The sequence below is a fragment of the Antrostomus carolinensis genome, unplaced genomic scaffold (assembly GCF_000700745.2).
Source record: "Antrostomus carolinensis isolate BGI_N321 unplaced genomic scaffold, ASM70074v2 scaffold22833, whole genome shotgun sequence".
Classification (NCBI taxonomy): Eukaryota; Metazoa; Chordata; class Aves; order Caprimulgiformes; family Caprimulgidae; genus Antrostomus; species Antrostomus carolinensis.
This window is the reverse complement of record NW_010306193.1, coordinates 1-57,531: the sequence shown is the minus strand read 5'-3', so window position 1 is coordinate 57,531 and position 57,531 is coordinate 1. Positions and strand designations below refer to the sequence as shown.

At 42.5% G+C, this 57,531-nt stretch overlaps 3 protein-coding genes across 3 annotated transcripts; 1 reads left to right on the top strand and 2 right to left on the bottom strand.

The window, feature by feature from the left end:
- Positions 1-9,040: 9,040 nt before the first annotated feature.
- FYCO1 (FYVE and coiled-coil domain autophagy adaptor 1) lies at positions 9,041-46,534 on the top strand. The gene is made up of 17 exons (XM_010165057.1): positions 9,041-9,220; positions 10,744-10,850; positions 11,998-12,123; positions 15,772-15,878; positions 16,761-16,904; positions 17,677-17,770; positions 18,186-20,813; positions 21,688-21,780; positions 22,765-22,883; positions 24,277-24,444; positions 24,854-25,003; positions 26,491-26,679; positions 27,040-27,186; positions 42,133-42,228; positions 44,132-44,342; positions 45,521-45,630; positions 46,073-46,534. The coding sequence occupies exons 1-17, from the start codon at positions 9,166-9,168 to the stop codon at positions 46,146-46,148; spliced, it is 4,620 nt and encodes a 1,539-aa protein (XP_010163359.1). The 5' UTR covers positions 9,041-9,165; the 3' UTR covers positions 46,149-46,534.
- Positions 32,096-33,133, bottom strand: CXCR6 (C-X-C motif chemokine receptor 6). The gene has a single exon (XM_010165056.1). It carries the CDS (start codon positions 33,131-33,133, stop codon positions 32,096-32,098), a length of 1,038 nt encoding a protein of 345 aa, XP_010163358.1.
- Positions 46,535-54,649: 8,115 nt separating the features above from the next.
- Positions 54,650-55,836, bottom strand: CCR9 (C-C motif chemokine receptor 9; the record flags this gene model as incomplete). Its single annotated transcript, XM_010165058.1, is given in 2 exon segments — positions 54,650-54,861; positions 54,864-55,836. Coding segments are annotated over 2 exon segments (1,185 nt in total), but the record flags the coding sequence as incomplete, so codon positions are not given.
- Positions 55,837-57,531: the final 1,695 nt, after the last annotated feature.

Below are 57,531 nucleotides of genomic sequence, written 5' to 3'. Positions count from 1 at the left end.
TCCACCTGGTGAGCGATGATTTTAGGCCGACATAAACACTGTCCTCTGTTTTCTTCCGTGTCATCCAGCCCTGAACGGACCCCTTGAGTCCTCCCCACCCGGCACGGCAGATGCCGGAGGAGCAGAGTGACCCAGGGCCCTGCTAGAAATCAAATACCCGCCTGTGTCTGTGCCCTCACCCGTTAATAAAGTGCTGATGGGCAAATATTTGCCGCGGCCCTAATCCCGCTTGCCCTTGTGTCGGCAAATCTGTGGTGGATGGACAGGGAGGGTTTTGCTGGCACGCGGGGCGGCTGGGTCTGTCTCCAGAGCAGATGCTGGGTTCATAGCCCGCCATCCTCCGGCTTATGTTGATCCTGGTAATCCAGGGGGAGCAAGGAAAAAAAAAAAAGCAAGGCTTTAGTGAAATGGTGTTTGGACGCCTTTGGGCTCTGGATTCTCCTCAGGCAGAAGTCCTGCGGTGGTGAGTTGGGCTGTGGAGGGGCTGTGCCGTGTCTTGGAGGCTGGTGAATTCGTTGCTGCTGCAGCTGCCTGTTTAGGAGCTCAGGGCCCTGGTGTTTGCTGCCCAGGTCATTGCACCCAGCCTCCTGCTGAGTTTTGCCTGGGCAAAGGTTTGCTTTGTGTATGGAGCTGCTCAGCTGTCGGTGTCACGCTCCCGGTTTAGCCTCTCACTTGAAATCGAGTTAGTTTTAAAGTGTAAACAAAGAGGGAGGAGTACCAGGCGGAGTACCAGGCCTTCGCCTCTTCATGCTGAAGCGTGAAAGTGGGTGTTTGATTTTATCCAGCTGTGACTTCACGCACCCATGGAGGCAGGCTGGCATTAAACTTTCAGGCTACAACATGGACTCTGTCGTGTCAGCTACACGGTGACATGTTCTCTCTTGGTGTTTTTCTTGTTTTCGGTTCTGATATGATGTTGCAGGTCATGCAGCAGAGGAGATAAACTGCCTTGCAGAAGTGCGCTTGAATATGTTTTTCAGATATTACTGTGTACAAGGCAATTTCCTGAAGTCTTCCAATGATCCTTGTGGGAGCGTTGGAATTTGAAAAATGTTCCAAATGTTCCCAACAGTGTTTCTAAACATTCACATTTAGAAGACTGCACTGCAGTTAAAAAGTTATATCTAAGATACTATGGTGGAAAACAAGAGATAGTTGATTTTGCTCTTCTTGTTGTAATATATGTATTTGTTATGAACATGGTTTCGCTACTTCTTGTGAAGAGCCAGTTAGTTAGTTATGCAGCCTGATTTTCATGTCTAAAGGAGCCTCTTATGTATGCCATCTGATAACAGTGAAATGGTGTAACTGTATTTGCAGTCCCTCTCTCCACTGCTAGAGGGTTACATAAAAGGAATAGGAATTTGTACTAACATCCTGGGGGCCAGGGTCCTCTAAGACTTGGTTGGTACGGGATCAATACCTAGAGGAACAACTAGGGAGAGCAAACTATTCAAAATGTAAAGAAAAGTATGTGTAACTCAGTTTGTTACTTGTTTTTCTTAGTTGATCACGTTTAAAAATTAACAATTGCCTATTTGTCAAATAAACACTGAACCCTTCTAGTATTCTTTAGATGTTGTTGAGATTATTAAACTGAAGGGAACTGTAAAAGCCCTAAGTGTTTTTATTGTTACCCATTATTATTTTTATTTATTTATATTACTGTGGTTTTACTTCTGTTTGTTTTTGCCAGTGCAAGGAAACTTTCTAGCAGCTTGTATCTAACCTAGTTTGTGTTTCATATAGTAATTCCAGTTTGTCCAGGAAGTGGTGTCTGTTTGTGTCCAAAAATTCTGTAGTAGTAGTAACTTTAAATACTTTGCCCAAATGTATTCAGAAGGCTTTACAGTTTGTAACACTGGTAGAAGGGGCAGAAGCTTTTCGTAGAGTGTCTCAAACTCAGTGCTTGCAATAGTGCAGGGAAACTGTTGCTGCTCAGGGCCTTGACTCGTACACCCTTCCCTTTGACTTGATATTTTTATCCATCACAGTATTCTGTGTTTGCTGATGGTATAGTGATCTCCACAAAGATATTTGTAAACAGTGTGTCCAGCATGACATTTAATTTACTGCTGGGAAGGAAGACGGGTGCAGGAAAGGTTTTGCTACTGCTGCAAGCCAACTTAGGTTTTGAAAGTGAACAAGTTGGATCGACGTATCCCTGAATAACTGGGCTCAGGCTAAGCCTGTGTCATCTGTGAGCCTGTCTGTTCCCAGCTGGCTCAGCGGTGGCAGTCTCATACAGACCTCTTTTCCAGAGGCTTTTTAAGTCTTTGGTGTTTGTAACTCAAAATTTCCCTTTCTCCCCAAAATGGTGACCTTCACTGGAAACCCCATGAGGAAACAGGGAGAGAAGAATAACTCCATACTTCCTGCTGCACAGGAGGCAAAACAAGGATTTTTGCTGTTGGCTCTAGGGTAGCATGAGTCACTCAGTGGCCAGTCAGCTGGAGTTGTCTCAGCGTGGTTTTCGCTTCATATGCTTGCCTCCTATTTGATTTGCATGTGCATGGCCAAAACCTATAATTTTCCATGTTGCTTGTTGCTAGTTCACTGGGAGCTACATATAGGGCAGGAGTTACCGCTGCTGTTGGCTGGATGGAGAACAGATGGAGTGATACACATGGGTAAGTCTCAACACCCATCCACCAAACTTCCCAGAACCATTAGTTGGATGCAGCCTTTTCAAGTGCTTCTGAAACCTCATCTTGGAGGGACAGTGTGGAACAGTAGATACTGAGGTAAAAAGATCCTGCTTAAGGAAAGCCCCCATTCAGAGTTCGGATGTAATGGTTGCTGCTTTTAGCTCTCCCAGAGTTGCAGAGGTGGCTGAGGTGCTTTAGTCAGGCTGAGCTCGCTGAGGAAGTTAACAATGCTCAGAGACCAACTTTGGAGACCTGAAAAACAGAAGATTTTTTGAAGCCTACAAGCTCATAAAAAGAGCAAGTTGAGTGTCATGTGTCACCAACACTCCTTTGCAGCTAGAAGTGCTCTAGTGTTTCTGTTTCTGTAGGTTATCTATATGGTATTCCTCAGAGCAGCATCTGAGCATCAGGTGCCTGGCTTGAAGGATGTGTGAGAGATTTAAATAGTTGGGTGAGTTATGGAGAGGAACAGCAGGTTTTGTGGCAGGGAGGGTACATGAGGACATGAGGAGAATGGCTTGGAAGAATGAGAGTGCGAAGGGGGAAAAAACTTTTTCACTTTTGAATGAAACGTGTCTTTCCAACTCACCATACAGGCAGCAGGAGTGCCTTTCCCCAGGGGGAGTAAAATAGGATGGGAGCAGCTGAGAGGTAGGTCTCTGGGAGAGCTATGGTTAGATATAATGAGTAGATATTAGTAAACAGTGTAGCATTCCTGACATGGGGCGATGTCTGACGTGTCCTAAAGAAAAAGGGCTGATGAGTTTGTTAAGAGCGATACCAGTGCAATTCCTGTTACCAGAAGAGTGCTCTTCTCCTTGTGAACTGACTGCTTCCTCAAACAGGCAGCTTCTCTCGTCATGAGACAGGGCTGAGACAGGGTTGTCTTTGTGAGATATGTACAAGCTCATCCTTGTGGTGGTTTGTGGAAAGCGGTCATTTGAGTTCATCTTGTTCAACAGTGATTGATGTGAGGAATGTCAGAGACAAAGCACCGTAAATACAAAGCACGTATCCTCCAAATCAGGGAACTGTGTCCCTGGTCTAATGCATCTGTCCTGTTTGGCAAAGTTCAGTGTAACGTTTTAAAGGGATTTAAGGCAGGTCTTAGAGTGGAGGTCTAGTTTGATAGGTGCAGCATTAAAAGAAGGTGTTTGGCTTGCCAGCTTTCCACACTCAGAGTTAAAAATTAACTCTATCTCACAGACTTCTTATCATGCCACTTGTATACTTGTATCTGTTGCTTAGTTTTGATCTTTTTCTAAGAACAGTTTGCAAACACAGGGAATAGAGAGGGATCACAAGCCAGTTGTCCATAGAATAGGGAAGTTTGCACAAAGATTATTCAAAACATTACTGATCCTTTTGTGTCAGTCTCGACTGTCAGGTTAAGGGTGCAAGCAGTTATTTTGTGAATGTCAGTAGTTTGTGTTCTTATGCTGTAAAATGCAGAGAACCTCCCCAGAGAGAATACAAGAGCCTCCCCACAAAAGGGCATTTTTTTTAAGGAGTCCCTTACTATAACCATGCTACTTTTCTACGAGGCATTTGCCAATTATGTGAATGTTTTTATGCACTTTATCTAGTTGCTCTCTTCTGCTATGCTATGATATGCTGTGAATTTGTTGTTCTTGGACACATATTTTCTCCAAGATGCATTACTAAATGTTTATACACCCAAACACTTCAAAACAAGGTTTGTGTGTATGAGCATGTGGGAAATCCAGCATAGGTTTGCAGCGTGGTCTCATGTTTGAAGTCATAAATAAAAAACCAAAAAATTAAAAATACTCCCCACAAAATGTGTTTTTGTAATTTAAACGTGAAGGTTTGTTGTTGTAGAAAACTAAGGGGGAAGATGAGTTTATCAAGAAAATTACACTTCTGGGAATAGAACCAAGCTTCAAAACTCCCAATGGAAACCTTAGCTGACATTCAGGCTGTGCCTGACTTTTGTTTTTAATCTTCCTATTTAATGTGGTCCAGTGTGGATTTTTATCAGTCACATATCTTTATATGCAGTGTTAAAGCACAAAGGGTTGAGTTGCCCAGTAAAAACGTGTGTGTGCATGACAGAAGAGTCCCACGATCTTTTTTGCAGTCCCTTATTTCCAGCAAACAGTTCCTTAGCTTTGTGGATCTGCAGCTTTATGTACCTGCGTGGTAGGAAATGAGACAAGCTAGCAGCACAGCTGTAGTAAATTCCACTGGGTCTCTATGTTTCCTGCAACAACAAAGTATGAAGTATTTTTTCCAGACAATTACTGTAATGAAATTATTTAACTAAATCAGTGGTGTTATGGTTGTGAGTGGCAGAGACTTCCTTTTCCCAATTCTTCCTTCATCATTGCCATCAGGTTTGCATCCAGAATTCTTTTGTTGGTGTGTCTTGTAGCCAACTGTATGGCCAGGTAGGTCATTTTTTCACACACTTTGCAAGAGTCCCTTGCAGTCGTCAGACAGTATCTGCTTTTATGGTACAAACCGTATTCACGTTACACAAAGGACTCACCTAGTTAAAATTGTTGTGACTCATGAATGTAGGATTTGGCTCACATTGCTCACTTGCCTGTTTTGTTTCACGTAGAGAGTTCAAACAAGTATAGATTGGTAGGCACCAAATAATTAAAGGTCTTGTGATACCAGGGGGTGGCACGTGATGAAATACCCTGGTTTGGAATGGCTAGACCAGAGTAGTTATATGAACGTGAAATATTTACATGAGCAGTAGAAAGTAGTGGACCTTGGTTTCCAATGAATTTGTCTTGTAGATCTGATTTACTTTTTAACTGAATTACCCCAAGTCTTCAGTGTGAGCTCTGCTCTTAGTGTACGCTGAAAATGCAGTTGGGTGGGGAGTGGATCCTCTGATATTAGGCTGTAACGGAGCTGTCACTGCAGCCTGTTTATCAATGAAGAGAAACTCTGCTTGTGGACTTCCTCACGGCTTCATGTTCAGAGTGCACATGGAGGAGTGTAATATTTTGAAGACCTCTACCTTCTGTCAAGATTGGCCAAAATTGACCAATGAATTTTAAAAAAAATGTAGCTACTGGAGATGCAGACGTGCATCAAAAGAGAGATTTTCTGAAGTCAGATTAAAAGTAGGTCATTGTAGCTACCCCACTAACCAATTTAATTACAGTCATTCAATTTTGTTTACTGTTTTGTATGTGTCACACTCCCCTTCAGGTAAATCTTTTCTTTTCCTGTAAGTGTGCTGTTTCCTTTCTGCTTTTTTCCTTAATCTCCATCATGCCCTCCTCTGTAAAGAAGATTGTCACCCCCACACCAGTACTTATGCCAGCAGGAGAGGGAGCAGCAGGCATGGGCCAAGAGTACGAGGAGAGACGGATGGCATGCCCTGTCTTGCCTCCTCTGCCCTGCTCCGTGCCAGGTCCTTCGTGTAACTGCACTGATGTCATTGCAGCACTGCAGTTATGTGCAAGTTAATGCCGTCAGCCTTAGTCAAATGCTATTATACGAGAGGTAACGATGCATCGTCTAAAAAGCTTTTGACCCAGAGCTCGTGCCTGACATGTATAATGCACTTCTCACATAGCAGGTATTTGCAGAGGCACATAATAGGGTGGTACATAGTGGAAGAACAGGGTTGTGCTCTGAACAATTCTGGACAAAATGTTCTGTGATGAGGAAGGACTACATCAGGTGTCTACAGAAGCTCTTCCTATGTTGAGACCTTGGGAAACCAAGTAAGGTACATTTTCAGCTTGCTCTACCGTAGGAAACGAGAGCTCTGCACCCTTCTGTGGTGTGGATTGTGTTTGCTAAGAACACCTCTGGAAGGACCACAGAGAAGTACCTTTTTCCCCATTTTGCAGAGAAGACAGGTAGAAAAAGTTTCAGCACATTCTCCTTGTGCAATAGCCCTGGGCGCAAGGTCCCCTTTACCTCTGGGAAGAGAAGGGAGTAAATGCATGTCTCATGGGCGGGAGGTGATGGAAGGACAGAGGAAGCTATGACACCTTGCTCCCTGTGCTGAGGAAGGGGGTGACTGGAAGCAGGCAGAGGAGTGGGCTGTGCAGCTACATGCCCTCTGTTCAGGGTTACTGCATTTGGCCTGGGAGATCCCAACAGGAATAAAGATGCATGTCTTGAGCTGCTTTGGCACAACAGGATCAACCTGTTGGGAACACGCTGCTGTCCCTTGCACTGTGTCACTGAACTGTTGCGCAGTCAGTAGTCAACTGTCTGTGACTTCTGGGGAAACACGCAAGGCAGTGTCAGTGGGGCTGGGGCAACTCTAAACTGCCTTAATCCTCCCCCAGCAAATACCTGCTTGAGCAATCTGCCAGGAACTAGCACTTGACAAGGTCCCGTGCTGCTGTGCCTGTCTGCCCTAGGACGCCCCATGTCCTGCTCCCCGCTAGCTGTTGCGAAATAAGGGCCTGACTCCCAGCTGCCGTCTCTTCCAGGCTCTGTCCGTGCCTGCAGTTGGCCTGTTCACTGTTTTCCTGGCGTGCCTCTCGCACAGTCTTCATGCCTCTGGAGCCTTGAATTGGAGCCTGTTTTGGCCTTTGGGAAGGGTGGGCAGGATCCCCTTGTTGGCCTTTGCTTTTTCCCGCCCATTGTGTGAGGAAGAGCATTTGGTTTGACCACACATTTTGGCTTGTGATTGCCCACATTGCACGGTCTTCTGGCTTATGCTCCATTCTGTAACAGTTGCCAAACTGGACAGATCTGGCTGATGCTACTGTGGGTGCCTAGAAGAGGAAACGTTGACTCACTGGGTTTGTTATTCTTGCTTTTTTTCATTGGTACCCAAACTCAGCAAGTTACCAGGAAGTGTGGTACTTCGTATGATCACTCGGTAGAATCAAGATAGGAATCTTGGGTATGTAATGTTGTTGATTTAGGGTAAAAAATAACGTTTGGCACCACAGAAGGTTGGCCAGTCTATGCTGTGCTGGCCTTCTCTCCCTGAAGCAGTACAGTTGTGGTGGGGATGTTGCAGGCCAAGGCCCTTCCCCAGACAGCACGTGGTCCACACGACAGTTGTGTCATGACATAACGACTGCTGTCAAAATATGGAAATGGAAGCTAGGAGGTAACAAAATGCAAATATTAAGAGAAATACACTAGTAACCCTGGTTTCAGTCTTCTCTTTATACTTACCATGTTTCTGTCTCTATGGCTTTCTTAAGGTTGGCTTTATTTCAAGAAGAAAAGAATGCAGGATCACATCATGACCGTTCCCAAACAATACCTCGATACACAGGGTAGAAGGATGGTCTGTGTGACTCATTCAGACACCTCCTGCAGCCGTGCTAACTTGGTTATTTTGGGATGGAAGAAAGAAAAGGGAAAGGAGACATGATCAATTAACCTAATCACATTTGTATTTCAAAAGTTTGTAAGATTTTAATTACAACTTAATTTCATTGTAGTTCAGCTCGCATGATAACAGAAGCACAGAAGTGCAACAGCAAATTTTGTAAAGATTCAGTACTTCAGGTGTTGTGCTGGCTGGAAAATTTGGCTGTACCAATGTAGGCAGAATTCTGAACAACCTTTGACCAGGATGCTTAGTAAGTTCCCTGTGCAGTTTCTGTGTGGCTTTTTTGAGTGATTGTTCCCAGGTTAGTGTTTGAAAATTTGGGTCCCTAGGCATGGTTGTTGCAGTAAAGTGTTTGAGTCTTTTAATTACTTTTAATTCTTTAAATAAGGAATGATTTTCTATGAGTGCTGGGTATAGCTCACTTGTCATTGTTCTAAGCAAAGGAGGTGGTGGAAGGTATATTTATCCAGCCAGGAATGCTGTAACAGAGCTTAAAATAAACTGGTGTCCCCTTACTTGCGTTGGGGACAGTGGGTTGTGAGGAGGGGATGGAAGTTGTTTCTCGTGCTAAAACAAGTCTCCAATACTAAATCTTTTAGTAGCTCTTACAAGTTAAAAATATGTTGCAATGCAAGAGAATCAGATATGCATAATTTTTTGCCTCCTTGGCCCGTGCCTAGTCTGTCTCTTTTAAGTCTCCCTGAAATGGAAAAGTCGTATCTTTTTACTGTGCAACCTGTAGGGAAGATCTGGCAGAGGGCTTTGAGAGGGAAAGTCCCTTGTCATTAGAACCTCCCTCAGGGTCACAAGATGAGTTGCATGAAATGCCAGCCTGAGCTTGGCTGTAAGACTAACTGTGTTGTAACTCTGGTGAGAGAAAATTGCTCTCTTGAGGTTTGCTTAGTAGTTTTGAAAGATATAACTGGAAAAACAACTGAAATGGAGAGTGAAATTTAGAAGGAAATATAAAGAACGTTCCTGGAAAAGAGTTTGCCGTATGGGAATTCATTACTAACCAGGATCTAAAATGCTAAAGCACCTCTCTTCTGCTCATTTGACATGTTAAAGACTTCAATTTTATTTTTTACTTTTACAGGTATCACAGAGAAGAGTAATCTTTGTTCGCCCAATGGTCATCAAGGATATGAACTCTGCTATTTTTATCTAGATGGATGAAAAAGTTAACAGCCCAGAAGGGGAGTTCCTTTGGTTTTCAAGATGGCAGCAACTAGTGGTGAAAGCCAACTGCAGCGGATTATCAGAGACTTGCAAGGTACAGTGCCATGTTGACAGGTTCATTCTGTAGGCTGGACTCCATCCTCCATGTTTTTAGATGACAGAGTAGAAGGGTTTTTTTTTTTTTCAGTTGTGTAACACACTAGTGCATCGATTGTAGCAACATGGTTCAAGGTGTGTGATGTGTTCAATAGAGATGTGACTGATTTGTTTGTGAGAGATGTGCTATACCTTCTGTGGGATCCTAAATTCTTAAATCCTGCAAATTTAAACATACAAGATGAGCAGTAAGTTTTACAATTTTTAAAAAAGTGTCTGTAAGGTGTGCAGTGTGAGCTAGGACTTTGTTGGCATGCATAGAGCTATGCTGTTACAAGACTTCATGTGAGATAAGGAGGAGGCCTGATTTTTAGAGCTTCCCTTGATGGGAAGCTGGTGTGGAGTTGCTGCTAATGTAGGAAGGGAAAAAAAACAAGCCTAAACCAAAATGGGAATGGAGACCCAGAGGAGGAGTGTTGAAGAATTGGATCTGCTGTTCTTGCTGCAGTGGAACATGGTTTCCTTGCACCTGGCTTGTACTCCACAAGCAGTAGCCAGCCTCATTTTCCACAGTTCTGTTGCAGGCAAAATCAGCAGCAGATTCATAACCGTTTTCTTCCTCTGTATCTGTCCTAATCAGCTGCCTATACCAAGATACAGATATTTTTCCTTTTAGTTTTCATTAAATATAAGGTATGATATGCACCAAAGCTGGGAATCTAGATCTTCCTGTAACATAAAAAGGAGATTTTCATACCTACTAACAAGAAAATATTTTAACTTGCAAAGGGGATTGAGGGGACTGGGAGCTAAGGCTCCCTCAGTAGTAAAAGTACAATATCAAGTGTAAAGGAAACTCAAAATCAGTAATTTCTGATGCTGAGAAGTATGTCCTTTTGGGGCCAGAGTGTCCAGGGAGACAGCAGAGTTTGCTTTGACTTGAGATTTCCTCACCCACTGTGGGTGTAGGTTTTAGAGAAAGGGAGTTGCTGTATGCTTATTTTCATGTAAATTATTTTTCCCATTTGTGTTTTGTAACCAGCACAAGCTGAACCTTCCTGAATAAAGCGTGGAGAAGATAAATGTGCTGACTGAACGACTGTTCTCGTGTTACTGATCCCCTTTAGCAGATTACATGCTTTGTCCTTTCTAATCAGAATTTTGTTTGTCCTGTGGCAGTACCTTAATGTGCACATGAGACAGCAAAAAGTTATTTCTCTTTCCTCTGCTGAAGAACCAGTGAGCAGTTGTCTGTTACCAATTTTTGCTAAGTGTCAGATGGGGATTTTGCTCTTTTCAAGAAGCAGTCGGTATACATAACCTGAGTTCTAGTTTTCTTTAAAGGTGGTGTGAAATTGCAAGCATATCAATAAGCTTTTTGCACTGTTGTTAAGACAGTTGAACTGAAAGAAACCAAATAGACATACCTGATGGCCAGGCAGAAAACTAATTTAGTTGTTTATAGATATATAGCTATATATCTTTTGCATTAGCTAACCATTTTGGTGTCTTGTTTTAAAGATGCTGTGACTGAATTAAGTAAAGAATTTAAAGAAGGAGGGGAACCAATCACAGATGACAGTGTCAACTTGCAAAAATTCTCCTACAAGCTTGAGTACCTTCTACAGGTAAAACGAGATGTGTGTCATTTGTGATCCACCATGAAAGCTAGGCCTTGTTTTCTTTTACTGCCTCTTCAGTATGTGGATTTTAACTCAAATAATCATAAATATCCAGTTGAGTCAGTCTTTTTTTTTCTTCCGGTAAGTGGACTGAAATCTGTGCTGCTTATTGTACTTATTTCAAGTGAAAGTAAATAAATGTAATCAAAAGGCAGTGCTGGCAGTTTTAGTGAAGAATGCAAGGCATTCTTCTCCTGATCTGAAAGATTTTAGCTGCTTATTAAAGATATATCCTGCTAAACTATTTTGGAAGAACTGTGATAATGAAATCTTGACCACATCTTAATGCAAAATAAATACTAGTAAGCTATTCACGGTGCAAGCATAGTGATGTGAGTAACTTACTGAATTTTTAGCAATTTCACTTTGGAAATTCATTTTATTGTATGGAAAGCTTCACATGAAAAGCTGATTTTTAATGCAGAGTGCTGCTTTTTGTCCATCCTCAAAATTTAAGTAAAAGGGGACACTGCTGGGCGAACTGAAGTTCAGTTTGCATAGTCTTGCGTCTACCTATATTGTAATCACATCACTGATTACAACAAAGATGTGTTAATCTACCCTTAATCCCAGTCTACTCTTAAAACCCAATTAAACCCAGTTTTAATTGGGCTGCAGAGGCTTCAGCAGAAGCTGAAGAATCCTTTGGGGTTTGAATAGTTCCAGCTGCAGTCCCTCCCCTCGCTGCATTGCTGCTCTGAACGTGATTTAGCTAGAGCAGGTTTTTCTGGTAAGTACATCTGTGCTATTTCCACAGTTGATGCAGGTCTCTCAGCAAGGGGTTGTTAGTTCCTTGGTCTTGAACAGCTGCTGAATCTGCTGCAAGTCTTTCTTTCAGCAGTTTTGAACAGATGTCTGTAATTTAACTAAGACCCAGAACATTATTGTCCCTTACTGTCTGTAAAGTAGCTTTTGTAACTGCTGGACTGCATCAGTTCAGTACAATGTCTCTTTCCTCAGTGAATGCATTGGCTAAAACTGAGAGTCATGAAAGCACATGTTGCTGGTAGAGGAACAGAATTCCAAGTAGCTGTATATAAGTATATTTATATTTAAGTTTTGGTCATTGCTTTTTTTTTTTTCCTTGTTTAAGTTTGACCAGAAAGAAAAAAACACATTGCTGGGGAACAGAAAAGACTACTGGGATTATTTCTGTGACTGTCTGGCAAAAGTCAAAGGAGCTAATGATGGAATCCGCTTTGTCAAGTCTATTACAGAAGTAAGTATATCAGTTAAGCATCATAATATATGGTTTATGTTTTGGTGTCCTTTTTCAGAGAGCAGTAGAAACCAAAAGAAAATATGCTGCTTTTAACATGTGGCAAAAAAAAAAGTTGGGAATTTTTATTTTTAATTCTCATGTAAAGTATGAAAATGCAAGGTTACTCTTTTTACTAGGGCACTAAATTAGATAGGATTAGATAGCCAGACTCTTACTTATTTTGAAGACTACTTGCACAAGTGAATGGTCCTTTTTGTCTCTGATTGTGCCTCGCCTTTTCATAAACTTAGTGCCATTTTTTCTAAAAACAAATGAAAAATTAAGTCAAGGGTAGAGCCTGCCATCTTCAGCACAGCTTAAGGCAGGATTTCCTCTAAGAGTAGGAGGAAAGATTCACCATGTTTGACATTGTTTTTCAACTGGTCAGTAGTGTTGGGGAGGACTGACTGAGAACAGCGTTTCATCTTCTGTCTCAGCTTTGTTCTTCCATGTCAAATAGCATGTGATAATGGCTTGGGGTGGTTGTCATTATTCCCTTGGGTAAGCTGTCAGGACAAAAAAACTTCATTTTTATTAGATACAGTAATAAAAGCTTAATCTTGTAACAGCCATATTATGTCTTCAGCTCAGTGACTGAGTGAAGTAAGTGCTGTGAGAAGCTTTCTGTGCTGATCCTGTCTGAGTCTTTTAGAATCATTTGAAGAAGAACTTCCCGTGTGGGTAGAAGAGGCAGTGGTGTGGTGGTGCTGGCCAGCATTGTCCTGATGCTTGGTTCTGTTACCCATGAGCACTGATAACTTGTATTAGCAAGTTACTCTTTACAGCAGATTTCCCTATTCTCTTTGCAATTCCTCTACAGCACCTCTAGATAGTGTTGCCAGGAGCCATCTGAAAGAGAGCCATGGCACTCTAGCTGAGGCAGGCTCTGTGTTCCCTACCTCGCTTTCTTCTCTGAGCATCTTAGGCAATATTGAATTTTACTGTTTCAAGACGAACAAGCCAAGGAAGGGCTCCAGTTCGTTTTACCACTGGGAAGGGAAACAAGGGAGAGCCATGGAAATTGGGTTTGACTTTCCCACTACTTCCAGGAAGACTGGCGAAGGACAGTGACTGCAGCTGCAGGAAAGATCCTCTGACTGTAGCTACTGGCCCCTAAATTCTCAGCAGCAGTAGCCAATCTGATTTCTCTGCAAAGGTGACTGTGCTGTAGCCTTCAGCAGTCTGTTCCCTGTGGTATCAGCTGCATATTACCACATGTAAAGGCTCCTCTCCTTTTTCCTCCTTCTTCAGTACCTCTGGTTGTTTACTGGTTAGTATGTTATCTGAAATGTTTGTTTGGAATAAGGACATTTTCTATTTCAGTTTCTGTGCAGCCATAGAAATTAGCTTGTGGAAGACTTATTTTAACTTCATTAGCTTGTGGTTTAGGAATATGAACTCTAAAAATAATCAGTCAATCGTTTCAGGTAACTGAGCTGGCAGACTCAGGTACAGAAATTAAATGACAGATGTCAGAAAAACGTGTTGGTTATTTCCCTTCATTACTGGTGAAAATCAGCAAACAATTTTTTAACTTGACTGGATAGAACATAGAGGTTTCCAAATGTCATTTATTTGCTCTCTGAACAGTACTTGTTGACTTGCAAAGATGTCAGTGAACAAGGAGGAAAGAGTAATGTCAGTTACTTTTTAATGTTAAACAGCATAATGCCTCCTCTTCTGCTTTGCCTGCAGCGCTTCTAATATTAGGGTGCATGATATGCTAGAGAGGTGGAGCAAGGAAGCAAATAGAAATGACCTGAAAACTACTCAGCTGTTAATTAAACAGAGAGCCTTGTCCTTGATGGCATTCAGTGAGCAGTGGGCTCTGGTCGTTTCCCTTTCAAAAGGTGATTACACTGAATATACATCTTTCCACGTCTTTACAGCCACACATTGCACACACTACAGTGCTACAGACACACACTGCACCTTAGCTACAGCATTTGCAGTCAACATGGAAACACTGACAACACCAGACACTGCCTGCCTCCCTGAATTCTGCCACAGCTCTAGCAGGCATGTTTTTGCTTCCTAGTCACATAGTCTTTGGCTACTTGTGGCTGAGTATATGTGTAAATATTTCCCTCTACTTGTTGTCATGTACATCTGTTCTAGCGTCTCCCTGCTTAAAAAAGGCATTGTGGTTTAAATTGATAAACCAATGGGAGTAAGGATAGGATTAGTTCAGTGGCTTCCAGTGGATTTTTTGACTGTTCTTAAGATACTCACTAGATACGCCTAGTTAGGAAAAACACTTGTAATCTTCTGTGCACAGAACAGGGATGGCATCTCCCTGAAGAAGTATTCAGACACCTACAGGGTGGATGAGGGTGAAAAACAGTTGGCACATTGAATTTGCTGTTTCTGGGGTACTTAGCCTTTGGGGACCATATTATTTCACACTTTGTGTCCTATAGAATTCAAAACAAAAAGCAGTAAAAGGTGTTGCTTCCTTTGCTCCACATTTCATCATTCCATTTATGAGGAACATTTTTGTATATAGTCGATTGCTGAGATAAACGAGGAACCTGTGTCTTGCTTGAGTAATAGCAAAACGAAGGAAACTGGGAGTTAAGGTATTGCTCTCATTTCACCGCAGTGGAATACTGATCAGAAGGAAAGAAAGCTTGTGTGACCTTTGGGCCTTCTTTCACACTAACCTTTCAAACAAAATCTACAGTAACCTACTAACTTGAGCCTCAGCCCCTCTAATGTTTTCCTTGGCCTCCATTTTTAAATCATTAGCATAATTGGTTTGTTGGTTGGATGAGCCGTTTGGTTTGGAGCATGCTGACTGGTGAGAAAATATTTTCATCACTTTCATTTTCCATTTCTAAATTGATTATTGATTTTGATTAAATGAAACACTATTGTTTATTGTTTAATTATTTTGCAGGACAACAAATAGCTCAGATGTAAAAGACAAAACAAAATGTCAGTTCCCCAAGTCAATAGCTACAACAAAATTTAGTGCTGAGTTTTGTGATTCCCCCTTATGTTGACTTAACAGCTGTGTTTGTAAAAAGATCCATTAATTTCAGTCATGCAGCTGCTCTTGGTCTGAAGTAAGAATTAGATTTTTATCAACTTAATGGCTAAGTATTAAGAAAGGCTTTTTGCATTGTCTGGGGTTATTGTGTCCATGGGGATGTATATTTGTATATGTGTACATCTTTGTTCTGTGACTAGATCTGCCCTAAAGCTGTTCCAGCTGTGGCCAGACACATCTTAAGTAAGCTAAGCAGTCACTTCTGGCTTTGCTGGGCACATTGGGATTTTACCTTATATTGGGAATTGCCCTCAGCATTGTCTGTGCTCACGTACTTAGTATATTAGATGTTTCATTGGTCCTGTGATGCCTTTTATATTATTATAAAGTGGACAACAGCCAGCTGTAGATACAAATTTGTCATTCAAAAAAGATTCCACCCAGTGACAGTGTTGGGAGTAGGTGTCTCTCAGTAGCAGTTCTTAACTGCTTCCTTTACAACTAGTGGCTTATTGTGGGGTTTTTGTGTCGTTATGTAGACTATTCTGGCCATGTCTCTACATGATTACAAATTATATTTAGGATTTTCTTTTCTTGTGGTTTCTCCCTTCCAGCTACGAACATCTCTCGGAAAAGGAAGAGCATTTCTTCGCTACTCCTTGGTTCACCAAAGGCTAGCAGACACCTTGCAGCAATGTTTTATGAACACCAAGGTGACCAGGTGAATAGCAAAGTACCTTGTTAACTAATGGGTGTTTGCTCAGTGTGATCAAGCAACATCACCTAGTAGCTATTGAAAGAAATTGAAACCCTTCCAAGTGGTTGGCTTGGAAAGCTGGTAATAGGAGAGGAAGAATAATAGACCTTTTGGCCTGGATCACTGGTTCATACCTGCTTTAGACTGGTAAAGGTTGAAAGTTTTTACAGCTAAATGTATGTATGTAGAGTGGGCAGTGCTGATGCTTCTATACATTGGTTTCAAAGGTGATGTTTTTATAAGCATTGAAGATCCTGGGTTTGATCTTCTGTGCTGTGCATCATAAGGGAGGATTAATTTGGATGTGTTGCACAAAGCCCCAGAAAGCATTTGTCTCTGGATTGTCACACAGAGAAACAGCTTCCCCCTGGCCAAGGAGCACCAAAGATACTTTGTAGTTGGTTGGTGGGGCACTGGTAGGGTTTTTAGAAAGAGCCAACTCAACTATTTACACAGTGCATTTAACTCTGGTTGCTGCTTTCTGTTCCTCATTTTTGATGTATTAAGTGTGTGCTTTAGGTATTTACTGTGTGATTATCCAATGTATAGCAAATATTTTGTCTTGCCACTGTTTTTCCCAAGCTCTAGAACAAAAAATATTTTGTGCAAGGGCTCCTTTAAAGATCTTTCTGTGGAATTCATTGAAGCTGTTTGATTTCATTCACTTCAAAGGGATGGGATGTTGGTTGGTGAGTTTGGTTGCTTTCAGTTTGCATTTAGAATAGCATGTTGTAATTCTTATGGGGTGGAGTGAATAACGATGTTGTGGCGATTTTTTGCAGTTGAATCTGCTGCTTCATTTTATTTATGAATGAGTATTTTGTTTTGTTTTGTTTTGTTTTCAAGTGACTGGTACTATGCAAGAAGTCCATTTCTGAATTCCAAAATGAGTTCTGACATTGTGGGTCAACTCTATGAGCTCACTGATGTTCAGTTTGACTTGGCATCAAGAGGCTATGATTTAGATGCTGCTTGGCCAGCATTTGCCAGGTAAGATAGATAGATAATTTTGTATTAAAAGGGCAATAGAATACCTGCCCACTGCAGAATCTGTAAAAGTTTATGCGTTTGAAGGTAGGAATACTTGTGTTAAAGTAGGCATACACTTTCTCCATGTAATTAGTCTATTACCAAATTGGCCTTTTTTCCCTTCAGTAAACTGTGTACCAGAAACTGGAGTTGACGCTCTGTAATAGATACTTCAGTAACTGCAGTTTAGGCCCAAATCCCAAACTATTCTCATCTTTACAGGTACAAGAAGAAATGCTCTTAGCTCCTTCTGTTTTATCAGCTGAGACATGTAGTGAGCGAACAGCCAAGCAGTGTGTGCTTCACTTGCAGCAGTGGTAGAGATGACAATATGTGGTCACCACAGCGTGGTCCCAGCTCAAAGGGAGGAATAACAAAAACTACTAGATCTGACCCAGATCCATTTGTATCAGTGGGAGTTTCCTGGGGCTGCATGCTGCCACCATCTGGTTGAGCCACCACCACACAGCAATAGAATTTCTTAGAGCAAAGCAAAATTCTTGTGGATGTGGGAAGTCATGACTACCAACCTCATAATCTTTTATAGACGTCTTTAATATCCCTATTTTGTTTTCCATCAACTTCAGTGGTTGTTGGCCCAGACACCAGGTACAGTTATGTCTTTTTGTATGTGTTAGTTACAACTAGATAAATCTTAACATGTAAGAGTAGAAAGACATATATTTATGTGCTTAGACTTCTCTTATATATTGTTTCTCTGTGTGATCAACAGGAGGACACTGTCCTCGCTTGGATCTTCAGCATATTTATGGAAGCCCCCAAGTCGCAGTTCCAGCATGAGCAGTTTAGTAAGCAGTTATTTGCAGGTAAGAAAATTACAAATAAATGTTTATGTGGCTTGGTTCCAGAGAGAGCTTGGTATTTTTATGGTGATTATGACTCTTCTAATGGTAAACTACAAAAACTAGTTCTTAATCAAAAGTAAAGGGGATTGTCCAGTAGCTGATTCAACTGAACATGCAAATCTTGTAGAGGAAAAAAAATATATATTCAGAAGACTGCCTGCAGATAGGTATGTTTTCATTTATCTTTTGTGAAAACAAGCCCCCCCCCCACAAGTTTCCTATAAGTTGATATCTTGTAGTGCTGTGAACACAACATACAACGTCACTGTGCGTTAAGAAGCTGAACTTGCTCTCATTTGAGCACACCAAATGTGTGTGTTAAAAAGCATGTTTAATACTTCCTAATGTTGCTGATTTTCTCCTTCTGTTCATTTAGGCCCAAGAGTTTCCCTCCAGCCCTGATGCAAATAGCTCACTAAACGTTGAACACCTTGAGGGCTTTGAAGAGATGCGTGTAGAACTTGACCAGGCTGAGCTGAGGCAGAGGGAACTTCAAGATCGTATTCACCAGCTAGAAATGGAAAACCAGGAGCTCCAGGCAGCTGTCAGCCTTCAGAAAGAACAAGTACAGGTAGAAAAGGAGAAGAGCAATAACTACAGCGAGGAAAACTCCCGGCTAACAAAGATGATCACAGAATTACAGAAGCAATGTGAGGTCTCACACTCCACTCAGAGCACTGTTCATGACCTGCAGAAGTGCCTTCAGTCACTGGAACTGAATGCAGTGGAGCAGCAGAAGGAATATTCAACAAAGCTGGAGCAGCTGGTGACCAGCAAGGAAGACTGTGCCTCAAAACTGCAGATGTTGAATCAGGAGCTGGAGGCCTCTACAGCTTTGGTTGCTATGAAGGATCTTTGCATCAATGAGCTCAAAGCCAAGCTGAGTTCCACAGAACAGAAGAACCTAAACCTTGCAAAAGTTGATGCTGTCTTGGAGGAAAAGGGACAGCAAGCCACAGCCCACTGTGACTCTGCCCTGCAGATACAGGCACTGTTAGAGAAGCTTCAGGAGACAGAAAAGGAAAAGGCAGATATGCAAAGACTCAATGATGAACATGTGTCTCAGCTGAAAGCAGCAAGGGAGGAGCTGCAGCTGAAAGAAGAGGCACAGAAGGAACTGGAATCCAGATACAATCGCCTCACTGCTGACTCCAAAGAAGAGAGTGAAAAGCTGCTTGGGAGCCTGGAAACCATGGCCAAGGAAATGGATGCACTTCAGAAGGCCCTGACCCTGAAAGGAAAGGAGATGGCTGATCTCCAGACCCAGGTAATGGGGTCGCTGGCTCAGGTGGGGTCACTGGAAAAAAATCTTGAGGAAGCAAGGAAAGAAAAAGAGAAACTTGAGGAGGAGTATGGTCGGAGGGAAGGAGCAATGAAGCAGGAAGCCCAGTTGCAAGCAGAGCAACTTGAACTACAGGAGGGTCACTTAACAAAGGTGAGTCAGACTGTGCGTAGCCTTGAGGAGCGAAACCAGAAAATCTTGGCTGAGAAAGAGCATCTCAGCCAGAAAGTCAAGGACCTGGAGGAGCAGATGGAGCAGCAAAACTCTGCAGTGAGCGAAATGGATGAAGAGAGCAGGAAGCTGAAAGCAGAGAATGCAAATTTGCAGCAGTCCAAGAAGAAGATGGAAGAGAAGCTGAAAAATTTGGAAGCTTCTAAAGCTTCCCTGGAAGCTGAGGTAGCCAGGCTGAGAGCCTCTGAGAAACAGCTTCAGAGTGAGATAGATGATGCCCTGGTGTCAGTTGATGAAAAAGAGAAGAAGCTCCGGGGCAAAAACAGACAGCTGGATGAAGATTTGCAGAATGCCAGGAGGCAAAGCCAAATTCTGGAGGAGAGATTAGAGGTTCTACACTCAGAATATGAAGAATTAAAGCAAAGAGAAGAGACCACCAAGGAGTCTTATGCCTCACTTGAAGGACAGCTGAAGAGTGCCAAACAGCATAGTTTACAAATGGAAAAAAGTTTAGGCATCTTGAAGGAAAGCAAAGAGTGTCTCCAGACACAGCTCACAGAGAAGGAAGTAGAACTGCAAGGCACGGAGAGCCAGTGTGAGCAGCTAAGAGTAGAAGCTGAAAGACATAGGAAGAAGGCAGAGACTCTTGAGGAAGAAAAGCTCAGTGTCGAAAAGACTTGCCTTCATCAGACAAAGCTTATTGAATCCCTCACATCAGAAAAGGAATCAGTGGAAAAGCACCACCTACAGCAGGCAGGTTCTCTGGAGAAGGAAGCAAAAGAGCTAGCCTCCAGACTGACCGTGAGTGAAGAGCAGTTGGAGGTCAACCGAAGTGAAGTGTCTAGGCTGCAAGCAGAAGTCCTCGACCTGCGAGTCAAGCTTCAGCAGACCACTGATGAGAGAGAGAAGATGAGAGGTGAGCTGGCAATCACAGAGACTGTCTTGGGGGAGCAGAAGGCGCTTGTCCAGCAGCTGAAAGAGCAAAGCGAGTCACTCAACAGAAACCATGTGCAAGAACTGGTAAAATGTAAAGAAAGAGAAGAAGTGCTCAAAAAAGAGCAGGAGACAGCAGCCCGTCAAAAAGCTGAGCTGGAAAACAATTTGCTGAACCTGAAGGAAGAGCTATCCAAGGTTAAGCAGTACTTGAAAGCTGCTAGAATGGTAAATGAAGAAAACAAAGATCTCCTCCACAGGACCAACACAGATATGGCTGAACTTGGTATTCAGATTTGTGCCTTGACCTCTGAAAAGATGGATGCGGAAGAGCAGTTAGCCCAGGCCACAGAAAGGCTCAAAGAACTGGAAGAACAGGCAGCAGAGCAACAGGAGAAGCTGAAGCTTGACATCTCAAATCTCAGACAGGAGAACAAGAGCCTGCAAGAGAAATTAGAGGAGGCTCAAATATGTGCAGCAGCTGTCCCAGATCTGCAATTGCAGTTGGAGACAGTAAAGAAACAGGCACAGAGTTTCCAAGAGACCAGCCAAGAAGAGCTGTCTGCAATAAAATTTCAAATGAGCACAGAGATTTTAAATTATCAGACAAAATTCAAGGTAAATTAATGTGATTATTATAGCTGAGGGAGCTGTGCAGGATTTCCCCTACTTTACCAACTGCTGCAGCAATTACTGCATGAAGTCCTAAGGTTTGTGTTGGTCAGACTCTGAGACTAGCACACAACTAGCCTTAGTCTGGGATCTGAAAATGTCTCTGCATTCATGACCTAGGCCTATTTGCGGTAAAATAACTCTTTAGAGTTTTTTGGAGATGTATAGTGTGGGCATCCAAGCACAGTAGAGAGGCCATGTGATATGGAAAAGCCAGCCAGTAATGGAGAGGGTGGCGACTTCTTATGTTGGCACTGAAAGGGTGTCTTCTGTAATTATTTCCTCTGGTCACAGCTGTGATTTTTTTTTATTTTTTTGGTAGGAACACTGCAAGACCTGTTCCCCACACCTGCAACACTACTTCTCTTGGTAGGAACACTGCAAGACCTGTTCCCCACCCCTGCAACACTACTTCTTAAAACTGAAGGCTTATGGTGGTATCCAGAAATCCCATGAGTTTGAGAAAATGGTGTACATTCATTCATGTTTCATTTTCATAAAGGCTTCTTAAACCTCAGTATTATTTATTCTATCTCACTCTTTTGAGCCAAGGCGTAGCACAAGTTGGGCCTTCTTTTTGTTGTGACTGTATTAGTCCATAGCAAATAACAGTGAAACACAGCTAGTCTGCCACCACAGAGAGGAGTTTCCTTGAATCCATGAGCTGGGTGTCTCTAGCTGTCTTTCATGAGCCTGACGCTGGTCCTGCATTGATCCCATACATAGCAGTACCAGCACTTATGATTCATAGTTGGGAATTTCGTAGATGAAGGGGTGGCCCCTAGAGGAATGCTAACTCCTGGCTCAATCTCTCTGCTAGGCTGTCAGTGAAGAGTGTGGGAAAATAAGAGAGCAACTCGAGGAGCAGAAGCGACAACAGCATGCTGCAGAGGAAGAGATTGCAGAGTTACAAGTAGGTGCTTGATCAGATTAAAAGACAGAGGCGTTGGTGTCGGCAAGCGTTAGTGTTATGATTGAGAAGGCAGGCAGCATTTGTCATGGCTGGCTGTGAGTCTGAGAATGCCCTTGAATAAATACAGGTGCTACAGACAAAATACTCAGCAGCTGAAAGTTAGCCACTGAAACAGAGATTATGAAAAGCATTATCCAACACTTAGGATTTGTCCTGCTTTGAAAGCTAGTCACATTTTACGTAAGACCTGGTTATGTGCACACTTCTTAAATGGGGTGCAGGTTTAAAAGGTCTGTCTTAGGCCCTGCATTTCCACTGCACCCAGCTACACGTGTGGATCCAGCTGTTTTCAGGCTCCAAGGGGCACTGAATCAGAGAATTATTCTGGCTGAGAAATAACCCTGCCAGAAAAAAAATAGGATTTTTCCAATGCATTTATCAAACAGTTGAGTTAGGAGGATCTTACAGAGGTGTAAGGAATGCAGAAAGAATAAAGTTAAGGTTATTGAACTTGGCCCTGCTTGCTCACAGAAACAGACTTCTCTGGAGAGGCTAGCTGTGAGAATTTTTTGTTTCCATTGTCTTTCATGTTCCATATAGCTTTATTAAACAAGATTTTCCTCATTTTTATTTTTTTTCTTTTGAAACTTTTAGGTGATGAAAAAACTTTTAGGGCCTATTCTTTTGCCTTTATCTTTGAGAGATCTTCCTTGATAAAGAGGCAGAAGCTCAACTGACCTCCCCTAATAAGAATTGCAGGCTTAATACTATCTTACTTTAGAGTCTGTGTCTTATTTGGTGTGACAGAAGTAATCAATCACTAGTACAAAACTAATTAGTGTCTGCTTATACAATAATATCTTAATTGGCTGTTTGGCTTTAACTGATTCTGTTAAAGCATTGTTTGGACGTCTTGGTAATTGTCAAATGCTTGTTAAAGTGTTATTTTTATATGGAAGGAAATACAGTAATTTATTTCACTAGGCTGCAAACACGAGTTTGTCTAGAAAACTGGATGAAGCAAGAGAGCAGTTGTCCGAATCAGAATCTGTTCGGCTGCAGAAGGAAGAGGAGGTGACATCTCTCAGAGAACTCTTGGAAAGGTGGGAATTGGGGTTCTTTACACAAGCCGTTAATTGTACGCCAAGCAAGGGGCTAATAACCATAGCATATTGCAAATTGCTTTGCTTTATGAAGTAGCATATGCCACAGGGTTTATTTAGGGCAAATACCAGATTGATACTTGAAATGAGAAATATGTAAATGACACAGCACACATGAATGCAATGTTTAAGTTTTATGGTATTGTTAATTTAGTTGATGATGTAAATTCATTGTATGTCTTCCCTTACGAAACTAAAAGACATTTCATAACCTCCTTTTACCTGATAGCTTAGTCATTAAATTAAAACACTAATATTGGTTCATTTTTTTTTTTTCATAAGAAAAGGAAAAGTAGTGCTTTTTGACAGTTTGTTTTTACTCTCCTCTCCATGGAGTTTCAGGGAATCAGTAAGAACTATTTGAATGCACGTCTTTGTTAGAGTTTGTATCAGTTTTAAGTATCTAACACAGACTATGTTTCCAAGGTCTGTAATGTCGGCCTGTGGTACGGATTATCTGGCAGTCCGAAATAGATCTTCATGAGCCATGGGCTCACACAGAGTCTAATGGGTTAACCACAGCATATGTATTTTTAACTTTTTGTGCTGATATCATCTGTCTTTGTAGGAAGACTGATAATTCTTGATCTATGCTGAAGGTTATCTGTAGAAAATCTAACTCATCAAAATATTTGAGTTCAGCTGAGTTGGCTGAGTTCAGACCAGCTCAGCCCTTTGTGTTGTGTTACTGTAGCATTTTTGATTCATCGCTAGGACACAAAGTACTGAAATTACCATATCATCAAGCCAAGACTTCCGCTCTTGGAAGCTTCCAGGGGACACTCCTTTCCAGTGACTGCCCAGTGAACTGAGTTGTCTTAACCTTTAGTTTTTCAATTGCATCTGTGTTAAAAGAATGTAGTGAGAAACTGGTTTACTTCCCTTTTGTGAACATGAAGGCTGTGGAGGAGTATGTGTTACATGGTCCTTTTGTGTGTGACCTGCAAATGCTGGGCAACCTGCAGCTATAGGACTTTCCCTGTTTGGCTCAGTTTGCAGCTGCTGATCACCTTAGCTTCCAAGAACGCTATTTTTATTCCCAGTGTGGTAGCCATTATAAGCCTCACTAGAAGCAGGGCATCCAAGAAATTGCTGATTGCTGGCTGTGTTCACCAGATAATGGAATAATGTGTGCACTTTCAGTGATGCAGAAAACTGGAGACATTCTAGCTAGCTATAGGAAATAAGCACACTGAGAGAACAATTAGATGGAAGCTACCATCTAACCTACCAGCTACCCTAACCAAAGGGTGAAGGGCCCTTTTCTTCCGTGGGGAAGACCTGAATGCACATGAGCTAAAAATGATTCTTAATTGCCTTTGTATTTTATCAGGATCCAAAAAGAAGCTGATGAAGCAAAAGAGAAGGTCATGGATTACAGTGAGAAGCTCAGCAAGGTGGCAGCAGACAAAGATAGCAGCGACCAGAAGTTGTTTGCTGAACTGGATGACCTGACAAGAACAAAACAGTTCCTTGAAGAACGTTTGATAGAACTTATCAGGTTGGCATAAAAATAAACAGCAAGCAGAAGTTAAAATTCTGTCTTAGGATGTTAAGGAATACTGCCTGAGTGGTTCAGTCTTGTATTCCTGAACTGAAGTACAGGTAATGGCCAAGTTCAGCAGTTGGAATTTTGCATTTCCATAATGCAATCAAAAATACAACACACAATATTGTCTCCTCCTTAATTTGCTGCCTGTTTTGCAAAAATATGTAGTTCTCTGCATGGTACGTGTTTTTCTCACCCCCTTCCCAAGAGCTTTGGTGGGTTTCTTGATCTGTCTTCATTCCTGAAAGCTCCCCAGAAGTTACAGCAAAATAATTTTTACTGTGAAGCTTTCACCAGCATTCAAATTGAGATTGGTTAACAGTTCTGTGTATTTTTCTTTCTTTTAACTGTGTCTCTGCAGAGATAAGGATGCTTTGTGGCAAAAATCAGATGCTCTGGAGTTCCAGCAGAAGCTTAGTGCAGAGCAAAGGTGGCAGGGGGACACAGAGGTTAATCATTGTCTGGACTGCCAGAGAGAGTTCTCATGGATGGTGCGCCGACACCACTGCAGGTCAGTTTGTTGAACTCTATTCCGCTCTTCAAGAGCAGAATTCAGTATGATCATGGATGAAATACTTCTTAATGTTCACAGTCCGTTGGTCAAAATCATTGATACAGCATATTGTAGAGGCTGAAAGAACACATAAGCTTACAAGTGGATAAGAGACATCAATAGAAAGGTCCCTTGATATGTATTAAGGCAAAGATCTGAATGCAACTTACTTGGGGAGTCTGTCAGTTTCTCATTTCTGGAAACGAAGATAATCACACCCTACATAGTGTGTTTCTTTAAAGGACTGTGTTTTAATATATTTATTATGCACTGCACTGGGTATGCTGTAAACAATATTCACTAAGATGGTTTTGCTGTTGTGATAGAAGTATTCCAGAACAAATCCAAGATGCTGTGCAACTATAAATTTGGTTACTTACACTAGGTATGTTCAGAGATAATTACTGATTGCAAAGTAATCTTTTTTAAAAAAGTTAATATTAAATTATTTCCTCCAACACTTAACCTGCTTGGAGTTATCAGTTACCCAATCTAGATTTATTTAAATATATTAAAGTGGATACATTTCAGGGTCTTAGTGCTGTGTTTGTTTTGGATCTTTACTCTTCTTTATCCTCACGACCTGATTCATCATATCAGGTATGTAGTACTGGACCTGTTGCAATTGTATATGAATGTAGGGAACATCTGATGGGGATTAATGAATAGTGAAGTAATTTCCAGCAACAACTTACAAAACACTCATTTCTACTAAAATCTGTGAAACCTGCTCGTGTTTTTACCTACTCATGATTTAAATTACTATGAAAAACAAAACCACTAAGACTTTGTGAATAACAGTATCCCTGCTGGATGCTTTTCTTCATGAAAATCTTAACACATTCATTAAAAAGCAGTTGACAGGTTTAATACTGAGAGGCTGCAGAGAGGAGAGGGCAGGAGGCATGATGTACACGTATGTGTCTGATGTTGTCCCTTCTGTCTGAAGGAGAGAGGGGTGATTACTAAGTAGAGACATGTAGATGTGTTCTTAGAGTCCTTAAAATCAAATAGAGTTTTGCTCTAACTGAGTACAAGATTTGGCCTGTGTAATATTATTAAGTACATTTCCTTCATATGTACTTAATATATATATATTATTAATTTGTATTGGATGTTTGTGGGTATACATTTTATATCTTAATATTTAAATGTGGATTTATTTTTTAAAGTATTTTTATGGGGTTTTTTTCTGTTTTCCCTTTTTGTTAAAGCAGCAAAGTATGGATGTGAATTTCTGTCCTGTGTTTGTCAAGAAAAGTTGCTTCACCTGAGAAAGCAGCACAGTCTGTATTACGAGTTCTGCCATGGATGTAGCGTTCGGGCTTTTGCAGAGATGTGGTGTTTTCAAGACCTATGTGACAAAGCCCCAGACTCTCTCACGCAGATGTGTTCCACTTGGATGTGGTACTATTCTAACACCTTTGGTTTTGAATAATTTCTAGAATGTGCGGTCGAATTTTCTGCTACTACTGCTGCAACAACTACATGGTGACAAAGCCTGGTGGAAAAAAGGAGCGTTGCTGCAGAGCTTGCTTTAATAAGCCTAGAGTCATTGTGGACAGTGCAGATGACTCTGGATCCAGTGCCAACCAGGAAGGATCACCAGCTTCATCGGAATCACCTGTGTCACCATCCGAGAGAGCTTTTGGTTAGTGTATTGTTTGCATGCTGTGGAGAAATAAGTAGGGCTCTTAGATATTCTCCGAGAAACTACATGGCCACCTCCTGCACCAGGGATCTGCATGTTCTTGGAGTGTTTTCAGGGTAGGACTGGTCCCATCTTTGAATTTGATTGGTGTTGACAGAAATTTGCATGTATATTAAATGAGTGTCAGTCAGCCTGAGGTTTTCAGTCGGTTCTGGTAGTTACCTAATGCTTCTGTAAAGGTAGAGGAATGACCCAGTCTTCACCTGTAAGGGTTTTACTTGTTTGTTTTCCAGACAACCAGCTAATACTCTTTTATGTTTCTTTTCATGTCCTTTTATGGCACAGTTGCAAGTGAAGCCTCTAAACCACCAGATGATGCAGCATTTGATATAATCACTGATGAGGAGCTGTGCCAAGTACAGGAATCAGACTCTCTCCATAATGAAAGTCAGATGGAGGGAGAGTCTCTGGATCAAAGCGTGACAGATCTGTGAGTAAACACTGCTTCGTGGAGATGGGACCCTCGAGTTTTGTTTGGAGTGTTGTTTTTTCCTTCATTCAGTGGGGATAGCTAACCTCTGCGTAAAAAGGAGACACTTCTGTTCCCAGCCATATGTTCAGTAGACCAACACTAAATAAGTTCGGCCTATTTGCACAGTCAGCATCAAATCTAGTAAATCCAAACTGTTCCATCCTCTCCCTCCACCTGCTGCACCACAGCACAGAGGGGTAGTTCCAGATCTGTGCTGTCATCAGGCCAACTGTCACCATTAAAATCAGCTTGCAAGCCACACTGGATCATTGGTCATTCACACTTGGCTTATAATAGGAGCTGAGCAATACTCTGTCAAACTCACCATTAGTTAGTATCAAAAGAATAAAGAGGTGGGGAAAAAGATAAGGAAAGGTGTACTCTTTTTATAATAGGCGTCTTTGAACTGAATGTGAAATAACTCGTCTGTGTCTGTAGGATTCCTTACTACTTCAAAGATAACAGCTTAATGAAAAGAAAGAGAACAGGAACTGCATAGCTAAATTTGGCACAAGTTTGTTCTTTTTTTCTTAAGAAAATTAGAGTGAATGCAGATTTCAGACATTTTTTTACTTCTTTTTCTACATAAATTAGCAATGAAGAGGATCTAAGGCCATCTGGATATCCGAGTACTTGGTTTGCAAACTATGTTGTAGTATTATAGCATTAATTTATATCCATTTATATACAAAATATTTTTTACTATTTTTAAAATATTTTCCAAAAATTCTGTTCTGTAAAATATATTGTCTTTCCAAAACTTACATATTTGAGAAGAAAAAAAAAAAAAGAGCTATTTCACCTGTACTTTTTTTGTTTCTGAGCAGAAAAATAAGTGTAGTAAATCTAAATGCTAAACTTAAATAGCCACAGAGGAACCAGCCAGCTGCTGAGAAAATAGACCTAGCCTCTTCTGCCCTCAGCAGGCCCATTTCCAGCATAAACCACAGTGACTTGCCATTTGGGTAGAAGGCAGACTGTACAGGTTTGTTTATTTGGAAAAAAAATCTTTTCATAATTCCTCATTTTTGTTTCTTCATAAATAACTTCTGTGTGTTCAGCCTATTTTGTATACTGTTGACACTGATGGCATGTTCATGTTTATAATGCATTGGGCAGACATGAATGAAGTGAGCCTCGCAGTGCTCTTGTGAAGTTAGTGTCACCTTTGTTTCGGGAAGGGATAATTTGCAGTGGAGGATTTTTGTTTGTTTTAAGAAGGAAGAAAAGTGTGTACTACTTTGAATCCGTGCTCTCTGCAGGGGGGATGTCACTGGAGAATACAACCAGAAGAAAAGAAATAAGTGTGTGTCACCATTCTTTTCAATTTGAGATTGGGCTAGGTTAATCTTGTCCCACAAAGTATTTAGGCTGGAAGGAAGGATTGCCATGAATGATGGAATTCTTGAAGGGCAGCATGCAGCATCCTACTTGCACCATGTAAACTTTTAAAGGCTGTCCATCTCCCCTTGTTCACAGATTATAGGCAGGAAAGACAGGAAATAGTGTTTGCTATTTATATCTGTTGCTCTTTATTCATTGGTGTCACAAGCCAGGGAAGAGTCCTGCTGTGGTCATACTTGGAGTCTGAGACATACTTTGCAGAGAACACAGACCACACCTGCCCTTCCTTGTGACACAGTGTTTGAAAGGTCTCACTAGCACACAGACCACACCTGCCCTTCCTTGTGACACTTACAGTGTTTGAAAGGTCTCACTAGGCTGAGTGCTGGAGAATGCAGGAGACTGACCTTCTTACACTGTGGATGACTTGAGCATCTTGTGTTGATTACATGGTTTTGTGTTACGGGAGAGATGCAGAAACTGATCCGTGAGTCAGATAACGGTGTGGCACCTGTGGTATGTGCTAAAGAAAAAAAGCAGAGCACAGTGTTGATTATGACAGCGCAGAAGTTTTCTCGCTTGTTTCTGTGGTGAGGAGAAGCCAGTCACCCCAAGCCTGATTGTAGCTTAGCACACAAGCAGATAATGCGGCATTTGATACCATGGGTGTTTGTGGGTAAACATACCAGAACCACTGTGCTGAATGTGAGCAAAGGTTACACTAAACCTCTGTCTGTCTTTGACAGCAGCCCATAGCAGATGTACTGATAATGTCTGTATTGAGATTCTGCTGAAAATAGTCTAAGCTATTAATTTTTTGCCAGAGATTTGAACTAATTGGTGCAGTAGTAAAAAGGGAGAGAGACAAGCAGCCAAGAAAGGGAAGAGAACGGAGGCTAGCTGGTCCGAATAGACAGAGGAGATCTGCAATAGATGTGCTGTGTTGACAGTTTCTTATGGCCTTACTTTGTCTGAGTATCTGGATGAGGTTTTTGCACTGGCCTTACATTATTCTGGATGTGAGTCCTTGCTGGACTGGAAATGGGAGCTGGTATTCAAAGCAGTGAACTGTCTTAAAGGACTTTTTCTTTTCTGTTCGTCCCTTTTGATGTTTACTGTACTGTTATTCCAATTTTCACTTGTTCTCTTTACTCAACCCTGCCCCTGTAGTTCTTTCCTTGAAGGGACATGAAATGATTACAGAAATATTACTTCATAACAGCAGATTTTGAGAGACTGCCTTTATTGGTACAAGTCAGTTCAGAGCCAAATAAAACTCATCTGGTTCATGAGCTGCAGAGGTGTGTGGCAAGGTAAGATAGATGCTGTACCAGTATAACTCTGACTGACCTTGAAGCAGTTTTTTCCTCACAGTTAGGATTAAGCAGCAGTTTCTTCGTGCTTTCAGATCTGTCATGCGAGTTTGGAGCAACCCGATTTTAATCTTAATACAAGTATCTGAGATCAGTTGTGCAATCACGGTCATCCTGCTTCTGCAGGGCTCATGGGTTGACTCTTGAAGTGTTGTATCTTTAAACACTTTTTATTTCTAAAACATTCACATTTGCAGATTGTGTTCTAAAACAAAGGTCAGGATATCGCGCAGCATTGGGTCAAAGTCCCTGGGGTAAACCAGTGAGCTGTATTTCCATTTTAACACATTGTAGAAATTACATGCCTGCAATAAATGTTGCAGCAGCAGAGTCAAGATCATAGATGGCAGAAGTTTAAAAAAAAAATTACAGACAAGAAAATTTTAAAAAAAATTACCACTACCCTAGTGCGGGAACAAAGAGTTTATTCACACCTTGGTAGGACATCTCAGCCTGTCTGCACTGTGGTTGCTTTGTTTTGGATTCTTTTTTTCTTAATGACTCATAACACTATTTCGTGACCTAATTACAGCTCACATGCCCCGGCTGGCAAGTGTAGCCAAAACGGGGAACTGCCTGTGGTCTGAAGCCTTTGCTCTGCACAGAACCAGCCGGGAGAGGAGTGCAGACAGGAGCACCTCTGGTCAGCCTCTGCTGGCAAAGCCTGCCTTGCAGCTGTGTGTTGGGAGAGCAGCTTTACTTGCCACACAGCAAGTTCCTTCCTAGTTTTGTTTTTAAGGATCTTGCACCATTTCACTATAGGAGAAACAAGAGAGATTGTGTAGTAAGGAAAGGATTGCTGAAGCAGCTGTTTTCTAAGGGGAAAAAGGTGACATGGGCACAGTAGTGCCGATAAGGGTCAGGTACCACTGAGCTGCAGTGATCTGGTAGGAAGGACTGAGTGTTAATGGGGAGAAAAGCAACATCCAGACAGAGTAAGCGTGGTTATTGCATGGATGGTTTGAAACAGGTTAAAACTGATATTTCAAAGCTGTGATGCAAAGGACTTTTAGCCTTTGGGCTGGACCCAACCCTGCCTTTATCACAGGCAGCCCACAGATGCTTAAAGCCGTCCCCCTGCTCCTCTCCAACATCCCTTCTTTCTTTTCCCTATTCCAGTTTCCACTTCTTTTCTGCTACTCTCTGCAAGAGCTTTCACCTACTTTCTGCCCCAACCTGCACTTCCCCCCCACCCCGTGCACCTTTTTTCCTTCCACTGGGAAGTGAAAAGGCCAGGAGTGGAAAGGAGAGACTGTGGGAACAAGGAAGGAGAACAACTAAGGAATCCACAGTTTCATGGCAAGGGAATTAGGGTGCCAAGGCAATGCTAGGAAAAACAAACTAGAAAGATGTCATAGTGAAAAGAATGTGTGGGAATTGGGGTGTAAGAGTTTGTGTCTAAGGAAACACCGCTCAGTGGTAGAGCCACGTGCAGTATGATTATCCCTTGTGTTGACAGGGAGCCTAGTCCTCTGGCAGCATGAGCTCTGTTATTAGAGTTGAGATACAAAGCTGCGTATGGGAGATTCAGGCCATGCACTTGATACGAGATGGAAGGCAGATGAAAATGCTGCTTTATTACAGAAACTGTAGGTGAATGCTAAAGGAGTGTGCGTGGAGACGTTCTCCCAAATGGAAAAATACAAAAAACCCACAAAAAAAACAGCCACACATGGGACCCAGCATGAAATTGAGATATGTATTTTTTTAATCCAAGAATTCACATGAAATTAATGAGCTGAACTAAAATCTGTAATATCTTTGAGCCAAAACTCATAAATTATTTTGTTAACAAGCACTTTTCATGGAAAACCAGCAGGCCAGAGGTTTGGTGAATGTCGTCAGCCCCTCTGGAGTCATGAAGTCCAAGTTAGCTTTATGCCACAAAGAACAGCATTTTATCTCTTGTTTCTTATATACTTTTTGAAGATCTTCTGCACAGTTAACTCAGTTACCAGCTTTGTCTTAGGATAGGCTCTAACCAGGGAAAGCAGGAAACACTGAAGTATCCTGATTAAGATAGGATGGCCTAAAGCCAATCACAATGTCTTTACTGATGGGATTGCATTTCCTCTTTCATGCACTCCACCTATCTCAGTATTTAAAAAAAAAAAAAGGCTGCAAATAGTTGCCAGATTCTCTAGGCAGTTTTACAGTGGGTACATGCTTGTTACATCTGCAGTATTTGAGGCCATAAAAGTTTTAGAGCCTTCCTCTTCAGTGGTTTGCCACTGTTTAGCCGTAACTTGCCGTTTGGTGCATCTTGAGTTTTTAATAATTTTCTGTAAGTTCCTCCTGAATTTCACCCCCATGAAGAAATAAAGAACAGGGTTAAGACAGCCATGGAAATAAGCAAGAGCTTCTGTTATGACGATTGCATATTCAAAGCTACTGTTCAAGTTAAAGCTCCAGTCTATGATCTTTATTAGTCTCAAGAAAGTATAGGGTGACTGAGTAAGAATAAATATGGCAACTACAGAAAATATTTTTTTTAGAGATTTGTTCTTTTGAAAACTCCTGGCATGCAGTAAGGTTCTGATAATTAGTGAGTAGCAGATGATCATGGCTAGCATGGGAATAAAATAGCCGAGGGTCACTTGGATCACTTCAAGAACCAGTTCTGTGGGCTGGTTTGGGTATTTTTCCTGACATATTGCCTTGTCAATACTAAACACCTCACTAAAAATAAACTGTGGTGCGGCAAATGCTAGTGAGATCACCCAGATGAAGACACAGATTAATTTGCCCCATGTCATGCGTTTGGTTTGACACATATGTGCTTTGGTGGCAAAAGTAATAGCAATAAGCCGGTCAAAGGTGATAGACGTTAGAGTTAACATGGAAGTGTACAAATTCAGAGTGTACAAGCCCCGTATAATACGGCACGTCACGGTGCCAAAAGTCCACTCCTGAGCAGCGGAATATGCCCAGAATGGCAGGGTCCAAAGGAAGACCCAGTCAGCTACAGCCAAGTTCAACAAAAATACATCTGTCAGCATCTTCAGTTTCTCATAGAAAACTAGTATGACGAAGACCAGCGCGTTTCCTGCTAGCCCAAGGATGAAAACAGCTGAGTACATACAGGGCAGGAAGACTCTTGCAAATGTGTGAAAATTCTCGCTTCCATTTTCATTGGGATCAAGGATAGAGAAGTTACCATAAAAGTTATCAGCATCTGTAGTTGCCATGTTGCCTTCTTCTTAAAGGCAGCCTGTAAGGAGACACATCAAGATTTTTTTACTCAGCAAATAATTAGATCCTAATGCATCCAGGAGACAGACAAAATCCTAAATACTAACAGAGAAGAGCTGTAGTAAAACATCCATGACAGACAAAAGCAAATATATTTGTTTAAAGGGGGCTGTTTGACAACCAAGACCCAAACACAACAGCTGGTGGATTTAAACACATCTGTTACCAGATTTATACTGATGGTGACTCAAAAAATGAACAAGACAATTACAAAGAGGCTTCTGAAAGCAGAATATGGATTAATCTTTCAAATACATCAGTGGCTTAGTGTTTGGATTGAGGGTTTCTTGGGAAACCCATGAGAGACACGGACTTTATTTTTGCCAAATTCAGCCTTTAGGCTCAGGTTTCAGGCTCTAAGCGTCAGAGTCATTTGGCTTGGTTAGACCTGTCTCAAAAAGTGGGGTTCGAGGCTCCATGAGCGAGCACTTTGAGCTTGTGGTTCAGTCTTAGCTTGTTGTTTAGATGTTAGTCTCATCATCAGGTGGTGGCACTTCTTCCTTTCCCCTTCTCAAGTGACTTACTCAAAACATGGCAGATTTTCATTAATGTCTCTTCCCTGTATGATTTTAGTTGTTCTGTTTCAAACATTTGTATTACTATTAAAGGAGTGACCACTTCCCTGTCAGTTCCCCTCCATCACACCCCCTCTCAGGAGTTGATGCGGTATTGCAGCGTTAGCTCTTCAAGGCAAGGGTCTGCTTTCTGTCAGGGCTGTCGCCAGCACAGGAGAGTAACAGTGAAACAGAAACAAACAAGGCACAGAAACAATCAGATTTGCAAGCTGTTTACCTTGCACATAAAATCTTTCGTGAGACAGGTTAATGGGGTTCTCAAAGATGTAGCCTAACGTTAAATGTCCTTTTTCCTGAGCTGCAAAAAGCATGTTTCTGTGAGACTGACCCTACTACAAGATATTACTCAGCAGAAGATTGGCACAATTCACCTCTGAATCATTTAGACTGGCTGAGAGGCCTCGCCTGTGCGAGCTGTAATGTACAGCAGATTGAACGTTATCCGAAAAAGTAGTTTCTGTGAGGCCAAGAAGTGCAGTCTGTTAGTCACCAGAGGCAAGACAGTGCAGTCTATTAGTCACCAGAGAAGTACTATAAAACTGTGTGCCCCTTCAAAAAGTTACTGGCTCTTTATGAAATACTTTACTGTTCAATTCACGTGGAGGCCAAGCACGGGATGAAGACAGCAGCAAAAGTAAGTTAGGCACAACAACATCAAGGCAAAGTATACTGAAATAAATGGAAGCACTATGTTTTATTTTACATACTCTTTGCAACAGCAGTCAGCTGATGTTTCTTGCCTCTTGCTTGTAAATGACTTTTCGTTTTCCACTAAGCTGAAACGAAGTAATTACCAGGTACTCAGTTACACAGTTTGACAACATAGCATTACATTAGTAGCCTTACTAAAATAGTATAGTTCTTTCTGGTGTCCAAGCTTACTGGAAATTAGCCTTTAGGAGAGTCTTATTGACTCTTTTAAAAGAAGAATTTTTAATCCATAATAGTTTTTTGCCATAATAAGATACAGCACTAACTCTCTAGACAGACCAAAATATTTAAAATTTTAACTAGTTTTTTTCCTATTACATTAATGTTCTTCATAGGAATTTTCAAGTTCAGGCAGTAATACTCTTAATTTGGTTTTGGTGAAAGTAGATGGGAGTTTTACTATGGATTTCTTAGAGAAGCCAGGCTGGGATAATTGTTGAAGTCCAGCTGTGAACAATTTTCTTATATACAAATAGCAGGCACTGGCTTCTGATATTCTTGTCTCCCCTATATGCTGACATGAGCAGATCTATATCAATAGAGAACAGAATGCTGCACAGGAGATATAAGTTAAATTTTTTTTTTTGACATGTCATTTAGCTGGACTTTTAGCTTTACATTTCTCATTTAGCTGGACTTCTAAATTCTGAATTTATGGATCAATGTTTTAGGAAAGAGATGAAGGGCCTGACACCACCAAACAGATAGCAAAGGATTAATTGGCGTCCTTGAAAGTGACCTTTCAACTGCTGCTCTAGGAATTTATTTTCATGTTAACATTCTTGTAATCTTAAAGTTCTTAAGTTTTCTTTCTTTTCCTTCTCTCTCCTGTCTGAATATAGCCATTTAAGTTCCTTCTTGGTTTGGCAGCAGGAGAAATGAGTCTTAAATACCTGACTGATTATCAGCCCCTCTGCAAAAAAATAAAAATAAAAAGTCCTACATGCATAAAAATAGGTTAACCTTGCAGAACTATGCACTCATTTTAAGGCAAAGTCAGGTGTGGAAATTTCTAGCCCAAATTTTTTTTTTTTTAATTTTTTATGCTAGAGAGCAACAAGGAGCTGAGAAAATTGCTGCTGAAGCTGAAAACTTCTTAATCTCAATTGTTGTGTTCTAGATGAACTGAAGTGACAGCTCAGAGGTGTTCAAGAAGGCTCTCTTAAAGGCTGATCCTTTATTATATGGCTGAACAGTTTCTGAATGAGCTGACCACCTCTGCCAAGTATTTTCCATCTTTGCTACTGAAAATGTGCTGCAAGTGTGTATAACCTGTTATGGAAGTTAAAAACATAGGAAGAGATCCTTATCTTCTGCAGACTAGCTCTCTAGTCCACTAAAATACAGACCAGTAAGCTTTTTCCTTTTTTTTTCCAAGAGTGGGTGGTAAATTTTAAGAGAGAGGAAGTCCAGCAGTTTCTTTAAAAAAGGTTTTCATTTATTCATGATGCCTTGTTATTATGTTACCTGATATTTTTCTAGCCAGAAGCTCTTGAAATATCCTGCTTGTTACTCACACACCTAGGTTAGAATCCACATTGTACGTTGTCTCAGACTTCAGAGTTATTACACCTTGTCAGACTGTTCATGGAGTTACTACAGCTTTCCTCAAAGGAAAGAACAGTAGTAATCTTTCTACCTGAAGTGAGATAGTGGGAAAGGATTTTGTTAGGGAGGAAGGAAAGGAAAGAAGGAGGGAGGGAGGAGGAAGAAGAAGGTTCCCTGGTCAGGAGAACAGTGGGCAGGATGAGTTTATTTGCAGGGAAGTGTTGTTACAGTTTGTATGTACCCAGTCTAGGTTCTAAAAAGATTTTTAAGTTTAATAGAAGCTTAAATTGGATAGGAAAAGCATCACAGGTAGAAAAATGAGCTAAAAAGAGCCATGCAGTGTCCAGTGTGTTAATACAGGATTCACTTATGTCAGGTTTTGTTACAATTAACTCTAGAATTGATTAAATGGAAATGCAAGCCAAGTAATGGAGAGTCAGAACATGCTATTCTGGTTTGCCCCAGCATAGATAGATAGTTCTTCCGTCACAAGAAGAAGACTGCTTATCATTTCCACCAGTCTGGGAAGTGGGTATCCCAGGAGCTGGTAGTCTCAGTGCCACAGGGTTTTTTCCCCATTTGGTCTCCATGGTCTAATTCCTGTTGTGCTGATCAGCTATCCTGCTTCAGTAGCTGCACCTGAAAAGCAGGGTGTAAAAAGCAGTAATAATGACCTTGCCAGTTGTTCATTTCTGTTGTGTCAGGGTTCCAAACAGAAAATCCAATATAGTTTACTCTTTTTAAAATAAGTCTAAATAAAAAGTAAGTTTAGCATATAATAATAAACAGCATAATTTGCCATCACAATAAATGCAGACTATAAATAGAAAAATGGTACTCCATGCTCATCAGCATCATGTGATGTGCCTTGCCTTGAAATAAGCCAGGTTCATTACAAAAGGGTTTTGAGATTGTAATCAGAAAAGTTGAAATTATCTCATACATTATTTGTTAGAAGAGATGCGAGATTTTCAAGCACATTCCAGTTGGAAAAACAGAGTCTAGAGCATAAATGGGCAGGAGATAATTCACATATACCCTCAGAGTTCCAGATATAAAAAAAATATAAAATATTAAAGGCCCTTTTCAAAAACTAGCGAGTGTAAACCAAAGATCTACTGCAATAATGGGGCACTGGAAAAGATTTAATAACAAAACTAGAATGCAAAATCAGTATCTTCAACAGGCTGAATAAAAACCCACCATTTCTCTTAAATCTTGCTTATCGGGATGGAGGATATCTATGATACTAACAAAATATTTCAACTTTGAATATTTCTAAATGTTAAAGCTTCTTTTTTTGGTGGTTTTTTTTTAAACTATCTATTCACCTGAAGTCAAGAAAATACTCACTTACTAGACGATGTCACATCTCGGGGGAACGCAGTCATCTTATCTTTCAAAGGAAGTGTGAAAGCAGCAGCTCGCTTTATTTATCAGTGCTGAAGCCTGTGCCACTGCCTCACAGCTTTCGTACTTGTTGACCAAAGCCGTATGATGTGAAGTTCTGATTCTTGAGTGATACTACGACAGATGTAATAGTATGAACAAGCTGTGCTCTAAAGATCCAGTTCAAATTCACTTACATGTGGCCGTGCATCTGAAATGTGCTGAATCAAATTGATTTTTCAAAAGTTACTTGCAGAATTGAAACTTCATCTGTAAGAGGTCCCTTCCAATCCCTAACATTCTGTGATTCTGTGTGTGTGTGATTTACCAGTTACCTTTTTTAACCACTCATGCATATTTTGTGACACTACTGGATTTTCTTATTACAGAATCACAGGATGGTGGGGGTTGGAAGGGACCTCAGGAGATCATCTAGTCCAACCCCCTGCCAAAGCAGGTTCCCTACCCCAGGTTGCACAGAAAAGTGTCCAGGTGGGTTTTGAACATCTCCAGGGATGGAGACTCCACAGCCTCTCTGGGCAGCCTGTCCCAGTGCTCTGTCACCTTCACAGTCAAGAAGTTTTTTCTTAAGTTTGTCTGCAACTTTTGGTGTTCCAGTTTTTGCCCATTGCCCCTTGTCCTGTCACTGGGTATGACTGAAAAAAGCCCAGCCCCATCCATTTGGCCCCTGCACTTCAGCTACTTATAGACATTGATAAGATCCGCTCTCAGTCTTCTCTTCTCCAGGCTGAAGAGTCCCAGCTCTCTCAGCCTTTCCTCGTACAGGAGATGTTCCAGGCTTCTCATCATCTTTGTGGCCCTAATTCCTTCTAGTTTTTCTGGGGCACAAATGTTCTAGTGACAATTTTCTTCCAAATTTTTTGCCCATCTGAGATGAACTAGAGATGACTAGAAAGATACTGTGTTGGTGACCATCCCCAAGTGAGTTTCTGACCTTTAAGGCAAGCAAGCTCAGCCCTAGTTAAGGGTAGTTCGTGTGCTAAGTTTTCTTTCAGAGCCAATGAAAGAAGCTGGGAAGGCCTCCATACATTTACAAGGAAGACAGAGGGGGCCTACCCTATGCAGGGGGGACTGTTTTCACTTGCAGCAAAGGCAGAGGTGGAAATTGACTTACAGCCAAGATCTGGTACAAGATCTGGGAGAGAAACAGTTGTGAGGACGCTCTTGAGAGGGTGCAGGGAAGTGGAGGTCCCTGGGTGATGTTGCTGGATGAAGCGATACTGTGTTGTTGCTTGTTCCTACTGTAATTAAGGACATCTCTTGTGCACTCCTTGTAACTGAACTACATGCCTGGCCATCATCACAACTCAGTGTGAGCTCTAGCTTTCATTTCACTTTTCCCATGGTATTCCTTCATAGGAGGAGCCCAGAACCTGCACATCCCATAAAGCAACGCGCCATATGCAGCATACGTAACATTTCAGGTGGTTTCCTAGATGTGTTCCTAGGTGTGTTTATCAGCTGTGCTCACTTCCCTGGTGAGCCTCGCTGCTCTTGATAGCCTTTGGAAACTCATCATCAGGAGTGTAGAAAAGTAGTAGTCTTACTCATGCATGGATTCTGCAAAAGAGAGACAACATTCAGAGAAACTGTCCATGCAGTTAGATCTTTGCAGCAGCCTGTGGTACAGTAGCCAGAGTGCTTCTGGGTCTCTGTCCTGTAGAGCAGTATGCTTGTACCTCTGAGTACTTGAATTTGGTACCTGCAAATGTGTATTAAAAAAAAACAACACCAAATTTGACTTAACCCTACAGCATCATTACTGAAAGAAGACTACTTGCACAAGAAATGCAAGGCCTTGTAATGCTCTTTAAAATTGAGTTCTCCCTTGTGCTTCATTGCGTGTGGTAGCAATTCCTCTGTCTCCAAGAAACAAACCTGTAGCAAGGTGCTAAATACTCACAAATTGTTCCTGTCAAACAGAGTAACTATAGGTTGCAACAGCCACCTGCTTTTAGAAGTTGTTTTCACATGCAGAATAGGGTATGAGGATGATAAAGCAGGGACTAAGCTATGTGGTAGCATATGTACCCTAAAATGATGTGAATGTCTGCCTTGAGAAAAGGTAAAGGTCCCACCGTGTTACAGAGGGGCCCTTTCTGCCAACGAGGCCCATTTAAATTCCTTAAAATCAGAAAGCATTCAGAATTGCTTTTGAAACATCTTAATCATGCATTGATGCAGAGCTCGTCTGAGCTGCTCTGTCAGCCTCCTTGCAACTGCTGTTTCCTCAGTCACCAGAGATGCTCCTTTCTCAGACTGTATGGGCAGGGGTGGCCTCCCCATGGAGACAAATACCCTCCTGACATCCATTTGCCCTTATCCATACATGAGGTACCCTGGGATCACTGCTGGGTAACTTCTGATGTACTCTTCACCAAAGATGACTGCTGCCTCTGCTGTACCTCTCCTAGAATTCTGCCTCGGTTTCCCTGTAATAGCCTCTAAAGAACTGTGCAAGGAGAAAATTCAAAGGTATCTAAGAAAAAACCAGTAAATACCTCACAACTGAAAAAAGCTTAGAGTTACCCATAGAGCTGGCTGTAACCTGGGTGACCTACAGACTGTGCAGTATCTAGGATCTTTAGGGCAGCGTCTTGCCAGCGTTTCTAGTGTTGATTCCGATAGTCATCTGTTTGCTGCCTCCTGCTGGGGAGGGGACTTGAAAGCACCCTGGTAATTCCAAATTGCTTATTTTGAAACCTGTCGTCTGAACCTCTTGCAAATGCAGCATTTGGCTGACAACTGCAAGCTGTCTTCATCTCAGAGCCTTTGCCAAACCTCTTCTGTATCACAATTCTAAAAAAAAAATCTCAAAAGATTTTGCATGATTGTTTCCCTAGCATGCTTTCTATATATGCACCAGTTGCCTCTGGTCTTACAGACAGAGTGTAACCAATTTTAAGGCTGTAGAGTCCTTTTAGGTTTTGGGTTTGTTTTTGTTTGTTTTTTTTTCATACAGGATGTAGCATAGTTAAGTCCTACATTTTTTCTGAGAAGTGGCTGGGAATTCCTAAGTAAATATGCGGGTCACCCACAACACATGATGGATCTTCATGTCCATCCATTTTTTCATCAGCTGTCTATGTGATGTTTTCCCATCCCTACATATGGCAGGTTCCTCCTGTGACCCTTCCATCCCCCTCCCACCCATACATACTCCTTCATGCAAGATACTCTCTTGTACCCTGTTAAAAACTCAGTGAGTTTTGCATTGCCTGTGCTCCATCCCAAATCATGCCTCTCTTCTTGCACATGCCAAGGGCTGTATGTGCATCCTTGCTTCTGATCCTTTACCAGCCTTTTTCTTTTTTCCTTTCTCTTTGCTGGGCTGGAGAGGAAGGCTGATAACTAAGTTAGGGTGCCTGGGATGGGTCTGACCTGCCAGGTAGCAGCAGGCCCAGGGAATCGTTAATACACTTCAGCATAATGCCTTCAGTTGTTTCTTGGCATTAGAGACACTTGCAGAGGTGCTTGCTGGGCTAAGCAGCTGTAAGGAGCCCAATACAGCCTCCACTCTCCATTTCAAGTTTCTGACTTTCACAGAATTCAGTAAGGTTCTGGTCCTGAATGACTGAAATTCTCTCTAGAAATCATGCAGATGGCTTATGGGATTTCACTGCTCAGCCACTTGAAGCTGACACCTCAGACACATAGCCACAGCTGCCAGAGCTCAGGTGTGTGAAAACAGAAAATTGTCAAGGGCAGAGTTGAACTAGCTTTCTTCAGGTTTTAATTCTGAAAGGGACTTATTGTTTCTAACTCCCAAAGCCATTCATGATGTTGGGCACAGTATTTTTAGTATAATTTTTAAGAAATGCTTTCTTTATATAAGAACACGCACACTAGACCAGACCATCCAGCTGAGGAACAGTGACCAACAGCAGATGCCCGAGGAAGAGCATAAGAACAGGACGAGGATGAAGTAATACATCTTCAAAATGCTCCACCAGCCTCTGACAATCTTTGTCTCAAAGATTTGCAGGACTAGAGCTGTTCTCTTCTTGCTGTAGTGTCTTCTCCATGCTTCAGTTCTTCCTTCTTTTCAGCCCCACTTAATTTCACTTTTAAAAGAAAAAGAAGAGGAACAGTCTGGATTTTAGTAGATACACCAGAGGGTGCATATTCATAAGCTGGCGACTTGGCAAGCTGCAGGAACATCCTTAATTCTGCCAACTAGTGTGAATAGAATTCAAGAATAAATGCTCCTGTCAGGGGGACAAGATCTCCAGTTAAACTCTGTCAGAGTGAGGAACTGGATAATATGTTTGTAAAACACCTCCCAGATTAAATCCAGGGCAGATGTCATATCCCTGTGCAGGCTTTGTCTAAGTGAACAGTCCAGACTGTGTTGCTTGTGTCTGCCCTCCATCAAGATTTCTGCCTGCCATGGAATCTTTAAAACCTGGCATCACCTCACTAGAGAATTAATCTTAAACTGTTGAAGAGATGTTCTAGACACGTGTTACTGTTAGCTCATGAAACCAGGATAGGAGCAGTTTTACATTTGTGCACAGTGGTTAGCCCCAGTTTTACACAGTTTTGTTACTAGAATGCACAAAAAGAGAATTCTAGAATTTGGCATCATGACTATCAAAACATTTCTATTTTAGGAAGACATCAGCATGCAGATGATATTTGACCACATACTACTCAGAGAATCATGGTTTTCTTTTTTTACCTTGTCCTAGAAACAGCACATGTAATTCTTCAGCCTTTGATGAATCAGAAGAGTGGCAAGTTGCTCAAGATGCTGAGATATGCTTGTTGAAGTCAGGAGAAATCATGTAAGTAGAACAGTTTCACTACTACCAAGCTGAAAGAATAAAGGCTGAGCTCAAATATCACCTATGTGAGCACAGGTCTTGCAGTCTCCTGGAAGAGCTGATTGTTTATGCCCCACAGCAGAATTTAGTCCAAGGAAGAGGGGAGAGTATAGCTTAACTAAATGGAGCAGCAGCAATGAGCCAGGTTATCTCTTCAGTCCTGAAAAACTTTAGTGCAAGTGAGGAATAAGAAGGAAAGATTTGAATCCACATCACATCAGAAAATCTTCCTTCGTTTTATTATTGCAGGAGGTGCTGTGGACAGGAGGAGGCTTAGAAAGAAGGCTGCGTAGTTCTAGTAGTCTCTAGAAGAAGCAGCGAGGGAAAGTCAGGGAGTGCTGTGCTAGTCGGACCTTTGTCATGAGGAGGGAATTCACGGCCTTTTGGAGCATATCTCTTATTTATTGGTAGCGCCTACCTACTGCCTCACAGGAACTGTTGTGCCTGCTCAGGTTGATATATGCCGTAGCATAAACTGTCAACAAAGCTTCTGCTCAACCTCTGTGAACTGTGTGTGCACAAATCTCTGCACGTATCATGCTCAGAAATTAGTAGTTAGGTGCAGTAGCATATCACTTGCACAGCCAAGAAGGAAATCTAATGTATGAAAATACTCATGACTTGGAGAAATCCTCTTTTGTCAACTCCGCCCTTAAGCCTAGCTTTGAAATTTTGGCTTAGTTATGGGGAAGGTTTTAAACTTCTGACTGCAGGGAGATAAATTAATCCATGTTTCAACCTTGTTGCTGCTGTTCAGAGAACCAGGTAAACAAAGCGGTAACTAGGGCAAAACTAAGAGTGATCATTAGTTTATTAAAATCAAAGACCACCCGACACACTCCAGTACTTACTTCAGCTAAGAGGAAAAAGTAACAAGGTAAGCAAAACTTAATATACAGCTTCCTCTCTGGCCAGAGTACAATAGTTACACTAATAAATCAGCTGTGATCCCTAACCACTGTGTCATGGATGGAGACTGAACTCCTTACTCTAGAGCAGCAAATCATCATGGCAACTGTGTGATCTTCTGGCAAATATGTTGATTTTTGATAGCTGATGACAAACAAATTACAGTACTGTGACTTACTGTGAGCTCATTGATTGGGAAACAATTTATTTGACCTAAAAAGTGATATGTTAGATCAGTTGTAGTTACTATAATGTAAGTGAGATCCTCAGCTCGTAAAAATTACAGGTTTCCCCTGAAGGAAGCAAGCAGCAATCTCCTGTTTAAAAGCCTCACTATTTGCAGTCTGAAATAGATATCAGAATGAGGTATAATGGACTTCAGGACTCGGGATCATCTAGGTGCTGAGAATTTAAGATTGAATTGGAAGAATTTACAGTCAGCTTTTATGCGGCTGCCTTGGGTAAAACAGACCAACCTGTAGCTCTAGATACTCTAGAGGGTCTAGATGGAGCTGCTACCCCTGTTCACTTTCTACCCCTCTGTCCCCTTTATCCTCCTGATCCCTATTTCCTGTAGAAACGATATCTAGAGAGGTGAATAAATTAGGTTTAAGTTTTTGTTTTAAAAGAACAGTAGAGGGCAGCAGAGTCTTTTTTTTTAAGTCATAGTAACTCTAAAAGCTTTATTCAAGCACTAGATTTTTCTAGTCAAAATGAAATAAATAAGTGAATAATATCCCCATTTGCCAGAGCAGTGAAAGTGCTTGGTATCAGTCATCTTTTCTGCAGTTCTTGCCTTCATTCAAGGCTGAATTATCCTGCATCTTACGGACCTGTCCCAAAGTTGCTGTGGAATCTACCTCAAATAGATGGAAAATAAAAGGCAACAATTATTGGTTCTGTCTGAGTAATTAGATTGAGTCTGTTAAAGTAATTGTATTTTTCTCCCCCACAGGATCAAACTACCCCTTACAGTGGAAGAGATCTTAAATTTTGGGGAAAGCAACAGAGAGCTGTTCATTAAATCCAGCACCTACAGTATGATTCCTATCACTGTTACAGAGATGGGGCTGACTATTAGTTGGATCTTTTCATCAGACCCTAAAAGTATATCCTTCAGTGTTGTCTACCAAGAGTCAGAAGACACACCACTGGATCAGTGCAAAGTAAGGCCTTTTTGTCCTTACTGCCTTAGGAATTATAGTACATTGCAATCAGCTGCCTAGAGGAATTGGCAAGTGTAGCTAGTAGGTCTCCACAAGAGTGCCAGTTGCTGTTTTGTTATAAGGACTTATACCTTCTATGAAACTACAGTTCTCCTGAAGGCAGAGATAGATCTTTAATTACTTAATATTGTCTGCCTTTTTTCCCTCCTCAATATTACTTAATCTCTAAATTGCTTAGGGCTGACCTTGCCAGGCTCTTGAGCAAGTGGCCACAAGGAGACAGATAAATTGCATTTCTTAAAGTTAAGAATATACTTAAGTGCTTTGATGGTGTGCCCACATCTTGCAAAATCACTTTGCCAGAGCCATGGTACCAGTTTTTATATGCACTGCCTGTATTTCGTGGGGATTATGGATTAAGTGAATCTATGTTACTCGGCTCATTGCGAAGTTTTAATGAAGACAAGGCAGCTGTTGGTTTAAGTCGCTGTGGTAGGGAGCAAGGTGTTTACATAGCATGTGTTAATTCACTTCAGGATAACTAACCCCATGTTAAATCTCTTTTTTTTCTTCATCTGAAGGATGAAAGAAGAGTGAATGTTGCTTCCATTTTGATAGATCTATTTGATATGACTTTGGGTTTTATAGGATTGTCCTTGATCTACATCAGCCGCTGTTCTGACAAGTGTCTCTGCTAAGGTTTTACGGCAAGATAGCTGGTTTACACACAGTTTTACTGTAAATTTAGATAAACAATTAAGATTTGCTGAGAAAACTTATTTTATACTACAGGGAGTATAAAAGCTTATACTACAAGACATATTTAGCTAAAGCCTGTTCTTGGATATATTTGTGTGATGTAGCACTGCTGATTTTAGTAAACTTCCTTAGATTAACATTAAAAAGGTCAAGATTTGATTCTGTCTCTAAAGCAGAGATTTATAGCCATAACTTAATGCTGTAAAGAGGCTGTCAAAGGAAAACAGGTGTCCCATTGTTCACTGTGAGATTTAGTTTGGAGGAGTTTTTACTGCTCATCAGTGAAAATAAATAGTTTTGTGGGAACATATGTACTTTGGGAGTTTGAAGATGGCTCAAGTCTTAAACATTTTTCTGAAATCTAATGTCAATGTATAGGGCAAATAGCAAGTTTAATTTTGATTTGTATTGAATTCCAGGTTCTTATTCCTATGACTCGCTGCAACTCTCATAAGGAAACTATCAGAGGACAGGTGAAAGTCAGGAACTGTGGAATCTACACGCTGATATTTGACAACACATTCTCTAGGTAGGTCCTGGCTGGGTGTAAAAGGTGAAATAAGCTTGGCTTTACAGATGGTGGCATCGATCGGATGTACCATTATCATTCTGCCATTCAGAAATAAGTATGAGAAATTGCTCCCAGCTTGCCAAAAGATCTTCAGCTTCAGTTTTGGTTCTTGTTTGTGTTTTTTTCCTCCTGCCATAGCAGAACTCCACTCTTCTTTCTCATCCTCTGAGAAGGTAAACAGAAGTAAGCAAGTAATTTGTGACTCTTTCCAAGACAGTTTAGTCAGGATTGTCATCTTAATAAAAACAGGCCTGACAGCCCTTGCACAGGAATACTTCTTTCGAACACCAGTTGTTTTTTGGCCAAAATATCAACTGAAAGTCTGAATACACTTTTATGGCTTCCTCTCTAGTTGACTTCAGCTAATGTGATCATCTTGCTTTCTTTTTTTCCTTGACAGGTTTATCTCAAAAAGAGTGTTTTATCACTTGGCTGTTGAACGACCTGTCATCTACGATGGAAGTGATTTTCCATAGCCTTGAATATACTGTGTTATTTTTAATTAAATTTTTAAGAAATGGTATTATTTATGTACATGTAAGCATTATGATTACCACTGTGTTTGAAGACTTTGAAACTATGCAATAGTTATAATGCACTTAGAGAACACATATACACTAAAAAACAGAAGCCTTTTTAGGAACACTAATGGTTCTGTACTGTGTACAGATTGCTGAAAAGCCATGTTGTTTGATTTAACAGGTAAAATAATGTTCCAACCACTTTTTTTTCAGTGGAGAGAAAAATAAGTGTAGTGGTGGCTAAATGCAAACTGAGATTCTCTACTGAAAGTTGAATTTATTTTTCTTCCAAAAATATCCTTCAAAAGGAAATTTAAAGAAAAATGCCTATTTTTGTTGACCTCTTAGCTGAGGAGTAAACATGACCATTTCAGTTCTGCTCTGCTGCTCTTACAGTCAGAACAGCTATGCAATACTTCAATCTTCACAGGCATATACTGTAATCCACACTATTCCACATCCATCTAGAATTTTTTATCTTTTCCAAGTTTTATAAACAGCAAACATAGAGGGTTTTTACATTTTGGGCTAATATTTGGTAAGTCTTAACTGGTTTTTACAAGTGCTTTGATAAAAAAAACAATACAACATGAAGCAGCAGCTCCTTTCACTTTTGCTCACTATACTTTGTAAGCTGGTCTACTGAAATCAGCTCTTACAGTGAGTACCAGTGACAGAATCAGGAGTATAATTTGTAGAACTGCTCACTGTGTGATATTAGGAGGAAGAGCATTCCTTTTTCCTGCTTTAGCACTTTAGTCATCAGCATTCACAGGAAAGCACAGTTTGTGAGGAGGTCAGCAGTCTTGCTCTCTCTAGACCACGTGGGAAGTAGCAATAATGTCTCGAGAAGCCCATCCAAAACCGAATGCATATCCAACCCTGATGAGCTCTCCACCCAGCGTTAGTGTATTCAGCCCATTTCCTGACCCTTGTGGTTGCTCCAACCAAATGCTAACTTTCCATCTTGGATTGGGGACAGAGCTGGCTGTGAACACTGCCTTTTAAGGGAAGACTGGGTTCTCACTTATACAAAATTTCCATGCAAACAGCCTGCTTTCTATATAGAATTTCCACTTCTCGTCAAAATATGCAAAAGCAGATGTTTCTGTTTAAAAATCTTGTCTTCTGATGGAAAGGTAAAACATTTGGCAGGAGAAAGGAGAAAAGCTCTTTCTCCCAACCAGCCCTCCTCATCATTTTAGATGTGTCTGATTCTCATGTTATTGTTCTCCCAAGGAAACCTCAGGCCTGGAAGTTTTTATTGCAGCAGTTGGTAGATGGCCAGCTCAGTCTGCCAGGAACCTTGTAGACTGTTGGTGGCAGCTGTAGCTGGTGTGCAGGGATCACGGTGGGAGACAGAAAATAAAACATGAGGGGAAAGAAGAAAAAAGGGCAAGCACAAGCTAAAGCAAATTATTTAGGGGAGGGGAAAGAAAGCACAGGAGCAAACTTGTGAATGTAAAAGCAAGGGCAGAGGCCTAGAGGGATCAGTTTGACTAGGGAAGGAAGTCAGGAGAGTCCAGCTGCTGTTCATGTGTTGCTGGTCCAATCCGTTACCCACAGGGGATCTCCTTCTACAGCAAAAGGCTGGTTGTTTAAAAGATGGAGATTGCAAGACAAGTGTTGGACGTTTACATAGTAGCACCTGAGGTAGAAGGAAATTTCTTATCACAGGAAAGAAAAGAATACAGCAGATAAAGCTAAATGATGCTAATCATTCATTCCAGTTGTGAACACTGTATAAACACAGTGATCTTGAAAAAGATTGTGAAAGAATGACTACCTGTCATGAAGCACCTAGATTTTAGGTGTCTGGCTCATCAATAGCTTTCCCTTCCCTTCCCTTCCCTTCCCTTCATATGCCTCTTCCCCATATTGGTAGTGTGCTCCCCAGCCTCTGCCAGGCAGAGGGGTCAGTGGAAGGCGTGAGTTGGTTTCCTCCTCCTCCTGAGGGAACAGGCTGCAATGCTGTTAAACCCTTACCTGGCTGTGTGCATGAAAATGAGATTGACAAGAGACTGAAGTGGGCAATGAATAGGCAATAAACAGTGCACGGGTCAGTTCATGAATTATGGCATATTTCAGTGTTGAAGCTATGTTTTGTATTTAATTAGGCAAGAAGAGACTTATTTATTGCTTAAAAATGGAGTACTGTGTACCATAAGCTATGCAATTTCCCTAAGCTGTTACTGAAGTCTGCTGCAGTTTTGCTTTGAACTTTTACGTGTGGGTTTTAAAAGCATTTTGCCATTGTTTTAGTTAGAATACTAATCTTACTAGGATATCTTTCTTCAGATGCCAAATGTAAGGTAAAGGGACACTGTCAAGTATCTTAGGCCAAGATATGACATCTCTACTCAGAAGTATTTGAAATGTCTCCATTCAAAATTATTTTACAGACTTGCATCTGGATTTCCTCTCTGTGTCCCAGTTCTTAACATTTTTTCATCCTGTGGCAAATAAGTTTTAAGCCACTGTTTATGTAACTCCTAAAGCAAATGGCTCCATTTAGTAAGCCAGATGCTTCCCTGCCAGTCTTTCACATAGACAGTCCTGAGGCTGGTGTATGTTTGGGAGGAGGGAAATAAAAACACTGAATTGTTTTTATTTAGCATTTGAGTCTTTATGGTACCTTTTCTTCAGGTTTTCCTGTCCCATAAGGGTAGTTTTCTGGCTTTTTTGCTCTCTGAAAGAGGACTAAGGGTGGGAGCCAGAACCTGTGGAAAAGGTTTGCTTCTAACCAAGGAGAGTATTTAAGAAGGAGAAAAAGTTTCAAAAGAGGAAATACTCAAACTGGTAAGGTACAACAAGTGGACAGGAGTACAACTGCTCAGCTGCTGAAGAACAGGAATCCCATAATGTCACCTAGAAGAGGGACTCGTTTACATCTCAGAGGCTGTGCAGAGAAGACGGTAATGAACCTGTCATTGGTACTGACCTTTTGGCTGAATGTCCCAGAATTTTTATTACTGGAGCCATGGAAACCCAATAAAGGACTTGGCACAAGTGCAAGAGATTATTTAATTCAAGCACTTTATACCTCCATTCATAAAGCACTTGTTCATGTGAGTTGTGCCAAGGACACTGATAAATCTGTTTATTTACAGGTACTCAGGTGATTTGTTGAATTGGGCCTTTTATTATCTGCAGCAGTGCAATTCAGAGAAAACAAACATTTTAAATCAATCATGAAATTAATTTAAGGGGATGTCACACTCATGAGACAAAGAGAGTGTACATTGTGGTCAGTATAAGCAATTGGATGTTTTTTCTGGGTGCTGGAACAATGGAGGCTAATATTTTTTGTTATGCAGAGGTTTATACAAAGGAAAGAATGTCGTTGTTTTAAGAAAATGACAGTGTTCCTTTATTCAACATTACTCTATGTTGCTTTATGAAAAATCACTGAGATGTATTGCACAAGAGTGTACCACTTACACAATAGGTAAGCTACAAAAGCCTGACTTGGCTCCTTTTTTAAAATTGAAATTGCACTGTAGTTTTAATTATGGTCAATCACTGAGTTTGTAACTTGTTCAGAAGCATCTTTCGGCCTTAACTGCCAAAGAATTGCAAACCCCATTCACATCAAACTTCACGCTCCAGATGGGGGAAGAAGAGCTATATGTGTACCAGCGTCTGTACAGTTACAGAGGTGTAGGTGGTTGTGTCCTGGAATGTTTCTTGATGCTTTTTTTTCCCTTTTTTAACCTCAGGAATTAAAAAAATAAAATTCTGTATCATTGAGAGGTTGTGTCCCTTTTCTGCCTCACAGATAGCTTTGTCTGGAAGATAGATGAGTGTATGATCTACTTCTAAGCAGGAAAAATATTAGAAAATAAGGAAAATAGTAGAAAATGGTTTGTCATGCTGGGGGACAAAGGCCACATCTGTACAGTGCAACAGAGCAACAGCGGAGATCCTTAAAGAAGTACTGAGTGAGCCAGTCCCCAAGCTAGAGGAAATATCACTGTGTCCTGGTGGGCTCGGAGCAGTCAGGCCTCCCCCAGCAACCCCCTGGCTGAGGAACACCTTCATCTGCCTTTCCTCCCCTGGCAGGTAGAGCCCCCAGGACAGCAGTTGCACTCGCTGTCGCCCATGACACCGAGCAGCACTGTCCTTCAGCACGGGGCTCCCACCTGGTTTCCCCCAGGCCCTGGCCGGGGCTGGACGCCCGGGTTATGTTGCATGGCTGCAGGAAGGAAGAAGCACTGTGTGAGACACTCTTCACGTGTCACCTCTGTGTTTGCATCTGTGGTCCCAGCCCCACGGCACACGGTAAACACGTAGGCTTGTCTGAGCTGTGGGGCCGCCTGAATGGGGTCAGGAGGACAAGGGGCCCCATCATGACCAACCATCACTTCTTTTTTCAGTTATTTCTGTTTCCTCACAGGAGTTTCCTGCTGGGGTGGAGGCTGCAACACTTCCCGTCCCCATACTCCAGCAGGAGCACCAGCCCCTGCTCCATGCTCAGAGGCTTCTTACTGGGACAGAGTCTCCAGCAAAGCCTGACCTGGAGTACAGGGACCCACAAAAAATGGGTTTTACAGATACCCCAGTACACATGTGACTGGCACTTGCTGTACAACAGCTCTGCGGGGAAGCTGTAGCTATGGAAAGCCTTTGTGTACATCTCCAGTAATCCATGTTTAGCCATCCTGGACAATACCTCCTTCCTTCCTTGGTGCTGGGGACAAGGCTCTCCCAGCCCTAGTGCTGCCTTACGTAGGGTCTTAACCCACCCACTTCTTAGCCTGTATCCCAAGAATTGGCCTTGGCACACACAGTCTGACATTCTGCTGTGGGGACCATGTGAAGCTGCCATGAGACAGTGGGATCCTCTCCATTAGTCCTTGAAATTTCAGAGGAGTGCTTTGAAGTCCAAATACAAGATTTGAAAAACCAAGCAGCACTTGGGGGCACGGGGACAATGGTGTCTGGTCAGTTAAATGATGGATAATCAATCCAGATCGTAGTTGGAAATGGTGGTTTTGCACATCGAACTCAGATCGATGGTTATGGTTTCGGAATGACTACACCTGGGCTACTTTATCTACCGTCACTTCAGTGACACTTGCAGCACTAACTGCTGTTCTCTCACACCTGTCCATCGTTCTTTTGCTCTCTGGAAAAGGCGCTTCTACAAAACACGTCTCTGTTTGAAGCAGGAGCAGCCATCAGTTAGGCAGCTTCTGCTGCAGAGAGTGGAAGTTTCTCATCAGCTCTCCCAGCTTCCTCTCCTTGTACCACAAGCAGGCTGGTGCCATGCTACCTGACTGCCTGCACTATAGTTGTGGCTGCCTCTGAGCCCTCACCACAGCAAATCGATGACAACCTGAAGCTACTGCCCTGGCCGTCCCTGCTACGGCACGGCTCCCAGCCTTCACGTAGTTCGGGGGTGTTAGGCCAGTGGGCAGGTCCAGCCCAGTTCCCACCTGGGTGAAAACTGGGGCCCTGGCACAATTCTGGCTCTAAGAAGTCTGAGATGGCAACTAGAAGTTGGAATGAAGGGTCTCAGGGTGATGATGCAGCTCTTAGGGCAGAGACAAGCCAAGCCTCTCCTCCAGCGGAGGAGACTGCAACCCAAAACTGGGAACATCTTGGGGAGAATGGCCTTTAAGAGAGGGGAGCTGTAGAAGATCTCAGGCCTTTCCTGGGACGCTGAACAACTGCTCGGTGACCATCTTGCTGGAGCTGTGGGTAAGGCATAGGCAGGGTCCCATGGGAGGTGTGAGGAGCCATGGGGCAGGGGAGGCCATACCCCTCACCCTCAGGGAAACCTGCTTTCCCAGGAGACAGCGTCACCTGAGAGCTGGGGACACCCTAGGGAGGCACAAGAGGGATTTCAGAGAGATAAATCCAGCTAAAACCTCAGGGCAGAGGGACAGAGGAGCCCTGGGAGCACTTGGCTGCAGGGAGCTGGGCTGCTGGAGGACAGAGGTCCCTGACAGAGGAGGGGGCAGTGGCAGCAGACTCCGTGACCAAGTCCCTGCTCTGTGGTGGCTGGTGGCCAGGGACCCTGTCAGGGATGCAGCTGCAGCCTCAGGGGACTCGGGAAAGCAGCTTCCCCACAAGTTCAGAAGGTGCCAGCAGCCTTGGAAGGCAGCAGCAGCTGCTGGACCACAGGCCACCCTGGTGGGACAGAGCCCAGAGGGAAAGGCCCCCTGAAGGGCTGCTTCCCCCAGCAAAGCAGCAGAGAGGAGCCTGACTCAGAGCAGGACGTGCCTGACCCAGGCATGACCCTGCTGCCCCAGACTGCTGAAAGTTCATCACCGTTTCACCTCCCTCAACAGTTTCACTCACCGACCAAGCATGAAAATTTCCCACCACATTTCGCAGGGTGAAAAAGCTTTTACCTTCTCTGAGAAAGGCCCGAAATTCAAGTTCCTGGGGCCAACAGGGCGCCGTGCAGGGAAGAGGAGCTCGAGACCACCAGGCAGGTCCATGGTCAGTGGCAGCTAAGATTTGCGTGCTTCTTTCTTTCTTTGCTTTCGTGACTTTGGGTGCTGGGAGGACCCTCTGGGTGGGAGCACCCTTGCCCCCAGCCCTGGGAAAGGGTGACAGGGCTCAGCTGCCATGGGGAAGCATCTGCCTCTGGTGTGCTCCGTCCCCCCACCCCCCTCAGAAACTTACCCTCCCTCCCCAAAACTGCACCCCACCCCTCGCCTTGGGAGCAGAAACCGGCTCCAGCACCTGCAGGGTCTTCAGATGCGACTTCCACACCTCTAGGCTTAGACAGGCATGGTGAGCTCTGTCAGCAAAGTTTCCCCCCTCCTCTTTTTCGAGGGGGGAAGCCTGTTGTTGGAAACACATAACACGTATGGACCCAAACCTGGGAAGGACGTGTGGGCAGTAAACAACCAGTTCATCCCTTCGCTGGATGTGGCAGTGCCTTTATTCAAGAGAATTTCAGATTCTGTTTGCACTGAGCTCAATACAAATTGCAAAAAAACCCCCCAAAAACACCAAATACCTTTCTTACATGTATAGTAAAAAGTACATCCATCTTTCATCATTTTCTTACCAAAGGAGAAGGTAAAAAAAATTTTAAATCCTAATAAACATATGAAACTAGAACACCGTCTGCTCAGATATACCCTATTAGCTAAAAAAGCAGCTCCAGACCTTGCAGAAAGCTGGTGTTTATTGACACACCTTAGTGATTAATGCACAACGAAAACACTTGCTTCCTGCAAGAAACAATTAGCAAGAAGCAAAACAGATTAAATGTGATTATTTGAAACAAAGCCTAAACTGAGCACTAAAACTTGCAATTGAAGGCCAGGAGGTGCAAGCAGTGGATGGGCAGGACAGGCAATGCCCCGTCCCAGAGAGGGGACAAGCGAGAAGGACTGGCCATGCGGCGCCCTGTGGTCTCAGGCCCCGTTACGGCACCAGCACGGCACCAAAAGCCCTACAGAAGCCGTGGGACGCGTTACAGCACACTGCTTTGGGAACCGCTGCCTCCACCAACCCCAAGTCCCAATCTCCATTTCATTAACGTTCGGTTTAACACTCAGTCACTCTCTGTCTTACTGGCCCCAGGCTAAATATATTTCCTTACCATTAGCAAAGATATCGGCACGTAAGCGGCAGTCTGTTGAACCATGGGTTTGGTTTTTGTGTTCTGGTTTACTACAGCTTTGCACCATACGGCAAATATCCCTGCGACAGACAATTCGGCATCTCTGATGCCCTTCAATTTTTATTGCAAGATGTGGTTTGTTTCCAGCATCACAATAGGAGCAATAGCAAAGAAATTATACCCAATCTTACCTTCCAACACACAGCTAAAATACAGGAGAAAGATCTAATTCTGCAACAACCACTTTGTGAACATGAACAACTGGCTTTCCTTTGCAAGAAGAACCACCTGTACAGCAGAAGAGAGTTGCGTCTGCACAGGCTGGGAGCAGCATTTGCCTCCTGCAATAAACCAGCGTAGGAGCTAAGGGCTGTTCTCCTTTACAGAGCAGGGGATCTGGTGTAGGAGCAGGCAGGGCTCTGAAGTCCATCTGCCTCTGTAGGAGACTTCAGCTGGACAGCAAACAAAGGCTGACCCCTCTCCTGCTGCTTCCTACGGACGGGAGGGTGGTTCATCCTGCTTCACCTCTCCCTGCTGCTGCCATAGCTGGGTTTATCACCTCCCTGCAAGGCTTGTCATTTCAGGCTGTGGTCTGAGCTGTAGATGGGCTGAGTATTAAGAGCCACCACAGAGATCGCTTTTGCCCTCTATCAGTCCTGCTTCCAAGAAGTATGGCTCGATTTTGCTGCCCTGTGCCAAATGTTTCCTTTCCTTTTAGCCAGCAAGCCCCAGTCAGGACCCACACAGCAAGGATGGGGTGTGCGAGGAGCCCCCAGCCCTCCCCTCTCCTCTGGGACAGTCTTTGGGGCATACAGATGGTTTCCAAGGAGCTTGGTGCTCCTCCAGAGGGGAAGGAGTGGGGACTAACTTACACGAGCACTTGGCAAGGAGGGGGCACAACGGAGGAGGTGAAATGGGTGCTGAGGGTCAGCGAGCTCCTCACCCGCCGCCTGCCCAGCATGGCAAAGGACCAGTTTGAGCTGTTCTCCTGGCTGTCACAGGCAGAGGAGCACTGCTCTTGGCCCTTGCTCCGGCAGCAGCCGCTGCTCTGCATCATCCTGCCCAGCTCCATCCTGAAACGTAGAGGAAGGGGTTGAGGCAGCTGTGGAGGAAGGCAATGCTCTGGGTGACCTGCAGCCCGATGTCCAGCTGGTTGGCAGCCTGACAGCTGTACGCCACCCTGGTGTAGGTGTTGATGGCTTTGACCAGCAAAACAATATTGTATGGGAACTGAGAGAGGAGGAAAGCTGTGATGATCATGGTGATGATCTTCAGTGATTTCTGCTTTTGGGATCTTTTGGCTTGCAGGAGGGTGTTGATGATAAGGGCATAACAAATAACCATGACAAGGAGTGGGAGGAAGAATCCAATTGTGACTTTCAAGGCCAGGACAGTAACTCTGAAGATCATGCTGACGTTTGGTGGGTACGTAATTTTGCAAACTGCAAGGTCACCCACCCGCATGCTTTGGCTGTACATGATTTCTGGGATGCACAGGCTCATGGATGTCAGCCAGACAGCCAAGCACATGAGTTTACTGCGCAGGAGCCGCCTTCGCCTAGAAGTTTTCGTTTTCGATGCCTGGACAATAGTGATGTACCTGTCGAAGCTGATGCAGGTTAGAAACAAGCTGCAGCCATAGAAGTTGATCTTGTACATGCTGTTGACCACTTTGCACATAAAGTCCTTGAAGATCCAGCCATCGGAGGCAGCCTTGGCCCAGAAGGGGAGGGTGAAGAGGAGAAGCAGGTCTGCAATGGCCAGGTGCAGCAGGTACCGATCCATCATGCTCCTCCTGAAGCGGTATTTGCAATAGACGAGCACAACCAAGGCGTTTCCCAGTGTGCCTACAGAGAAGATGAGCCAGAAAAATGCTGGCAGGAAGGCTCGAGCAAACTGCCTGACCTGCCTCTTGTCACACATGAAGTCTGTGCCGTTCACTAGGTTTCCGTACAGAGACAGCACTGCGCTGTCATTCCTGTCGTAGTCCAGGCTGGGCTTGCCAGGCTGAGTAACCTGTAATGGGACATCAGGTAAATTTGTGTCGAGAGGTAGCTCGGTAAAGCATAAATTTGCCCATCTCCACCAGATGCAGTTGAAGATCCCCAATATATTCCATTTTAGATGGCCAAAACACAGCAAATTTCAGACTGTTTGAAATGGGTCCACACCCAGAAGTGGTGTGTGGCACAGTAAAGACTTATAAAAATGACGAATGAGTAAAAAACCTCCTACAAAAGAGCAGTTCACAGCCTCCAGCCAACTGCAGTTACTAAAATGACAAGTGGGGAGAGCATTATCTCTGTCAGATCATGTGTTGGTTTGGCAGCTTCAAATACAGAACAAAATGCAAAATCCTCAACTTGGAAAGAGGGGAGGGAGAAGGCTTTGCATTACTGCTACGGTGGGATGGCACCGTTGGCTCTAGAGAGGCACAAAACTGGAGGCAAAGAGGGAGGAAACAAAAGTGGAGATTACACAGCAGTGTAGCTGTAAACTCACTATGCTTATAACTGCCATCTTCAGCCAGGTCTTCCCTCAGTCTTCAAGGAAGCTCCGTAACCTGGAGAGGAAAGATGGGGAGAAAACAACTGATTTGAAACAGTTTTGAAATAGAATTGGGACTTTTTTCTTTCTTCTTCTTCTTTTAATAAAAAACTCAGCCCTTTGAAATAAGTCTGGCTGGAAGATGACCAAACCACACAGAAACTGCTGTCACTGTTTGAATTATTTAGCTGTTTCCATTTTACAAATTTAAATTTAGCCTACATTAGATCTTCAGCTTCTCTGTGGCACCGTGCTGATTAAGTCCTTTGACATACTAGAGTCGCTGCCATCTCGTTTTTATTAAGATGTAGAGTCCCCAGTGTCATCTGAAAGCACCATATCTTCCAAAAGCTTTGTGAGAATAAACAAAATGTTTCTCTTAAATTGTCTGGCAACTAACAAGGAAGAGCACCTGCTTTTAGTAGTAATTTGCAGTGTTAGAGTATCTGTATCCTCTACAGCAACTGATAATCTCTGCCTACAACATCTCTTCCTTATCTGTTGGTTCAAGTGTGATAGAATCATAGAATCACAGAATGGTCTGGGTTGGAAGGGACCTTAAAGCTCATCCAGTTCCAACCCCCCTGCCATCAGCAGGGACACCTTCCACTAGACCAGGTTGCTCAAAGCTTCATCCAGCCTGGCCTTGAACACTTCCAGGGAGGGGGCATCCACAGCTTCCTTGGGCAACCTAATGCTCATTGCTGTTGGCCTGTGAAGCAGGTTATTATGCCCCAGAAAAAAAGACAATATTTTTTTTCTGCTGCAGATTACTTTTCCAGTCAGTCTATCACCACAAAAGGTAGCTTAGCATGACAGGCTCAACCTGAGTCATGTACTCCTGAGTATTCAACATGTTCTGCACCAGCCTGCCTTACTAGTGCCTGGGGATGAGAGCTGGGGACAACACAAGGTGGGTTCTGTCGGTGCTACCAGCGACCTTCCGCTAGCACAGACCTTTTCTCCAGACATCGATGCATTCAAAAGCAGGTCACTCAACCACGAGGTCACCTCACAGAGCCAACCTCTCACACCACCAGAGGAAAAGCACCTTCCCCAGTGTTACCCAGGTCAGCAGCTGATGCAGCATGTGTCCCCTCCCCAGCCTGTGCTGGGTGAGCTGAGTGAGCACATCTGTCAGCAAAGCCAGTTCACTGTGAGCGGCGGCTGCTGGGCATGGCCAGTGTGTTTGCAGCTGTGTCA

Bases quoted from the DNA above. Each gene is read 5' to 3' on its own strand.
- FYCO1 (XM_010165057.1), top strand. From the start codon at position 9,166: ATGGCAGCAACTAGTGGTGAAAGCCAACTGCAGCGGATTATCAGAGAC. The intron at 20,814-21,687 runs GTAAATTAATGT...TCTCTCTGCTAG, and splicing joins ATTATCAGACAAAATTCAAG to GCTGTCAGTGAAGAGTGTGG. The intron at 25,004-26,490 runs GTCAGTTTGTTG...AATAATTTCTAG, and splicing joins GTGCGCCGACACCACTGCAG to AATGTGCGGTCGAATTTTCT.
- CXCR6 (XM_010165056.1), bottom strand. From the start codon at position 33,133: ATGGCAACTACAGATGCTGATAACTTTTATGGTAACTTCTCTATCCTT.